This window comes from Canis aureus, chromosome 7 (genome assembly GCF_053574225.1).
Source record: "Canis aureus isolate CA01 chromosome 7, VMU_Caureus_v.1.0, whole genome shotgun sequence".
Classification (NCBI taxonomy): domain Eukaryota; kingdom Metazoa; phylum Chordata; class Mammalia; order Carnivora; family Canidae; genus Canis; species Canis aureus.
This window is the reverse complement of record NC_135617.1, coordinates 14,133,851-14,205,939: the sequence shown is the minus strand read 5'-3', so window position 1 is coordinate 14,205,939 and position 72,089 is coordinate 14,133,851. Positions and strand designations below refer to the sequence as shown.

The 72,089-nt window shown below is 38.5% G+C and overlaps 1 long non-coding RNA gene across 1 annotated transcript; it reads right to left on the bottom strand.

Moving 5' to 3' along the window:
* Positions 1 to 16,773: 16,773 nt before the first annotated feature.
* LOC144316766 (uncharacterized) lies at positions 16,774 to 47,948 on the bottom strand. Its single transcript, XR_013382618.1, has 3 exons — positions 47,618 to 47,948; positions 30,440 to 30,499; positions 16,774 to 17,858 (listed from the first exon to the last, which is right to left on the bottom strand). It is a non-coding gene; the product is annotated as an uncharacterized LOC144316766 (long non-coding RNA).
* Positions 47,949 to 72,089: the final 24,141 nt, after the last annotated feature.

Genomic DNA, 72,089 nt, shown 5'->3' with positions numbered 1-72,089 from the left:
TTTTTATACTCAATTTACTTTGTTTTTGCCATAATACCGTAACCCAAAATGCTTAAAACAAGACCAGTGGATGACAACTTTCTGGTGTTTATCAAACAAACATATATATGCCTCCTACTTGAAAGCTTTGGGATAGGTACTTGAGGGACACAGAAATGAAGATAACCCAATTCTCTTCAAAGGCACTTGCTCTCTAGTGGGGCAAACATACACGTACAAAGAAGTGGTATTTCATGTGCAGGGCTATATGAAAAGTAGCCAGCTCAGGTTCCAAACTATAATTGCATGAAGATGTGATCTTCTTTAAATCTCCTATCAATGTCAGAAGCCTAAATGGAAAGCTCCGCACAGCTGACTATGAACTACAGATGTGGTTTGTCATGCACGGTGTTTTTTTAAACTTTTGATTTAGTTTCCAACATTCTAAATTTCAGAGATTTTACACTAAAATAATCAGACTTCAGCCTTGTCCAGATAAAAATGGGAGGATATGGCAACATCGGGCTATTATTACAACTTGGTTATAGATGGTGCTGGGTATTGGCTTTCCCTTATCAACTGGCCGTGAACCCTCTGGTTGACCACAGTCGGCACCACTCTCTATTGTCTTACCCGCTCGGCACACTTCTGTTACCTACTAGCTCCTTACAGTCATTTATGTGTGTAACCTTGAAATACAGGGTCAGGGTTTGTGCTGGTGGATAGGACCTGGGGACAAAGAAAGAAATCATCTGTGGACTGGAAAGGATTCAAATATACAAATTAACTCTATTTGAAACAGAACATGAAATGAAATGATATCCAACGGTGTGTTCTGTGATTGCTTAGCAGAACTTAGAAGATAATTGTCTAGGCAAAAAGGGGCATATAAAACAGCATATACCTTGAGTGGTGCCCCCTTCTATCAGATATATACCTTTGCCAAATAGACCTTTTTATGATAACCGGTAACAATGAAGGATTAGGCCTGAAATTCCTACAATAAAGCTATAATCTCAGTTCCTACGCAGAGGAAAGAGTTGAACTGTGATGAAGTCCTACCAAAGGCTTCAGTCTATTTCATCAGAGCTCTGGCGCTGGGATGGCCTCCCAGGATTTCACCATCTTGAGACAAAAGGGCTTGGATTTTAGAACAATCTGTTCACCAGTCACTGAATGTGGGCTATCCTATCCCCAGGTATGACCTTGGTCACAGAATCATCTTTCTGACGACTATTCCATGAGAGTGGCTCAGCTCAGAGCTGCCAACCACCAGCTCTCCCTGAAGCTGGGGGAGCATGTGCCTCAGGCATGCGGGAGGATCTGGGGGACATAGCACAATATCCTCTATTGTCAGTAGTTTTCAGGGAGGCCTCCTTTAGTCCCTCTAATTAAATTTTAGCAATCTCCTCTCCCTGATACATTATATATTTCTTTGCTCTTTTATCCCTTTAGCTTTTAATACTAACCCGGTAGATACCTGTCTTTTTTTTTTTTTTTTTTAAGATTTTATTTATTTATTCATGACAGACACACAGAGAGAGGCAGAAGGAGAAGCAGACTCCCTGCAGGGAGCCTGATGTGGGACTTGATCCCAGGACCCCGGGATCATGACCTGAGCCAAAGGCAGACGCTCAACCACTGAGCCACACAGATACCCCTGTACTTTTCTTATTTATTTTATTTAGGGGGCATCCTCCACAAGGAAATCAGCTCCTTGTGGGAATGAATTCCTGCCTGTTTTTTTTTTTTTTCTGATATATGCCCAGTGGGTGGAACATGGACTGCCTTGCACAGAGTAGAATGAAAGAATGGTTTCTCCGACCTTGGCAGCAGAGCATGCAGAGCTCTGGAGTGTGTCTGGCTTTAGAGAGCTCTTCTAAACTGTGTGGGATGCCTGCTTGAGAAGGGATCCTCAGCTGGGTGGTAACTGGAAACTTCCAGCAACTGAGACCTCTTCCTCCACTGTGAAGTCAGTGTCTCAAGTCAGGGAATTCCCTTGCATTGAAGGAAACCAAGTTCATAAATGATATATCACTGGTCTTCTCACTGAAAGGCAGATTGTATTCTGATTAGCTAATAACCAGAAATGAAAAGGTCAGTGAACTACATGGACAATTAGAAGTGGTTGTAAATGGCTTTATGCTTCAATATCTGAATGAGTGTGCTTGGCAATGTATTCCTCTAACAAAAGAAGTATCGGAATGAATGCACATGAGACCCAAATAATACATTTGCAGTCACCATATCCTAAATTTACGGGGAGAAATACCTTCATGGAAATCAGATCGGATCTTTCAATAATTCAGAGGCAAGAAATCTGAGGAATTGGAGGGCACTGGCAGGTGTCTTCACAGCTGTACAGCTAAAATCTGTGTTACGTGTCGTCTGCAAGTGTTAGATAACATTACATCTTGGGCCAAATTCTTAATGGGGCCTCAACCTTACTTTCCAGATTTGTGACAGTCTGGGTGGAAGCAAACATATTCTCATGTTTTTATCCTTGGTGCACCACCCAAATTTTTAAATATTTTCTTTTCTTGCCTTGTCTTTTCTCCTTCTTCCCCCTCCTCTCCCAAGACCTGTGCTGTTCAAATGTGAACAGCCTGATTGGCATGAAAGAATGGAAACCACTTGAGGAATTTTCTTTCTCCTATCTCAGATAAATAAACGACTTTTCTCAGTTGCTACATGTCATAACTTTTTTAAATTGTCAAAACATCTTAGAATTCACATATGTGTCCAAAGTGGAAAGCTATCAGCACTCATAATAAAGCCCCCCCTTTAACCCTTTAACTGAAACATTTTCTTCGTTAAATAAAACTGATTTATATTAACAATTTCAGTGCTAATATTTTAATCTGCTTAGTCACTCCTAATATTCCTAGACGTTACACTTTTAGTGAGAAATTTGAAAATACAACAAATGTTAAATAGTTTTCAAGCCCTCTTAACACTTCACTTCATAAATAGAAAAAAAAAAGCATTGAGTTTGGTGGATCATATTCTAATACTATTGTTATATTTTGAAGCTATAACCAAAGAAATTATTTCATTTAATTTTATGGTCACTCTTTCTCTTTCTCTCTCTCTCTCACACATACACACACACATACACACACATAGCTATGACCATGCCATCCTGGCTCTATAGCAATCTACTTTTTATTTTTTTGAGAAAGATATAAGCTTTATTTATGACTAGGTCTAACATGGAAGTTACAACCAATCTTCTAGCTGACTCTATGAGTCAAGAAGATTACCTACTAAGTCACAGTTTAACCCAACGAGGGTAGCTCTCACCCTCTTCAGGATCAGAGCCCATGCCTGTAGGAAACTCATGCCCAAGGGAAAGAAGGTCATAGCAGTACTAATCAAGCATTGCCTTTTAATCATTTCCAAGTTTTCTTTGGTGCAATTAGTTAAAGGGGGTCTTACAGAGAGTAAGAAGTGTTATGAGAAGAGATTTTTTTATTACATGGAAAGAACTACCAGGAAAAGAAAATAAATAATGGAACAATGATTATCTCCCAGCTGTTTTTTCTTAACCCATTGGGTTTAAAAATAAGACCAATCCACCAACGATGAGGTTATTCCTTTTGTTACAGGTGATTAACAGTCTATCAGGATAAATCTTATAGCAACCTACTTTTTATTTTTTCTTTTTCTTTTTTCTTTTTTTTTTTTTTAGAGAGAGGGAGAGAGGGGATGAGGAGGGGCAGAGGGAGAGGGAGAGAGAGAATCCCAAGCAGACCTTGCAGAATGCAGAATCTGTCACGAGGCTCAATCTCTACAACATTGAGATCATAACCTGAGCCAAAACCAAGAGCCCAACGATTAAGCAACTGAGCCACCTAGGTGCCCCTATAGCAATCCACTTTTATCTTAACTTTATTTCGTTTTTCTCTTGAACTAACTCTTAAAACCTTAAAACATGTTCTTATCAAGTATCTTCTCATTTCTGCAGAGACATTATTTTCTCATAACTCCATAACCAGACGAAACAACTCAAGATATGCACTTTTCCTGGTTAGATCATTTTCAAACCAGAAGAATCAACATGTTGATGACAAATCATCAAACTGTAGTGTGGTACAACCAAGGAGCCTTCACTGTCCTTTATTGTTGGTGAGGTGTTTGGCATTGGGTCACAGGGAGTGTGACAATGTGTGGTTGGAATCATTAGAGTCATACTTCTCTTCTGCTTAAATGCCTCCTGAATGGTTCTCACCCTCACATTTCAGATAGCCCCAGGAAGAGGACACCAGGTGTCCTTTTTCTTGATTTCTGGATTTCTCTCAATGCATATAACATCAAGCTCCTCTCCTTCTTTGGGAATGACTCTTCTATTTAAGCCCCAGATTTACAGATGTTCAAAAGTTATTTGAACCATTAAAACAGAAGCAGACACAGGGAAGATTTTCCCCACCTCTCCAAGGTCACTGACATATTGAAATAATTTTTAAAAATTAATTTATATCTTTTTCTTAGAAAAATATAAAACATTCAGCTCATCTGCTTTTTAAATTAAAGGCAGAAAAGTTAAAGATTTATTCAACAAATGAAACAAATATTTTAAAAAGATCTCCCAGGCCCATTTTATGTCCTGTTTGGCAGAAAGAATAAGGGAGGGGGGAGTGATGGTGAAAAAAAAAGGTTAGAGGGGGAAAGAAGTTGCACAAAGAAAAAAGTGAAATGCAGATAGAGTGAGAAAGACAAAGGGAAAAGGAGAGATGATGGAGCAAAATAAACTAGAGGGGTGAGGGAAGGCAGAAGGCTTTAGTAGATTGTAAAGTATGGATTAAAAGCTGCAATTCACTTAGACCATACATTGCAGAATGCTTTTGTCATGCGTTGAGTAACTCACTCATTGAACACCTACTAGGTACTAGTCCTTCTCCTAGGCATAGAATATAGAGTATTGAACAAAATTTAAAAGTATCTCTCTTTTGAAGCTTACAGATAATAAAAAAGAAAATATATGTTAGACATGCTCTATTAAGTTAAAAACAAAACTGGGGCACCTGGGTGGCTCAGTGGTTGAGTATCTGCCCAGGTCACATGACCCCAGGGTCCTGGGATCGAGTCCCACATCAGGCTTCCTGCAGGGAGCCTGTTTCTCCCTCTGCCTATGTCTCTGCCTCTTTCTGTGTCACTCATGAATAAATAAGTAAAATCTGGAAAAAAAAAGATAACAAAACAGAATGTTTAGTGACTAAACCAGCTATTCTAGATTGTGTGATCAGAACATCTCTGAGGAGATGAAATTTAAACTGAGATATGTGATATGTGATAGTATGACAATCATTCCAGGACAAGGGAAGAGTGGTACAAAGTCCTTCAGGCAAGAAGAGGCTTATCAAATTCCAAAAGCACGCTGGGGGTGAGTGTGCCTGGGGCAATTGAGACGGGGAGGAGCCATCCGATGTAAAGTCAGAGGCATAGGCAAAGTCTGCAATGTGAAATAGTGCAGAAGAGCCAATTTGCTTGCTAAGGGATTGGAGGTGAATAACAAGAGAAAGAGAGGAACCAGAGATGTTTACTGGGATTCAGGATTGAGGACTAAGAGGCTGAAGATGCCATTTACTCAACTGAGGAAGAGTAGGGAGAGGAGAAGTTTTCAGGTTCTGATAAATGTTAAACATTTATTAAATGTGGTATTGGGGGTGGGGAAAGAATCAGAAGGTCTCTTTTGGACATGCTGAATCTATCATGCCTGTCGGACATCCAAGTGGTGTGTTGAGTAGATAATTGCATATAAAACTTTAGGGTTCTTATTAAAATTCTTAATTACTGAAATTAACTTCTCTACAGATTTTCTACCACTCAGATGCTTTAACCTGTGAAAAATAACCAGGGAAAATGGTGGAAACGATTCACTGCCCCATCATATTGTATATGGCACTACCAGCCGGAAGATCCAGATGAAATTAAATTGTTTTGACCACAATAGAGTCAAACCAGTCACTGAGTTCTGAGTTCCCTTGTCCCAGCAGAAAGGAAACATATCTTACATGTGGGAAGTTGAGACACTGGGACCTTGGTCTTTACCTCGTCTGTGAATACAAAGTAAGCCAAGTAAAGGAAAGAGGTAAATTTAATTTGAGTAAATTAACTTGGAGAATTCTCTTTTCAGTGATAAATATTTTCTATATTGTCTCAGGACTTGGAACATTAATTATAAGTTACAGAATGTGTAGGTGTCAAGCACACTTGTCATTTTGCTTATGTTGATGAATAACTTATGTTATTCTATGTTTCTAGGTGAACAATTTTATTAATATAAAATATTAAAACTGTGGGAAAAAATTCAAAGCCACAACATTTTATTGTGAAAGAGTTACCTATACCTCATTCATACCCTATTTCATATCAATAGCATCCGATCTCTACAAAGTCAATTACAGGTGTGGTTTACAACTGTGGTTTACAGGTGTGGTTTGATATAGTGTGTGTCCAATGAGCAATGTCCAACTTAAGATAGAATCTTTTACTAGTCATATTTTCTTCATGGTGAAAATAAAATACAATGAATAAGTATTAACATGGTAACAGCAGGTAAAATGGATCTATTTTATTTCTTTAAAATAAAAGATTATATTTGTTTATTCATGAGAGACACAGAGAGAGAGAGAGGCAGAGACACAGGCAGAGGGAGAAGCAGGCTCCATGCAGGGAGCCTGATGCGGGACTTGATCCCAGGTCTCCAGAATCATGCCCTGGGCTGAAGGTCGCGCTAAACCACTGAGCCACCTGGGGCTGCCCTATTTTATTTCTATGCTGAAAAACTGCTCCATGCAATTGTGTTAAAACTTTTCAATACTTCAGAATACATTTTCAAAAGTTCTCCCTCTGATATTCTGCTTCACTGGGAGAAATGGAATATCCTCCATATACTGTGATATAATCTGATTTCTTTTTAATGAAAATATATTTATAAATTACTTACAGAAATGAATAGTGGACCAATGTTTTTTCAAGATCTTTAATTGTAGCATTGGTTTGTAAAAGTCAAAATTAGAAATCAACCCAATATACATACATATGTATATATGCACACATACATAAATGCCACCCTTATCCAAAACCTGCATTTAAAACTAAAGGAAAAAGCAAAATTATGCCTTTGCCTTCACTAACCCCCATTCTCTTTTTTTCAAATAGCTACCACTATTACTAGGGTATCTGTCATTACAGACTTTTTTATATGCTTCATGCTTCTGATTGAGAGAGAGAGAGCAATATTAGATAGAGATGATAGAACCTAGAAACATAGAGGATTGTTTTATGACTATAGATGTGAATGAGTTCGTTCCATATAGATTATTTTAGAACTGTCTTATTAAAAATGTGTCTTGAAGTTCTTTCCAGGATGCTATTATCTCATCCTTTTTAACTGCTGACTAGTATTTCATAATATGGTTATGCCACATTTGTTTAGCCACTTCCTCATTAATGAAAATTTAGGTTGTGACCAAGTAATTCAACAAACCTTTAAATATCCTTTATGTTTATATAAAATGTGAGATGAGGATCTAAATAGAACTTTTTTCCAAATGGCTTATCACTGTCCTTGTTGTTCCAACTGAGTCATGGTGCCTCTTTATCTTAAAATGCCTTTATGGAAACATATCTAAGTAGCTTTATAATCTAAAAATCTGGAAATAAAATTGTTAGCACATTGATGGATTATGAAAATGATTTCCAAAAATGACAGTCCCAGTTTACACATCAAACAAAGTTCATGGAAGCATTGAATAACATCTTCTAAAATTTTTGCCAAATTGATGAAGGTAAAATATATTTCCATTTTCAAATTGCAATTCCTTAATTGCTCATGTCTGAGCATATTTCATTTACTCATTAGTCATTTTTTAAAAAATTTATTTATTTATTTATTTATTTATTTATTTATTTATTTATTTATTTATGAGAGAGCATGGAGAGAAGGCACAGAGGGAGAGAATCTCAAGCCAACTTCCCACTAAGCACAAAGCCCTACATGGGGCTTAATCTCACGACCGGAGATCATGACCTGAACCAAAATCAAGAATCCTATGCTTAACTGACTACACCACCCTGGCACCCCATTCATTAGTCATTTTTATTTGTTCTTCTATGAATTGCCTATTCTTAATTTTGGCCTGTTTTTCCTGTTCGATTGTCTATCTCATTGATTCATAAAAGTACTTAATGTATTTTGGGTATTAAATCTGTATTATACATTACTGTACGTTCTTTTGGTCTTATTTTGCTTTATAACTTTAAGATCTTTCCGTATACCAAAGTGTTGTTAATTTTGATGTTAAAATTTGTTTAATTTAAAAAGATTTTGCAGGCCTTTACTGATATTTCAAGACATGCTAAACAGGCAAATTAGCAGTCAGTAAAACACCAAAATAAATTTGTTCATGTTTTAGGAGGATGAAATCACATATTTTCTAAAAGTTATGGAAACATTTACATTATTTTAATTTCAGTTATAATAATAGTTAAATTTGTATATCTCACTTTAAAATATTTCAAGTTAAAGAGGTACAATGACTCAGTTGGAAAGACAAGGACAGGGATCCCTGGGTGGTGCAGCGGTTTAGCGCTTGCCTTTGGCCCAGGGCGCGATCCTGGAGACCCGGATCGAATCCCGCGTCGGGCTCCCTGCATGGAGCCTGCTTCTCCCTCTGCCTGTGTCTCTGCCTCTCTCTCTCTGTGACGATCATGAATAAATAAATAAAATCTTTAAAAAAAAAAAAAAAAAGGAAAGACAAGGACAGTGATATGCCATCTGAAAAAAATGTTCTATTTGGGTCCTCGCCTCACATTATATATAAACATAAATTCAGACAAATTAACTAATTAATAGCTTTTTAAAAAGAGCCAAACCATAGAAAAGTTATAAGACAGATGAGTATCTGATCTTGGAATAGGGTGGGATTGTCTAGGATTAAATACTATGGAGCAAACTACAGAAAAATAGATGGATCAATTTGATTTATAAATGAGTCTTAAAATGTTAAAGTAAACTAAAAATTTAAATAAAAAAGAAAAAAGACTAACATTTTGGCTTACAAAACTCCCTGTAAACTGATAAGGAAAAATAAAGACACCCAAGGGACAAGTGGGTAAAGAACTTAGATAATGCACAAGGGAAGAAACACAGATGATGAAAGAAGTCAACTTACAGTAAACAAATAGATTAAAACTGCATGATCCTGATTTTTGTGGCATTTGGTTTAAAAATGAGCCTGGGTGGTTCAGCGGTTGAGCATCTGCCTTTGGCTCAAGTTGTGATTCCGGGGTCCTGGGATGGAGTCCCACATCGAGCTCCCAGTGAGGAGCCTGCTTCTCCCTCGGCCTATGTCTCTGCCTCTCTCTGTGTGTCTCTCATGAATAAAAAAATAATTTTTTTTAAAAAATGAGCCAACCCTGGTTGCAGTGAGAATTGTAATTGAGGTTAAGGTTAGACAAGCACACTCCTTCGTGGCTGATATAAACAGTACAACCTTTAATGAAAGCTAATTGGTATGCATTAAGAATATTGGGATGTTCTGGCACTTTGTTCTGTAAGTTTTCATTCTAATAATCAATTTCAAGGAGATAATTCAAAATGCAGATAAAAATTTAAGCACAATTTTTTCATAATATTATTAATAAAAGGCAAAAAAAAAGGTCAAGAGAAATAACTTAAAGGTTTGATATTATTAATTCATTCAAGAGATACTTACCAATTACCTACAATGTCCCAGGCCCATTAGAGGGACTAGAGATTTAGTGTTGAATAAGACAGACAAGGAGCTCTTATTCCAGGAGGACCAGGACCAACAGGGAATGAATGATTCCATCATCATTCCTCCAGAGCTTTCCATGGGGCCTGTCTCTGTAAATTTGGTAGAAGAGTCCTGCAAGAAGAGGAGATGGCAGTGCAAAGGCCCTGAGTTCCAAGAAGAACTTGATTTTTCAGTATTTGAAAAAAATTAAAAGAAAGAAAGGGAGGGAAGGAGGGAAAGAAAAAGGAAGATAGAAAAGAAAGGAAGGAGGGAGGAGAAAAGAAAGAAAAACAAAAATAAAATCCCATTCATGACTCCCATTCATGACTAAGCATAATATTAAGGCTCTTCCACTGGAGGAGAATGACTTAATGCATGCATGCTATAAAACACTGATCAGCATTAGAAATTATGTACATTTTGCAAAGTGTGTTTAGTAACATGAGAAATGCTTACGATATAATGTTAAGTGAAAAAAAGACACAGAATTTATGTATTCTGTTGCGACAATTATGGCAAATATGCCTAGAAGACCCACTTGGGGAGGGACGGAAAACTGTAGTGTTAAGAATAACTGTCCCAGGGGATCTCTGGGTGGCTCAGCGGTTTGGCACCTGCCTTTGGTCCGGGGTGTGATCCTGGAGTCCCGGGATCGAGTCCCGCATCGGGCTCCCGGCATGGAGCCTGCTTCTCCCTCTGCCTGTGAAAAAAAAAAAAAAAGAAAGAAAGAAAGAAAGAAAGAAAGAAAGAAAGAAAGAAAGAAAGAAAGAAAGGCTGTTGTCACATTAAAAAAAAAAAAAAAAAGAATAACTGTCTGACTGTCCCTGAGAGAGGATGGTAGCTTTCTTTTTTCTCTTTTGGGGGGAGTTGATTCTTTTCAAGTTCTCTGTAAGGAGTCCATATTAATTTAATAAGCCAGGAAAGCTTCAAAATGGAGAATAAAGAAAATATATCCAGTAAGTATTTCACTCATCTCACTGAAAAAAATCAACTTAAAGCTACTTATTTTAGCATTCCTTCACATAGACTACAGAGAATTTTCATTACCTTGTGCTAACAGAGCACCATTTTACTATTTCTGTTGTGCTATCCTACTGATACATTTTACTAAGGCCAGATTTACTGAGGTTCTGGAACAAGACACATAAGTAGACTTCACACTGCCGTGTCCCATCTCACTCCGGTCCATCCCCCTCCCACCCCACTGAATTTAATCTGCTGAAATATGAGAGATTTTGAGTGCCAGCTCAGCTCAGATGATGGAAGATCTTGACAGCAACTCCATCCCCTTGTACAAACTCTCAGCCAGCATGAAACCTACTTAGTATAATAAACACCACAGCATGAACTATTTTTGCAGGTGAGTTGTCCTGTGGGCAGCCCACCCATAAATTAAGAGGGAAAGACTAGAACAAGAAAAGTGGCTCCAACAAGAAGACAGGGAAGTGCAGTTTAGCCTCAAACCCCCCACCGCCTGAAGGTCACAGGCCTGTTGAGACTGACAATTCATTATAATTTATTAGTGAGAGCATTTTTCCTTAAACCAGCAGGAGTATTAGAACCTGACACATTACTTTTAAAAACCCAGTAGAAACGAAAAGGATTTCAGAGGGTAGAAAATATATGGAAGACCAGAAAGGGAAGGAAGGTTTATGGCTTGTCACCAAACTTAGATTTTCTTGTTAGCAAAAGGACTTTCAAAATGTTATTAGTGGATGCTACAGTAATAAAATCGTAAGCCATCAGGAACTTTAGCTGAGATTCAGAGTTTCTAGCATTATTTATAAAACATTCAGGAAGGATTAAGAGCTATGTCATTATTAATGTAAGTGAGTCCTAATCCTATTTTGAACTCCCAACTTGAAAATAACTTCACTGTATTTTGATGTTAACCTTGCAACTATCCAACAAGTCTTCAGAAGAGCATTTTAGAAAGTGTATGCCATGTAATACGAATATCTGGATGGCATTCAGTAGGGAAAAAAAAAAAAGAATTCTGTGGTCAAACAAGTTTGGAAAGCTGCTGGAGCTATTTCTTCTCCCTACCGTTACCTCTCAGATTCTCAATGCACACTAGCCCATAAAAGACTTTGAGAAATCTAGATGGAAAGAAAACACTTGGTTTAAACCAGGACCAACTTTTGAATGTTTCTGTACAAGGTGTTTTTCAACAAAAATGCCCCAGAGACATTTCCTTAGAACAATTTTGTCTACCTATCAGAAACACAGTGAAGAAAAAAACTTTTCTAAGCCATGAATGGCCCAAACATCAGGTGCTGATGAGAAAACTGGGAGTGTCTGCACCAGTATTTGGTGCCATTTATTTCCCTTCCAGAAATTCTAAAGTCTTAGTTCTAAACATGAGTGGGAACTCTATATAAGCTGGAGGAGGATTGAGTGACTCATCCAGCACTCCTCCTCTCTTCCCTGTACCTCTCTTTCTCTTTCTCTTTCTCTTTCTCTTTCTCTTTCTCTTTCTCTTTCTCTTTCTCTTTCTCTTTCTCTTTCTCTCTCTCTCTCTTTCTCTTTCTCCTTTCCTTTTGTAGTAGGTCACATGATGGAAAACTGCATTTCAACCTAATATAGTAAATGCCATGATATTCAGCATGTTTCCCTGCCTAAGGTACGCTCAGTATATAATCAGTGAGACCAAGAATCAAATTTTATTTTTTAATTCTAGAGTTTGTACAAAATGCAAAGTCTGATTTAAAAAATAGTAAAACAATGAATATTTTAGTTCCCCTGGTTGATTTCAAACTGATTTGGCCCACATGACATTTAAACCTTTCGCAGGGTTGACTAACATTCTTTGTTCTTTCTGAATTGAAATTGAAATGTAGTTACAGTGATATAGAGCAGAAACAGAAATTTAATCCAAGAATGAGCATCATCCATAATATGGGAATAGTCAGCTTGTGAGTCAAGTCAGATATGCTTTTCTCAGTTACACTGTCAACATATTCTGATGAAAGCTTCTAAATATGTGGATATAGTGCACTGCCTATGAGTTTATAATAAATGGAATGGGGAAAGAACACACAAAAATATTCAAGCACATGATTATTATTCCAAATACTAAAGCTGCTTAGAATAATTGTTCATTTTCTAGAGTTTGCTATCTGTTGTCATTTCTAGGTTTAACACATCATCACAATTTCCAAAACGTTTTCCTCCTTAAAACCATGAACAGACCCAAGGACTTCCTCTTAAAGTGGGCATGCTAAACCATGTGTAATAGGTTAGAGGAAAGTAATATCTAGAACTAGTTCTAAAATGTAATATAGTTCCCCTGATGACAAAGGAAAAAGAAAACTCATTTCTGAATCAGCAAAACATTTGACAAAGTCTCACTCAGTGAGGGAGGCAGAGAATAGAGCCCAAAGACAGCTGACTAATGGCTTGATTTTATACACAGTAGGAGGCGTGTGCTTGGCTCTTTCCTGCTCAACACTGTTCATCCACAACCTGCTGGAGAAGGGCCTCAAGTCAGACAACTAATAATGACCATGGGTGACAGAGAAAGGACAGGAAAAAGTGATAAAGACCTTGCTAATTACTTGAAGACCGCTGATCACCTGGGTAACCACTGACAGGAGATATTGATACCTGAGAGAGGATAAAAAAAAAAAAAGAAGAAGAAAAAGAAGATGAAAGAAATGGTAACACCGTGGGCTCTGGCATAAACCTGAGTTCAAATCCTGACTTAGCCTCTTAACCAGGTGTGTGGTCATGGGCAAGTCACCTAATTAATCTAAGGTTCAACTAGTGAGGGCATTAATAGGAATTATCTAATAAGAGTACAGTGATCGGATGTGGCTGTTCATGTGAGCATAGAATGGAGCCTGGCATGTGGTTGGTCTTCAATCCTTTCTTACTAAGGGATTAATAAGATGGCCTTACTTCATATATTCCATGGAAAGGGGTGTAGATTCTGCGATGTACCTACAAACGAGGACCAGCAAAGGGGATTACAAAGAGACAGAGGTAAATTCAAAAGAAGAAAGAAATCAGTAAAGCTGGAAAAGTAAATATGTGCATGAAGAGTAGAATGTGTCTTTTCTGTATCTAACTTTACTTCATGTTGTCCATCTATGGAATGTAATGTCACCCAAGCAGTGTGTTGACAGTATCCGAGCAGAAGATGGCATGTACATTAATGGATGTAAAGGAAATGTATCTATTAGTAGATCAATTATGTGCTCTATTCTAAATTTTTATGACCAATCAATGTCTCTGCATTTTTTTTTTACCAAACACTCCTAAAAATGAATACATACAGATTCCTTGTAAGGGAAAGGAAGTATAAAAATGAATTAACATGTAGGTCTGATGTGATTCTCTAATAAATGCAACACACACATGCACCCACAGCAGGACTCAAATGACATAGAAATTTCTCTTGCACATATCAGTCCAAGTGTAAGCATCCAGAGCCGCTCGGCTTCCTCCTTCTCTCTCCTGTTTCTCTGTCAACCACAAAACATCTTCCAACCCATGGTCCCAGTCTGTCACCAGAGCTACTGCACAATTTTGCAGCAAAAGCTGTAACAAGACCTTTTAAGATTTCAAACTCTTTTAATAGTGCTAAAATACTAGCAGTTTGCAGAGAATCACCCTAAAAGACCATCTTGTGTTTTTCCCCCTGTCCCAACATTCCTATCCATTTTTTGAGGTAGGGGCAGGATGACCAAGATTGGTATGGAAAGGAAATACAAAGTTCAGAAGAAGATGAATAATTAGTCCACAAAGCACAATATCTGGGGTCAAGATTGGAACCCGTCGCTTTAGAATCCCTCTGCAGTCAGGGAAGTCCTCTTAAAGCCCCAAAGCTGCTTGGGTTCTCTCATCATTGTCAATGTGGAGACACCTACCACCCATGGTCTAAATTTCGAGAAGCACAAGCCCTCACCAAGAGACTATAATGGATAAAACCGTCTCCAGGCAGCTGTAAGCAGCTGCCTACTTGACATAAAATAAGACATGTGGCAGCTGGGAAGACTGACTAGCCAAAATAATGCATTTGACTTTCGTTGCAAGAGGTACCTCTCCATCAAGAGGGATTATGCAATAGGGGCCCACATCGTGCCCAGAGCCAAGGCAAAGCCTAATATGGAAGTCCTGTTGGTCTATAAACTACTACATAGGTTTCCCAGGTTCTTCTCAGAACACCCAGGGTGTCATGTAAATGAGATTCTGTAGTAATCTGTATTGACTGTCCTTGAAATCCCAGCTCGAAGTGTTACGCACATTCTGGCAGAGGATGCAAAGAGAAGCAGGTGTGTTCTCAGTTCAAAAGCAGGCCACTGGCCTGGATGGTTATTACCCAGGATTAAACTTAACTACATTACCTCCTTTTATTCTGACACACTTAAATATTTACTATCCTGTATTGATTCAACCAGGCTATATTCCTATCTCGAACCCATATTTCTAAATGCCCAAGAAAATAACAAAGGCACTCTCTCAAATTGCTTTCACATCCAGTGTAGCTTAAATCCACTTCTGGAAATCGAGTCATTAATTCCAGATGACATCGTGCTAGATCTTCATAGGAGCAGGTTTCTGATGTAATGAAACTGTATCACTTAATTTTACACAGATACAAAATGGGAGTCCAAAACCAATGCATGATTACAATAATTTGACTTCCATTTAATCCAAAAGACACTAATATCTGTCAGTGTGATTTGTATGTTCTTTTATTCCCCAAGGAAGTGACAAGGAAACAAATCATGTATTTAACTGTTCTTACAGAAAAATTATATTGGAAAAAAAGGTAAAGCTATTTTCCATAGCTTTCCATTGAGACTAGACATGCCTCCCACATTTCTCTAAAGTCCTTGAGGGGGAAAGGATTAAGAATTTCTTAAGCGGAAAAATAAAAAGAATTTCTTAGGAACTAGGCATTTCAGGGAGAAGAAATACATAAAATTCCAGATAACTTCTATGAACACATTCTTCTTACTTAATATAAGGAGAGATTTGTAATACATAAAATAAGACACCCTCCCCCGAAATTGGAGTTGTTAAAATATTCAAAGTCACTAATAACAGCCTAAAAGTAAAATCTTTTAAACAGTTGGAACAGAAGCTTGCTGCTCACCAACAACATTGGTGACTATTACTGATATCCAACATTTCCAAATGATGTTTCTTGCAATGTTGCCTCTAGCCAGCACCTTTATCTCATGTCATGATAAAGCTTTTTTTTTCCAGTTAAGAGAAGAAGATAAGGTTAGTGACTTAGGGACTGCAAAGACAGAACCTTTGAGAGCATAGTTTGAAATCCAAAATTTGCATTCAACTTTAAAAATACCTGAAATATTAGCAGAGTTAGTGCTTTCCAAAAAGTCACACTGTTGCATTTGGGGACTGGTTTTGCAAGTCTATCGCAGGATGAAAGTTAGTAATTCTGATGTGTACAATTGCCATATCTGAGCAGACACGTTACAACGTTCCCTAACTGATGGCATTTGGGAACTCTAGGGTATTTGCTGCAAAAGCGTAAAGGTACAGTTGATGAACAAAACTTATGCTTTTAGAATTATTAAAAGTTAAATGTAGAAGGCAACTTTTAAAAACTTTTAGGTGGGGAAAAAGGAGAATATACAAAGAAAGGATTTCTCAAGACTCAAAATGTTCAAACCATAAAGGAAAAAGATTGATGAGTTTGGCCAAGAAAAAATTAACAGCTTTTTTTTCATCAAGACACCACAAATAGAGCGGGTGGGTGGGTGGGGGAATCAAGTAACAAACTGGGCAAAGGTTGGCAATGCATACAACCAGGCAGGAGAGAGAAAGATATATTCTGAAAATATATTTTTAAAAAATAACTCATACAAATCAGTAATAAACAGATAACTCATAAAAAATGAGCCCAAGTCGTGATCAAGCATTTGACAGGTGAGAAAATTTAGATATCTAATAAAGACACAGAATATATTAAAATATATATTAAAATGTAGTAAAAATATATTACTTCACTAGAATTCAAGCCAAAATAGCATACTATTTTTCACCCACAGATTTAGTAAAAATTTAAGTGATTAATATAGGTGGAGCAAAGAGGATGAGATTTCCTTTCCGGTGGAAGATAAGCAGGTGCAGTCACCTTGGAGAACAATTTGGCATTATCTCATAAAGCTGAATTTTACATAACTGCCCAAAGTTGCAGAGTTAATATTCACCCTGAGTGGTATGATGTAGTGTCTGGGACAATCTTTTGAGATACCTCTTGACTGAGAAGATATCTTCTATGTGCTTCAATTTATTAAGCACAACAACATCTGCTTGTATTTGCAGCTTATCAGTACATATTTATGAATGCATCTGGTCATCAGGTGATCCTGAGTGTGCATGTGGGCTGCAGCCTCTTTCCATGGCTCTGCAGCTCCTCTCGGGTCTTCTGCCCACAGCTAAGGGACTCTGATTGCCCCAACCTTTGTGAAAGCTGACATCAAGTGATGTCATTGTTCCCCTACTCTCTTTGAAAGGAAGGGAAGGAAGAAGAAGGAGAGATCATTCACCCACTAGAATAATTTAATTTAATTGATAAATTAACACTCTACATGCAATTAAGTCAAAAGAGAGCAGATGTCAGAAAAAAATATTTCCTTTCACATTCCCTCTCTAGTTGATCTTGAAAATATGCGCCTGATTTTCCATGGTCTCCATTTCTACTGGAGCTGCAAAAAATGTTCTTGGTCAGGGCGACCACATCTACTTAGTGTTTATTTGTCCTACTATGTGTCAGTGCGTGTTACATCATGAACATATATTGGCGTAAAATTAAAGTTCTTTCTCTAAAGCTTCAGTGGAAAGTTAGATAACAAGTATATAAGTGCATGTATATCTAATACAAAGTGTGACAAGTTTTGTAAAAGAAGCTGTGGGTGCAATTATGAAGGTCCAGCTCAAGAACAGCCATGTCCCCATGGGTGAGGCAGTCTCTGAGGATGAGCCCTTGAAAATGAGATCTAAAGAATGGTGAGGAGCTTGCTGGTTCGTGGAGGTGTCCAGAAACACTGCAGTTCTGCTTGATTTCTTGGCAGCTCTTAAGTAAACACATCATGATGTCACAGTGCTTGCTGTGCGATTCTGGTTTGGTGCTTCTCTCTGTAAGTGAAACATTGGGAATACAATGTTATCCTATCTCTTTTTTAATCATAATAAAATATAGACATTTTCCTCATAAAAACAGTAAAAACCAATTATTTTATTCACTGAGACGAAAATCCCCTTTCCCCACAGGTATACTTCCTAACCACCTTCAACTCCTTCAGAATGCTTCCTCAATCTCCACAGGCACCAAACCCCATGGATCTCTCTTCCCACATGTCTTATATCCACCCTCTCCATCATTCCTGCCACTACGTCAACTCTTTCCCCAACTCCTGTTGTTGTCTCCTAACTGGCCCCCTGTCCTCAGTCCCTTCCCTACTGCATTAATCCATGTGGTTTCCACATCTATCTGTCCAAGTCATATCTCTCATCCCGCCACTCCTCCAATGACCTTTACCTATGATAAGTCGAATAAAACTCAAACTCTGTACTGTGGCATTCAATGCCTTTGGTGACCTGGCCCCAGCATCTCACAGAGGCTGAGGTCACCTTGGCACGTTCTTCTTTCCTCAGACAGGCCCACACTCACATCCTCCATGGATGCTGGTTGGTTCCCTGCATACAACTTCCTCACACACACCATCTCTGCCTACTTGCTTTTCAAGACTAGGCTCTTCCTCTGTTCAGACACTGAAACCAGAAGGAAGTTCTCCTTTGTTAGAACCTCCAGGGCACTCAGTTCGTGCTTTTATTGTAGCATTTATGCCATTTTGCCGCACAATTTGCTTATCTGTACAAAGATCCTACCAGCTCCAGTGGATTGTGATGTCCAAGGGAGGAGAGATGGTGCCTCTGCCGCTTACCACCACAGAGCCAATTTCTGTGACTTTCTTATTGCAGGCATATAAACACTGGTTGGCTGAATCAAGGTTATAGGTTAAAAAAAATGACTGTAAAAATAAAAAAAAATGACTGTGTTCTCAGTTTTGAGATTCCAATGGACTTTAAAAGGGACCACCTTGGGCAGCCCTGGTGGCTCAGCAGTTTGGTGCCTCCTTCAGCCCGGGGTGTGATCCTGGAGACCCAGGATCGAGTCCCACATTAGGCTCCCTGCATGGAGCCTGCTTCTCCCTCTGCCTGTGTCTCTGCCTCTCTCTCTCTCTCTCTCTCATGAATAAATAAAATAAAATCTTTAAAAAATAAAAAATAAATAAAATAAATAAATAAAAGGGACCACCTTGAAATATAAAATATCTTTCTATCTCAACATTTTTATAGTCATAGGTATCATTTGAACATTAAAAAATAGGTCACTTTTTCTCTGAGAATTTTCCTCTACAACTCTGAAGCTAAAACCTCTCAGTAATTATCCTTACCTATGAGAAATGTGCATATCACCTTTTGCATGGCAAATATTCAATAAATGTTACTAACTTCCAGTTTCTGTGTATTAAATGTTGATGTGTTCTTTTTCAATGGCATAAAAATGCAAGGTGCACAACGGATCAAACATACAAAAATATAGGGCAGAGAATGACTTATGGGTGGGGTGATGGATCTCACTTTCACTTCTTTTTTTTTTTTAAGATTTTATTTATTTATTTATTCATGAGAGACACAGAAAGAGAGATAGAGGCAGAGACACAGGCAGAGGGAGAAGCAGGCTCCATGCAGGGAGCCCGATGTGGGACTCGACCCTGGATCTCCAGGATCACACCCTGGGTTGAAGGCGGTGCTAAACTGCTGAGCCACCAGGGCTGCCCTCACTTTTACTTCTTATATATATTCTTTTAAAAACATGGTCAGTACAGTGTCTTGATGTATCTCCAGTGTTCCCTATACTTATTACACACCAAAGCACCCTGGGTACAGCAGGTTATTATTCAGTAACCTACTAATTTCATTTTGTTAACAGACTACCCCAAGGTATATGAATGAGATATTTGAAGGAGGAATTAGAAACAAAAGTGAGCAAAAAATATCTAGTGATAAAAATACAGGTATTCATGAGGAAGTGAGAATGAAAATGGAAAGATTTTAAAGGAGAATAAAGTATGAAGAGAAATAAAGGGTATGTCAGCCTCTCTCCCCCTCAATAATTCCTGTTCACATCTTAGACTCAGGAGATAAGCTATAGATACTATTTTCATTCCCCTTCTTCCTTTCCATCACCACTGTGCCCAGAGCTCAGGGTCATTGTCAGGTTTCCTTACTCTTTTCAAAACTGATTTCACATAACATTGGCAGTGAGCAACGTAGCCTAACCTAAGAAGTTCCTTTCCATGGGGTGTTTGGGCTCCTCTTGATGCCAAAGGGGTTGCTGTTCACTCTATTCCATCCTTCAATCCTTCTCCACTGCAGTGTGCACGGAGCTACCAAGCTAGCTCCCCCTTTTCTGCCACCCAATGCCTCCTCCTTGAAGTGGAGCATGTTTTCACTATTGATATTTCTGAAATGCTCAGAATGTATCTGCCATATTCCTCTATATATTAGAAGAAGCTCTTTTCAAGCATCTACTAATCATAGAGTCATGCACTGTATGTGTATCTTTCAAAAATAGGTCTCTGTTTAAAAAAAAACAAACATTTTATTTATTCATTCTTGAGACACACACACACACACAGAAAGGGAGAGAGAGAGAGAGAGGCCGGCTTCCAGCAAGGAGCCTGATATGGGACTCGATCCCAGATCCCGGGATCATGCCATGAGCCGAAGGCAGACGCTCAACCGCTGAGCCACCCAGGCGTCCCAAAAAACAGGTCTCTCTGGAGTAAGGGTAGGTCTTTCTGGGCTGAGAGATGTTACAGTATCAGTGATGTAGACAAGGTTATCCTCAAAATACACTAACCCATGCTGGTCGATGGCTAGAATTTCTAAGATTATTTGATTCATGTTCTTATTCATCACTAGATGGTAAACAAAACAAGAAGAGAGATAAAAAGTCTGTTTTGCTCACTATCATGTGTTTCCAGCATCTAATATATTGATTGTCATGTAAAAATTATTCAATAAAAATTGTCAGATGGATGAATAAATGAATGAATGACAGAAAACTTGAAGTGCAAATGGTTCTGAGACATAGAAAGCATTGACTTTCGGACCTGGATGGTTGCTACAGAAAACCTTATCACAGCTGACTTTGGTAAGAAGGGCAGAGAGAATGCAAAGAGGCTTTGAAGGTTGGTTAAAAGCAAGAATACAGAAAGCTGACTTCAAGGGAACTGAAGTCAAACTCAATAGGTTTTAACATGTAATTGGCAGGCAACTATGCACTATGAATACCCATGGAATAAATATTATTCTGTGAATAGACTATAAAGAAGGTGGTTTATGAAAGAAAAATAAGTCCTCATCACCGAGAACCGCTATAGCCTTGGTGTTAGAATATTTAACTGGGCTTATAATTTCCCCACACAGAGTATATATTGATTTTCCAAAAAGGTTATTAAAACTTTCTGCCTTTCCAAGTCTTAGTTTAATTTTTCAGGTAACTGACTTCCTGCATTTCTCTCAAACTTTATTACTTAAAGTCAATATAACTTAGTTATTCACAGCTTCTTAAGGAATTTCTCTCATTAGATGTTTTTTCCACTTTCAAGAAAATACTACTAACAGTATTACTTCTATTTGTGGCAAGCTAATTCACTGAGACATTAATTTCCATTTTGCCACCTCTCTGCTTTTTCACATTTCCATGAAGGTGGTAAGATCTTTGGAGACCATTAAGGGAGAGATGGTAAAACAGCCTATCCTGGGAGGAGCTGGAGCAAGTCAACCACTAAATTGGATCTCTATGCTGCATAACAAATTGCCATCAACATAGTGGCTTAAAACAACACACACTTAACCAACTCACAGTTGCTATCAGCAGGATTCCCGAGCTTAATTGGGTCCTCTATGCAGCAACTCACAAGGTTACAATCAGGGTGTCTGTTGGGCTATGAGGTTCTCATCTGGAGGTCAACTTGGGAAGAATCGACCTTGAAGGTCATTCAGATCGTTGGAAATTCATTTCCTTGCACTGTGATTGAAGGCCTCAGCTTCTTACCAGTTTTTGATGAGAGAGTTCCTTCAGATCCTAGAGACCACTTACAGTTCCTGTCACGTGACCCTCTCACATGTCCTCACACAACTTGGCACCTTACTGCTGCTGGGCCAGCAGGAGAATGTCTCTCACTCCAGTCTGCTGTGAGTGACATCCATGAATGACTTTTACCACCAGTAAGAAGTAAATAACAAGTTCCCTCTGCATTTCAGGGTGGTGGTGGGGGATTATACAAAGGCATCACTCACTGGAGGTCACCTATGGTATGTCTGCTACAACCACCAAATTTACCTGACGTCCAGTTTTCTTTTTTCTTTTCTTTTTTAAGATGCCATCTATTTATTCATGAGACACACAGAGACACAGAGAGAGAGAGGCAGAGATAAGGCAGGGGGAGACGCAGGCTCCCCATAGGGAACTAGATCCCAAGACCCCGGGATTAGACCTGAGCCAAAGGCAAACGCTCAACCACTGAGCCACCTAGGTGCCCCTGATGTCCAATTTTCAGGCGGGACCTTAGAACTCTGGTGGAGAAATATTGCTGCAGCTATTGATGATCATTATAGTGACTTTCTTCCTTTTCTTTCTTCTTTCTTTCTTTTTCTTTCTTTCTTTCTTTCTTTCTTTCTTTCTTTCTTTCTTTCTTTCTTTCTTTTCTTTCTTTCTCTCTCTCTCTCTTTCTTTCTTTCTTTCTTTCTTTTTCTTTTATATGTATATTTTTATTGGAATTTGATTTACCAACATATAGTATAACACCCAATGCTTATCCCATCAAGTGCCCCCCTCAGTGCCCATCACCCAGTCACCCCATCACCCCACTCACCTCCCCTTCTACTACCCCATGTTCATTACCCAGAGTTAGTGACTTTAAACTCCAATCCTAAAATTCCCGAGTTGTTATTAGAATTTTTGCCTAATTCCAGTATTTCTTTACATCTTCTGAAATAAGAATACATCCAGGGAAAGGGCAACATTATACAGACAATTTAGTAAATGGACTAGGAGCAGCAATTGTGGCAGATGGGGATAAACAATGCAATCTTTTATAAAGTAGCAAGGATTATAGTCTGCTGCATTCTGTAAGTAGCTTATCCTTAATAAGAGTCTTTCATTTTCAGATGATTCCTAACCTCTGGTTTAAATTTTTTTGGTATGGCTCCCATCTATAAGGCTTCTTCCATAACTATTTTCTCTAAAGTCGAACAACAGAGAAAGCCAATTACCATCTTCTCTTACCAGGAATTTAACCAAACAAAAGATGTCCTTTGGCTTCCATGAACCAAGAAGTAAATTAATGGACTCATACCCAAGAAAAAGGCAAGCACTTCAAATCCCACCCCATTATTTGACCACTACCAACAGTTTCTCTAATTTGTTTTTTTTTTCTCTTTCTAATGCCAAAATTTTTTTACAAATGTCTCACTAGTTTTATCCCATTGGTTGAATATCATTTTGACATGGTCTTGCCCCATCATATTGCCCATTCTTTCCTTTAAAATTTGGGCACTAGATGGGGAGGACAAGAGAAAGCATACTGGGTAAAATCAAAAGTGGGAAAGGGATACTAGTTCATCAAACATCTTGGACTTGCTTCCAGCTCTTTCAAACTTGTTGAAATCTAGAATGTATTTCTTCAAATATCCTTCTCTTAATTGGAATAAAGATCTGTGTTCTTAAAAATGAATTCCATATGTTTCTATTCACTTATAGTTTCTTAAAGACACTGTAAAGATCATTTAAGGTCAAGTCTTGTTGGAGTCTTTTTAAATTTATTAAACTTTCAGGCCATGGGCCTGAGGACTAGAAAAACAAAAAAACAAAAAACAACAACAACAAAAAAAGAGGACTAGAAAAGAAAACCTCCTTTTTTCCTCAAACACTACTACCCAGCTATTCTGCGCAGAACTATTTGATTCTTCACAAAACTAAACGCATCGGTTTGCTGAATAATCAAGGCAGAAGGGATTTCAATAAAACTTATTGTCTTGAGTGGGGGTGACTGGGTGACAGGCACTGAGGGGGGCACTTGATGGGATGAACACTGGGTGTTATGCTATATGTTGGCAAATTGGCAATAAAAAAAGTATTGTCTTAATTTAATATTATAATTTCAAAATAGTACAAAAATAAAATTAGTAAACTTTTTGTATAGCCTTCTCCATAAATCCAGAGCAAGAAGCACATTGTTTCAATATGATGCTTCCATGAAGAGCACCATCCTTAGACTCTTTGAGGAACATACTTTCCCTGCTCTTACTCCTCTTCTACATCAAGGTTCAGAGAAACCTGATGATTACCAGAAGCATACTTGATAATTTTGATAATATATGCTTGGGACTTCAACTCCCCATGAAGTGCGCTGGTATCAGATTACCCTGTAGTGGGAGGAATTTCAGTCTATAGATGTCTGGGACACTCCTTGCACGCCACTTTTCCAGAGTGGCCAACAGGGGGCACCCTAGAGAAGAGAGGAGACAGCAAGCCAGCTACTGCTGTTAAAGTTTTCTTGGAGAACCCCCTTCTTAGATCCCTGAAAGCTTCACCATCACCCAAAACTTCCGTGTGAGGCAGATCAGTGCAAATCTCAACGAGATAAATCTCCTAGTAGAAAATATCCTGAAAGCAAAGAGGAAGTGATTTCTATAGAGAATAATCCACCACAAATGAATTCAGTTCTGTTTGTGGTAATTAGAGCCTATATAAGCTTTACAGTTTCTCCAACAGAAATATGCTCCATTGTGGGAAGAGATCATAGAAAACATTTTAACTCCCAGCTCTTTTCAGGTATTTGCCATGGGTTTAACAAAGACAACTGTGGGAAACAAAATACCTGTTCTTGTTTTAAGTTTGATTTCAGAAAGTCCCACTTGCGCTTGAAGGGGATTTGAGATAAGTTTAGGAAAGTACAGGATAAAATATTTAAATAAATTCAGTAAATTTGACGCTTCATCTTCCTAGAAATCCAGTAAATAAGAAGAGCATGATCAGTTATAAGATGTATAGTATCTTTAAGTAAAAGCAAACTACTGTAACTCTCAACACAAGTGCAGATCTTCAAGACCTTGGTACACTCAGTTGTTAGATGTGGCTTTTAACAACAACAACAAAATGTAAAGGAGAAAGTTTGGCAAATTTTATTCCAAATTTTAGCCAAATGCTCCAGATTTTTAAGTCTTAATTTGACTTATTTATTTATTCATTCAGCAAGTATTTTTATACCCACTTTGCCAGGCACTGTGCTATCCACTGCCAAATCAACAGCAGATGGCATAGTTGCCATTCTCTGTCTTCATGGAGTGATTTGGAAGATGAAAAATTAAGTAAATGTTAATGGAAAATTAACAAGTCTTATGGTAAGCCCACGAAAACAAAGTATGGAGGCCTATTTAAGAGAGTCGCTGACCTGTTGGTTAGGTCAAGGAAAGCTTTCTTGAAAAAGTGATGTTCATGCTGAGACAAAAAGGATGAGTAGACAGTAACTAGTTCATCAAGGGAGATGAGGATAGAAGGGACAATGCAGGCACCAGGAAGAGCACACATGAAGTCTTCAGGGGTTTTTAAACTATTTTAAGGACATACACACACAATAAATCGTCATTATATTGTATTCGCATGTGATATTATATGGGAGCGCTCTAGAAAGAAAACGTACTATTGCTGTCAACAGTTATGTTTTGCCAGAACTTCAGACCACATAGTCTGGTTGGGGCAGATTACACCACTGTCTCTGCATCCAGGCACAGCCCATTGTTGTGTTTCTTCCCTCTGGCAGCATTCAGACACAGGCTTGTGATTCAAAAAGGTGAATCCAAGTGACCCTAGGAATCTGCACCAGATTTGCTGAGACTCACTGGATTAGCCTGGAGTTTCTGGGGTCCATCTTAGCACCTTCTGAACAGAGCCTGCCTAAGGGGGAAAAAAATACAATACAAAGACAAGCAGAGTCCAGGATAGAGAGGCACCAAGTCATCTGAGCCCCTAAATCTAGATATACCAAAGTTTAGTTAAGTGAATAGATTATTTTTCCTTCTTTTCTTTTTTCTCTTTTCTTTTCTTTTCTTTTCTTTTCTTTTCTTTTCTTTTCTTTTCTTTTCTTTTCTTTTCTTTTCTTCTTTTCCTTTTCTTTTCTTTTCCTTCTTTCCTTTCCTTTCCTTTCTTTTCTTTTCTTTTCTTTTTTCTTTTCTTTTCTTTGCTTAAGCCACTCTGAGTTATCACTTGCAACTAAAATAATTTTTATATCAAAAATGTACAAGCAAAACATTTATTTTTCTCATAATGGATTCTACATGTAACTATAAAAGAATCATTGGTTTATCCACCACAGCTCTTTTTTTTCTCTTAGTTTGGTATTATTTTTTTCTAAGATGTCTATATTTAGTATACTTTTCCTTATCTCCATTAGGTCCCAGAATAATAAAAATATGTTTGGTTCTGCCAACTTACAATTAATCCTTGCTTTGAATTGGCACCCATGGCTCACCTTCTCCAGAAAATTCTCTCCCTGATTCTATACTTAGCCATTTCTATTCTTCACTCTGTAAAGGATTCTTCTCCCCCACACCACTGCCATGGTTCCCTGTTCTCTTCCTACCAGACTAGCAGGAACTTGGTGCTGATACTTCATCTTACCTTTTACTCTTCAGCAAGTATCACATACCCTGTGCCTGAAGGCTACATATATGTATATGCATTAATTAACTCAAAATCATGGGGCACCTGGGTGGCTCAGTCAGTTAAGTGTCTGTCTTCAGGCTCAAGTCATAATTCCAGGGTCCTGGGACTGAGCCCCATGACTGGCTCCCTACTCAGCAAGCAGTCTGCTTCTCCCACTCCCTGCCCCCCCTCCACTTCTGTGCTTGTTTTCTCTCTCTCTCAAATAAGTAAATAAATACAATCTTTTAAAAAAAATTGACTTAGGGCTCCTGGGTGGCATAGTCAGTTCAGCAACCAATTCTTAATTTCAGCTCAGGTCATGATCTCAGGGTCCTGGGATCAAGCCCCTAATCTGGTTCCACACTCAGCATGGAGTCTGCTTAGGATTCTCTCTCTCCCTCTGCCCCTCCCACTCCTGCTGTCTCTTTCTCTCAAATAAATAAATAAAATCTTTTTAAAAAATTAACTCAAAATCTTTAGAAGGCTTATTTTTGCTTATTGTTTATTAATTTGCTTTGCTTCTTAGATCCCACTTATGAGTGAAATCATATGGTATTTGTCTTTCTCTGACTTATTCTACTTAGCCTAATACCCTCTGGGTTCTTCTATGTTGTTATAAATGGCAAGATCTCATTCTTTTTTAATGGTTGAGTAATATTCCATTGTGTGTATGGACCACATCTTCAAATTGTTGCATTATAGGACAAAGCAAATAAAAAGGATTTAAAAGTCCCAATGTTTTTTGTCTGCTTATTAAAGAGTTTGTGGGAGGATATAACTTTTCAAGTAACTTTTCAGAACTTACCATTTGAATCAATAACAAAATCATTCAACTTTTCTTGCTTATTATTTCAAATTTTATCCACTATTTTTAAGCAACCTCATAGGTATCACATAAATTATCTCCAGTATCCACCTCCACTGAGGCCCACCTTAGGTTCTGTAGCTTGTGCTTACAACTCTGAGTACAATCCTGAAAACAGCATTTCCCACTTCCAGCAAGTTTATTCCTTTAGCAAAGCATTTAAAATTAATTCGACAAACCTCAGGGCAGTTAGTCAGCCTCTGGAGGCAGACACATGGGGTCTGACCTCCAGCCCTGCACTTTACTACTGTAGGTGAGCTATTTAGCTCCTCTGGGCCACAGCTTCTCTCCCATCATGGTGGGCAAAGATAAGGATGGCACTTCTTTCAAAGGGGTTTATTTATGCACCCCAGTCCATCCTCCTCTGCCTGGCCCATGGGTGTCAGTCTTGAGCAATCAGACTGGGGTCAAACCCTTCTTACCATGAAATACTTTATCTACCATTTGCTTCATTTGGCCACCTTCCAAATATGAGGGAATTTGGAAGTTACCTGGTTATTACTCAGTGCAAACCCTTTCTGCACACCTCTTATTTGCAGCTACATGACTTGGTCATTTAAGTAATCACTAATCCCTCATGAAATTTCATGTTTGTGCATACTACCACACACTCATAGCATTTCCTAGTTTTAAGTGCAGTTAAAGACTTGTCAAAAAATAAATAAGTGAAAGAGGAAGATACATTTGGAGAGAATGGTGGAAGAAATTCTAACTTGCTAGGTATCCCCCACAGCACTTTAACTTGGTAATGACTACATCCCTGATAGATATGTTGTGGAAATGTTTTTGTGAGTATGGAATGTTGTAGGTGGAGTTTATAAAGAAAAGATTATTTGCCAAATTAGATATATTCATATACATTATAGTTTCACCTCAATATACTACCTATGAAGATGATAAAGGCATTAACCTAAAATGTTAATTACAATTTAAGTATTAAGATAGTGCCCAGAGAGAAAATTATCAATAGAGCTAAGTTAAAAACTATCTGTGAACACAAGAGGCCTGGTCTTCTTAGGATGACTGTGGGGGTTCCCACAATTGGATGGGTTAACAGGGCAATGTGGGGATAGGAAACAAATGACCTTTTAAAGATTTTGGCTTTTTTGTCCCTAAGTGAGCTAGGGGAAAACTGTATATGTTAAGAAGGAAAATACTAAGAATTTTAACTCTGATTTTAGAAATTCCATCCCAATGCATTATATAAGGGTGTTTCTTGCAAGTATAAGGCACAGCTGCCAAAAAGTGTGACAAATTGTCCTGGTTGCATAAGAAGAAACAACCACATCTGTAATCTAGAATGATAGTGAGAACACATATATGCACAGTCCTTTGTCTATCATGGTAGCTAACCTTCAGGTTTCTTTCCTTAAAAAGAGGAATATCCAGAGACAAATATTAATTCAGAGAGTTTAAATGAAAGAGCTTTCCACTAAATTGTAAGTTTAAATTCCAGCCTAGCAACCAAATGAGAAAATGGATCTGTTCACTTGGAAAATGAATTAATAAAACATATCCAGAGTTCTCTAGCTGGGGGCATACAATAACTTTTATTTTGTTTTATTTTTCAGGGAAGAAGTCATGGATTAATCAGTCTATCATCAAACAAAGTGCTACTATAGAGACATAAGGGATGCAACTTGTAACACATCTGGCCTGGACAGAGAGAGAAGGAAGGTTCAAGGCCAATATAAACCTGGCTGCAGTGCAGAGTGGTAACTCTGTGTGATTCCACAGTGTCCCCCTGGAATAAACAACCCTCTTCAGGATAGCAAGCCTCTTCCCTCTTATGTTGCTTTATAATCATAATGACATACTTGGGCTTTGAGTTTGCCAAACTGCCTGGTAAATTCCATTTTCAAATACCATGACACTACATGACATGGTGCCTTCACCACTACTCCAGCCTGGGAAGTTATTTCCCATTCTGTATAGATTACAAAATGAATCTAAAGCATATTTGTGAATGCCATCTTCATAAATCTATTCATTTATTCTCTCAAGCTTCTCACTCCACTAGTAGCATCCACAGTTTGGGGGTGGGATACTTTCACAAGCATAGAAATTTGTCATAGAGATCCCAACTGAGCAACTGATCCCAACTGATCCCCAAACATCAAATCGTGGAGTAAAATGTGACATGAATTGTTATTTGCAGTCCTTTTCTCCTTGCCATCTGCTCCAGCTCAGCCCTGACCACTTACCAGACTGAGCATATGCAATAACCATTGCATCTTTAACACCTCTGTCTTAATTCCAAGCACTGCTTATTCAAAAGCCTTCTCTCTGCCAAAAAAAGGGTGGGGGGGGGGGAGAGAAAAGGAGGGTGGGGGAAAAAGACTCTCCTAACTTCTCTCAGCAAAGATCACACACTGCTATACTGAGCTTTCAGGGTCTATATCCCATCTGCTACCTGGCAGAAAAAAGATCCTTCAAAATGTGTGACATCATCTGGGGTGAAATCCCACTATTATCCTGGACAAATTCAATGGGATTTGTAGATGATAGGTTGAACACTCAGTCTTCCCAGTTCTGTTGATGTTCTGGTGCATTTGCCTTCACCTCCACTGTATTTCTGCTATATAAACTTGTCTTGTACCTTCTAATTAACATAACTGATGCAGAGCCAAAACTTTAAATAGCAGCATTCCACCGGCTAACCACAGCACCCTAGCCAACTTCCTGTTCTCTCACAGGCTTGCTTTTTGGCCTGATGGAAATCTCCAATTCTTTGATCCTCCATTTCCTCTCAATCTACCTTTCTCTTCCAGTCTTTATTTCCTTTGATATTTCAACTTTATTGACCCTTGTCCGTCTGCCACACTGTCGATGAAATTTCAACCATAGATCACCCCAAACATCTACTTTCTGCCTTCCAAACCCTGAGCTGATGAGTCAAAAATCTCTGTCTCTGTCTCTGTCTCTATCTCTCTCTCACACACACACACACACACACACACACATACACAGTATTGTTCCATTATAAATTCGTAATTTCTTAGCAAGCACTTTAGCAATATAGAGTAATGCTGAAGATACACAAACCTTAAACCCTAGAAATGTTACCAATACCTTTGAGAAACTCTTGAACGTGCAGACAAGGAGACATGCGCAGGAGAGTTCAATAGAGCCCTGTTTGCAACGACAGAAAGGCAGAAACAACCCAATTGTCATTCGGGGGCATGGATCAGTACTTTCTGGTGTATTCAAAAACTGTAATGCTATATAGTAGCTAAAATGAATAGTCTAGATGCATCAGCATGATATACCTAAAAAACAAAAATCATGCTTAAAAGTTGCAAAATGATACATGGAACATAACATTTATGAGAAATTCAAAAACAATAACCACAGCATATTCAGGCATACCTCATCTTATTGCACCTAATTGCTTTATTGTACTTCCTAGATATTATGTTTACTTACAAAATACAGGCTTGTGGCAACCCTGCACTGAGCAAGTCTGTTGATGCCATTTTTCCAACAGCATCTGCTCACTCTGTGTCTCTGTGACACATTTTGGTAATTCCTACAACCTTTCAAACTTTTTCATTATTATATATACTATGGTTGTCTGTGATTGGTGATTGTGACTCCCTGAAAGCACAGATGATGGCTAGTATGTTTTAGCAATAAAGTACTTTTATTTATTTTTTTTAAGATTTTATTTATTTATTCATGAGAAACACACAAAGAGAGAGGCAGAGACATAGGCAGAGGGAGAAGCAGGCTCCCTGAAGGAAGCCCGATGCGGGATTGGATCTCAGGACCCTGGGATTACGACCTGAGCCAAAGGAAGACACTCAACCACTGAGCCACCCAGGTGACCCAGCAATAAAGTACTTTTAAATTATTTACACTGTTCTTTTAGACATAATGCTATTGCAGACTTAATAGACTACAGTACAGTATAAACATAACTTTTATATGTACTAGGAGACAAAAAAAATTCATTTGACACACTTTATTGTGTTGTTTGCCTTATTGTGATGATTTGAAACCAAACCCAGAATATCCCCGAGGTACACTGGTAGCATTTATGAGTAGATACATTATAATGAAGATTTAAAATGTATATGGCAATGATATACACTATCTTTAGGAGCACGAAGAGGGAAGGAAAGGAAGAAGATCAAGGCAGGGGAATGTTAAATGGTTAATAGGTCAGTAAAATTTTATCTCCTACATCTTATACAAACATAGGAAAAAATATTAGCAATTTATGCTTAGATGGTACATATTTGGGCTTCTAGAGGGTGCGTGTTACATTAATTTATGTTATTTCTGTATGTCTGAAATATATATGGTTACAAACAAAAACCAGATTAAATAAATTCATGGTCTCAACCTTAAATATACTGTAAGCTGTCAGGCATAGTCAGCTCCTATAGATTCCAGCATCCTCAATCACTCTCACTTCCTTCTTCCCAGAGAAAGTAAAATAAGAATTCCTCCAACCTCCTGACCTATTCACAAACCTACAAACTACCTGAGCCTTCTCCCTTCTTCATTTGCCTCTTTCTTGGCTCAGCAAAAGAAGGGTCCTCTCCATTTCTCTGCATTTTCCCCCCTCAAGCTCCTTTATGATCTCCTTCCACCCATAACCTGCCTTTCAACTTTATCCTCATCAGCTTCATCTCTGAAAGGGTTACAGCATAGAAATAAAGGCAAACTAGAAATAGTTCTGCCTCAAAGAGATTAAAGTGATCCTCTTTTACTGTTCGTATCATCCTGCCAGAAGAAACCTAAATCTTCTATGAAGAAAAACAACATCATCCAAGTCCTCTTCAATTTGTCATAAGTAATGCACATCATTTTTTTAATTTAAATTCCAGTTAGTTAACATGCAGTGTAGTAATAGTTTCAGTTGTACAATTTAGTGATTCAACGCTTAGATATAACACCCGGTGCTCATCACAAGTGTACTCCTTAATCCCCGTCACCTATTACACCCATTCCCCCACCCACCCACCTCCCCTCTGGTATCCATCAGTGTGTTCTCAATAGTGGTATGATATCCAGTGGAATCTAAAATGAATGAAATCTTGCCATTTGTAATGACATGGATGGAGCTAGAGAGCATTATGCTGAGCAAAATAAGTCAGTCAGAGAAAGACAAACACAATATGATTTCCCTCATATGTGGAATTTAAGAAACAAAACAAATGATCATAAAGGAAAAAAAGATACAGGAAAACCAAGTGCACATCATTTAATGAAATACTCCAAGTATGAAATAAGACAGAGCCCAATGACTGAAAACTTGAGAAAGCAGGTAATAAAAGTATATTGAGAGGCAATCCAAATATGGAGTTGTATAAAACAGACATTAAGATAGTTACGAATAGCATTTTTATTAAAAACTATGCGATGGACTATTTAATAGCATACTGAAATCTATAAGAATCAAAAGGAACTTATAGAACTGAAAAACAATTTAAAAATAAGAATTCAGTAGGTAGTTTCTACAGACAAATAGGGACAACAAAAGAAGAGGAATAACACATTGATTAATACAAATTAAAAATCAGGATTGATACTCTGAGAGAAAAAAAAAGAATAAAAATAGAAAAGAAAAGGTATATATGAAATCAATAGCACACACTCAATTGAAGTCCCAAAGGAGAAGAAGGAGCAAAAGTACCATTTGTAGAGATAACTGAATAATAACTTACCTACACATTCAGGAAACTCCATGAAACTATGAAGGATTAACACAAATAGAAAATAGAAAAAAAATTAAAAATAGAAAAATCTTAGAAGTATCCAAAGAGAAAAGACACACTTTCAGAGAAGCCACTATAAGACTGAATTTTTAACTGAACCAATGGAAGCCAACACTGAAAGAAAAACTACTGCCAAACTATAATTCTATGTTCGGTGAAAATAATCTTGTAAAATGAAGACAAAGCTGATTTCAGACAAACAAAACCTGAGATAATTCTTAGTCAGCAAGTCTGAACTAAAAGAAATAAGAAAATCAGTTCTTCAGGAAGAATAAAAATGATCTCAGAAGGAAGTATGGTAATGCAAGAAGGGATGAAAAGCCTGGAAAGGGGTAATCATGTGGCTAATTCTAAATGGATTTTAATTGTTTAAAGCAGTAATACAGATGTATTGTGAGGTTTATAGCAATGCAGAAGTAAAATATATGACAACAGTATCACAAAGGACAGAAATGTGGTAAATGAAATTAAGACAGCGACGGTTTTTGCATTGTATGGAAAATCAGAGCAAATGAGACCCTAACTGAGGGTAGGCTCAAAGAAGATTGGGATGCATACTATAGGCTAGAGTAATCATTAAGCAATATATTACTAGTAATCTAAAACATGGAGGAAGTGGAGTAATAAAATTAGTTAATAATTAAACAAATGCCAAAGAAGGTAAAAAAGAACAGACAAGACAAAATGTATATAAAAATGATTTAAACCAAAACATGCTAGTAATTACATTAAATATAAATATAATAATAATCCAATTAAAAGGCAATGATTGGGTATACTGTGTATGTGTGCACGTGTGTGTGTGTATACAGTTGGCCCTTGAACAATGTGGGGTTTAAGGGCACTGACTCCGTACACTGTCAAAAATCTGTGTATAACTTTTGATACCCAAAGGCAAATACTAATAGCCTACTGTTGACCAGAAGCCTTACTGATGACATAAACAGTTGACTAAGACATATTTTATGTTATATATATTATATACTGCATACTTACAATAAACTAAGCTAGAGAAGAAAGTGTTATTAAGAAAATAATAAGAAAGGGAAGATACACTTACAGTCTTGTACTGTATTTATAAAAAAATTCCATGTATAAGTGGATCTACACAGTTCAAACCCATGTTGTTCAAGGGTCAACTGGATTTTTTTTTATTTTTATTTTCAAGGGTCAACTGTATTATACTTAGAAGAGTTATACTTTTTATACAATGACACAAAAAATTTAAAAGTATATGGATTTAAAAAAGGTATACCAGGATCCCTGGGTGGCGCAGCGGTTTGGCGCCTGCCTTTGGCCCAGGGCGTGATCCTGGAGATCCGGGATCGAATCCCACATCGGGCTCCCGGTGCATGGAGCCTGCTTCTCCCTCTGCCTCTCTCTCTCTCTCTCTCTGTGACTATCATAAAAAGAAAAATAAAAAAAAAAAAGGTATACCATGCAAGTATCAATCAAAATAAAGCTTCTATATCTATAATAATATCAGACAAAGTAAACTTTAAGGCAACAAGTATTATTAGAGATAAAAAAAAAGATATTTTGTTGTAACAGAAGTGTCAATTTAACAAGAAGATATAATAATCCAAAATGTATATATGGCTAATAACAAATCATCCAAACATGTAAAGCAAAAACGAACATTAAAAGGAAAAAAATAAATAATCTCATGATTATTATGAGATATTTTACATGGCTCTCAGTGATTTATAGAAGGGAGAAAAAAACACTAAATCTGTAGAAAATTTGAATATGATTTAACCAAGTGGACCTCTTTGGCTTCTATGGTGCATAAGAAATACTTACCAGAATAAGCCATACACTAGGCCATAAAGTAAGTCCAACAAATGTCAAAGTATTGAAATACACAGAGTATGCTATCAGGCCGGAGTAAGCCACACTAAACTTCTGAGTGTTTAGAATTTAAGCAATATTCTAAATAACAATGAAAATTGGAAAATACTTTAACTTAAGTATAATAAAAATGCAGCATATTATAAGAAACACGAAAGAAGCAGTAAAAGCTATGTCTATATCAGGAATTCTTATTCAAGAACTAAAATTCAAGAGATCTTGGAAGAAAAAATGTACAACTTCATTTCTACTAATGTCACATATACAGCTATTTCCATTATGAAGAGGCAACCCCAAAAAACATGCCCAAGAATATTCATGCACTATTAATTAACACAAAAATAAAGACAACTCAAGGGTCAATCAATAATAAATAGGCTAAATTGTGATAAAATTGTGGTAAATTGTGATTAAAGTTGTGATATAAATATATATAAGAGAATTGTGATAAAAATATATATAAGTTTAAATTGTGATATAAATATATATAAGAGATTATGATATTGTAATATAAATATAAATTTGTAAATTTATTTGTAAATTTAAATTGGTAAATCGTGATATAATATATATATAAGAGAATACAATTGTAGCGATGAATAAACAACAATTCATTGCTACATACAATAACACAAATCTTGAGTAAAAACCAAACTAAAAAAAAAAGAGTAGCGTATGATTTTGATTAATATTAAAAAACAACTAAGACTAACCTATAGTACAAAAATCAGAATGATTTTTACCTTTGGGCTAGATCTAACTGATTATTTAGTCACCTCCTAAGTAACTTTTAAATCTATCCTCTCTTCTCCATTCCCATTTCCATTGCTTTAATTCAAGTTCTAATTATAGCTTGCCAAGGTTATTATAATCATGTACAACCACCTTTTAACTCATATTGCCCCATTGCATCAAAACCTTCATTACATGCCTGAAGCAATCTTTCTAAAATACGAATCTAATTATGCTTTCTCCCTCACTTAAAATCTTTAAGTGGTTCTCTTTGACCTTCAAGATAAAATCCGAGGCCCTTAGAGTAGTATACAAGGCAGTTCATTTTACAGGCTCTGGCTATTTCTCTAGCTTCACTTCCTATGCTCCACACCCCATGCTGTAGCCATGAAGTTTCCAAATCACACCCTGTTATACGTCCCTGTGCCTTTGAATGTGGTTTTCTTCTGCCCGCAAGACCCTCCATTCCAGCCCTTCTCTGCCTGGAAAACTTTTACACATCTTTCAAAATGCATGCAGCTCAAGGATCACCTCTTCCAGGAGGCCTTTCCACCTGCCCTAAAACTAAGGAAGGTAGGTGGATCCTTTTTGTGAACTCACATTTGCTTCTGATCTAGTCATGTTCCTACCACATTTAATTATCTATTTACTCAGCTGATTTCTAACCTAGACTACAAGGAATTGAGAGCAAGCAGTGTACTGCTTTCCATCTAAATACCAATGGATCGCACAAGGCCAGAAACTAATACGTGAAAAAAGTATTCATCTCTATTTGTTCAATTTGCCCCAGTTAGTTACCTGCAGCTCCTTTCTTGAATCTAAAGGGGACACACAATTTATTTTTTCCATGAATGTAAAGCCTATTTATAGATAAGAAAAATATTATGCAACTAAAATCAGTTTTCAGAATTTTGCAATTTTTTGCTCATAAAAGTGGTTATTATATAAAACAAACAAAAAAATGGAAATTCAAGTTCCCAAAAAGATTTGAATCCCATATCTAATGGAAGGTGAGGCATGGGCTCTGGAGTCAGACTGCCTGGGTTCCAAATTCCAGCGCTATCATTAGCTATCTATAAGCTATTAGCTTTGAAACAACTGCCAGTTATTTAACCTCCGTGTGCCTTTGCCTCTCCATTTGTAAAATGCGGTGTTTCTGTCTCATAAGTTTTCATAGGATTAAATGGCATAATACATATAATGCATTAAGCATAGTGACTGGAAAAATTAAGTGTTTGATATTATCTACTAGCAGTAATAAAAGCAACAGTAGTAGCGGTAATTTAAATAAATATGTTTACAAAATGGAAGCATCCTAAAAATTTTTATGACAGAAACTTGTAGCTATGAGGCAAGAAAACATTCTGCATAATCCTTGAAAAATCTCCAACCAAACTGTCATTGCTTTTAAAGTATAACTTAGAGAGATCTTTGTATAAAAAGTGTTGAGTCACTGTTACAGTAATTATGCAAAGCAAAACAGAAGACGTCTCCAAAAATTCTAATATTTAAAAAATGACGAAGGTAAATTGACCCTGTAAGTTTTTGACTTTTCTATTTTCAAACATTTGAGTCAATTAGGTGCTTTCTCAGTAGTATAAAGTCTTGGAAAGTATAAAACCTCTTATTGATTTAAAATTAAGATCATGCTAAAAACGCTGCTCCAAGAGTCTGACTCCTTTTTTAGAACAAGAACCATCCTTTTACTTTAAAAATTAATTCACAGGGCACTTGATTTAAATGATCTGCAAATAAAATAACTTCCTACACCTAGAATCATAAATAATATGATATGCACTTAATATTAATCTTTGTGTCCTTACATTGAATAAAACTTTCACAGACCGTAGTCTTATAACCTTTTCCACCAACTGAAGAACTAGACCTCATTTAGGATTAGGAATACATAAAAAAAATTTTTTTGTGATATAGTACCTTCTTAATGATAAATGACCCTCAATTTTCACTTTTGGTGATGAGACGTTTGAATCTCTGTTTATAATATTATGTTAGATGTATAAAACACACAGTGACTTATGGTTCTAAAGAGACAAGAAAATATAATTTTTAACAAAAGTGCGTAGCAAAATGAACTTGAAATTAAATGTGACCTGTGGCAGGCTTTTATGACAATACAAAAAGTTGAAAGCAAAATAGATATTTAACATAAATCTTGGAAATCTGCATATCTATAAACTTAAAAACAAATCTTCTGCCTTAAAATCCAAATAATAGTTTTACCACACTCTCATTACCTACAGGATATGAAATTCTTCTACCAATTATTTTCTGCATTCTGATTGAGACAGAAAACTTCATAATAAAGTCAATAATAATTATATTGTTTTTATATATTTTGTAGTATGGATTTAATATAGAAATGGGCCTTATTATTTACTGGTTTTATTATTGCTTCAGTGAGATACCAGAAAACTCCTTAAAAATTACAAGATTCAACTGGCCAGTTGTTTTGGCTAACAATTTTCTGACAGTTGTTTCAAACGATTTTGTTACCAAACTTATTGCTTTGGCATCTTTTAGACACAAGCTAGCATGACATAATTCTGTCCTTTTTTGCCAGCAGCAGATATATCTGGGAAATAAATGATTACCTCACATGTATGTTGTTCTAGTTATAGAGGTTGATGAATATTATCTTTGAACGTTGGCATTGTTTTTAATTTTAAAAATCCTATTTTAGCATGTGGCAAAATTAAACAATATTCCTTCCAGATACTAAATGTATAACGATGAAATGAAGAAAGCAAGAAATATAGTAGACCTTATTTAATGACATCCAAATGGATGTGTAGAACCAAAAGACATTTCATAGTATCCACTGCAGACCTATAATATTACATCCAAAGTCAGACCAGAATGATATGCCAAGCAAACATAGCATTCCAAATGAAAGAAGGTTGATAGAGAAAATCCTCTCTCTTTAAAGGACACCAAATACAGGCAATTCCTATAGACTTATACATGACATTCCACTTCTGCTTGCCAGTGAGTTCTCAAACTCCTGAGTGGCATCTAGACAATGCCACTGAAAGATCTCAGTATTATTTTTTTTTCTAAAGAAAGTCAACAGAAAAACAACAAACTCTAAGTCAAGCAAAGCTCTGATCATCATAAATATCCTGATATGAAACTGTACAGCAAGAAGTAGCACAAAAGCAAGTGAAAAAAATCAATTTAAAAGATATTTTTGACCATGTATAACTAACTGCTCTTTGGCCTGTTCAAAGGCAAGTAACAAGGTTGCCAAATTTCAAGCTTTTTAAAAATATACTTAAATCTCCTGTATTTGGGGAAAATTACTAGCCAAAAAAATTTTGACATAGGAAAATATAAAGAAAATAACACGTAATTCCATCTAGTATATTTATTTTAATCATTGACTTTCAAAAATAAGAGTAGAACACATATAGTTTAAAAATTCCAATTATTCAGAAGGGAAACAAAATAAAAAGGAAAGCTCTCCCCCCTCTCTCACCCCCAGCTACCCCAGACTTTATCTAAAATTGTTTAAAACTTTCTAATATATCCATCTAGAAATGCATGTTTATATTTGTATTCACACTTCTGAATACTCACCTACCTTTGTACAAGCATATGGATAATGTTCTTCTATTTCAAAGCACAAATGCAACAACTATTCCACTCTAAGCATTAGAGGATACTGGTGTAGGAAAACGTGAACATTATCTTTATGATTACTTCACTACATTTTGTAAGAAGCATGATCCTGAAATAAATTCATCAATTGTATGTGGTTTGTTTCATGCTGCCTCAAGTCCCTGTCAACTAATCCTAATGACTCATAGCATGCAGCCTGTCCAAATATCCACTAAACGGGATAGGGAGAATTATCCACATAATTCTACATAGGTTCAAAGGAAATTGGAAGAACAACAATGCAAAAACTTCAAATACTAATATATTTTAAAAAATAAAAGCCTTAAAAGAGAAGCCATAAGGAAAACCTATGCTAATTGTATGATTTTAAATTTCTTTTATAAACTACTATTGAAAGCAATCTGAAAAACCTAACTTTTACCACCGCTGCTTAGATTGAACATAGGAAGTTAACAGAAATTGAGTAAGAAATGCAAATGTTTTAAAAATTGATGTTCTAAAATTCACATTTCTTTTATATCAGATGTAAAAATAAGTAAATCTCTCTTGCCAAAAACTTCCATGTAGATTTTTTATTTTTTATTTTTTTTCCATGTAGATTTTTTAAAAAGTGATTGAAATCTTAAAAAGTCTCAGTATTTCAATTTATTTTGAAATCTCATCAGGTTGAAACTTTAACAGCTGCCTACTACATTTAGACATATTTTTAACTAAAATAATTCATGATCTTGTTCCTTATTTTTAAGTTCTTTATAAAAATCCCAATTATATCCATTTACATGGATAAGAATTCCTTCATTTCAACATATTCTGACCTGAAATCAAATTTTTATCTATCAAGAATTTCATTTTTAATTAGGGATAGAAATCACATAATTCTCATTTAATTCTTTGACAACACAATTTAGCTCATCTGAGAAAAAATACTCTTCAAGTAAATCTGTGATTTTTTTTTTTTATAATTTCAGAAATATTGATCAAGATGTGTCTTAACATTAGCAAATCTTGCCAATCTCAGTAACAGGACTCCTGATAGAGTGAAAATCAAACTTCTAAATTGGCCGTCGAATTAAGAAACGCCTAGGGAGGAAGCTATAATTCAAACTGATCATCTAATCAGGCAATTTGTGTTAGGGGCAGATACAACTCTTCCTTGGGAAGACAACCTCTGAAATTTATAATAAACAGACAATTAAAAATAAAAACACTGCATTGCAGAGTGTTTGGGAAGCAGATTATGTGCATTTGGTCGGCATAGTTCAAAAAGAGATTTGGAAATCTCTTTCATAATTAGTAACGGCTTGCCCTCGCTGTTGGAATACAAGTGCATTTTAAAGTCAAAACACTAGCGTTTAGAAGTGCTCTTTCTCCCCCTCCAGCACCTCCCTTTCATGCCCCCCATCCCTCCAACTGCTGCCATCAAGGGCCACAATGAAAAAGGAAACTACCATAGGACAAACTATTTTACCAACTTGACTCCTCTAGACACATTCATCATGATGAGTCCTGACAGCCTCTTATGATTAATATTGTCATTTGTAGTCAATGAGATCGATTCTTTCATCACCTTCAAAGCTGTACAAAAAGAAGACCAGGGGATGTCTGGGCTGTGGGAGGCGATTTGTCTTTTATAATTTACGGAAGTGATAAATCCAGCAGAAGAAAGGAAATATTTAACAGTAAGTTAGGGGGCTCTGTAATAGGACAAATGCAATCACCGGGTGTTTACAAGTCTTACAAACCCTGCCTAGTTATGTGACAAAATACTGCCAATTTTGATCCAATTTCCTACAGGTTCCCTGCTGCACCTGTGCCGGTGACATTCCAGAGCAACTTAGAGACTGTTCCCTCAGTATTTACAATGAACCATATGTTGTGGGTAATTTGTCATCATAGTTTCAAAACATCAATCTCCTTGGCTTCTTTCAAGTGGAATTGTGAATCGAGAGAAAAAAATCTCTAACACCATAAACCAATATTATTTCCTGATAATCCGATGTCTTTATTAATTAAAATAATAATGATAAAGCACATTGACCAAAAATGAACAACTTTCCCACTTGCACAATTTACTTCCCTTCTCACCTGTGTTTCCTCTTCGGGAATATAAAAATCTTCTTTCAGGTTTAGAGTTGTCAAAATTCAGCCCTTGGCTTCATTCCTTTGCCTTTTCTCCTTTTTTTGTCCTGAGTAAAAAATTTCTCTGCAAAAACGACATTTTCTGCCTGAATTGATAGCCCAACCTTTTAATTCTAGCATTTCAATACAGGGACTAAAGGAGATTATATATGTGTCTTGTGTTTCATGGACTTAGGGTTGTGATAATTTAGGTCTAGATTGCTGATAATATTGGGGCATTATACAATATATAGTCTGACAGTGGCCATAAAATGGACATTTGTTACTGCACTATGCTTCGTGCTGCTTAATGGTGTCCACAAATATTTGCAAAACATAAAAAATACTGATATTTTAATGATGCAGTAGGATTACATCAAATAAAAAGCACTTTAGCTATAGCTGTGTGACAACAGAATTTACTGCACAACAATGGCAACAGAATTTAAATGAAAAGTCCTATGGAAAAAAATAGCCTCCTTTTTCGAGGTTTATACGTGTGTGTGTTTTTATTGGTGTGCTAAATTGATTCTATACAGTAAATGGCATCATTGCCTTTACATAGCATTTTGATAATTTCCAGATGGTCTGTGTTTTCATTTCACATTGGAAATTATGAACATAGAATCATTTTCTAAAGTTTTAAAATATGACATGGTTGCAAATCTCAAACCTAGGTAAACCCCATGACTGTGAAAATACTTCTTCCGTATGAATGTAACATCTATAAACATATTCTCTATCAACTGTACAAAATCACTGTGTGCCTAAAGCTAACAAAACTGTTGGCAATGACCATACTGACAACAGCCACTGATGGGCAGATTATTTGATGTCCCACCAATTCACTAATATCTCTTCAGCCAAAGCTAAAACTTCAAAAAAACAAAACAAAACAAAACAACAACCCCAATTTCTTTCCTTTTCTTTATTCTCTTCCCTTCCCCACAACAAGACTCTTGGCCTGAAAGGAATTTTTCCATTGCATCTGATTTCCCAGAAGTCCACCTCCAGAGCCTCTCATTTGATATTAAATCTCAGTGTTGCTTCTGCCCACCCTGCTTGTGGTGATCCCATTTCAGCTCAGTGCACAGCCTCCGTTGCCATCCATTCTCCACACATGTCCTCCCCCAAAGATCTTGTGTTGCAGACAGCTTTGCCACAGGGTAGGCAGCCTGGCTGAGTTCCAGGAGCACGTTGTGGGTGATCCTGCTTTGCGTTTCATGTTAAGTACGGCTGGTGGATGATGCTGAAGGAAAGGCTCAAGAAGCCAGAGGGCAACATGTAGGGAAGGTTGGGCTCGAACCATCATACATACCAGAGAATTTCCATTTGCTGTGAGCTGGGCGCCATGTTGGTTTCTGGCAGTCTTCTGTTTCACAAAGCACTTGCAGCTAGTGTTCTTGGTGTGATTATCTTTGCTGAGGAAACTGAATTAATTCAAGTAGCAAAATCCATACTGTGTCTCGGATATGTTAAATGATACCATTCATTTCATATTTGCATTTTAAGTCATTAAAAGAATATGCTTCCAACAAATCAAAAACATTTACTCAACTAATATTTATTGAATCCCTGTTAAATGTTGAGATCTGTGCTAGTCATGAGGGATAGGATAGATAGCAAGTCACCTACAGAATCTTCCACTCATCATTGGATTGTGTCTGTATTTCTTTCCCTCTCTAATGAATTGTTTTGCGGCTAAAGAGCCGATTCCAGAACAGTCTTCCATTTTGCTGTTAATGAAAATGTTTAAAATTTGGGTATATACCAGTATTATATTATAACCTTGAGTTCACAGAAGATGTATTTAATTAAACCTTTTCTTTTCTGTTTGGGGATAGTTATCATATCCCTAAATACTGTCTTGCAAAATATTCAAACAGAAAGAGTCATATGGTACAAAACATGTTTCTGTTTCACTGCCTCTCGTGCCACCTGCCAAACACACATACACATCCATACACACGTGCACATGCTCATAATACTAGCCTACTCCCCTCCCAAAAGTAACTTCTATCGATAGTTTGGTATGCATGCCATGCATTTACATATGTGTGTGTTCATATTGCAATTATACTTCATGTCTTTTTTGTTTAAATGGGATTATACAATATTATTGTTCCATGCACTTTTTTTTACTTAAAAATATGTCTTAGAGCTCTTGCCAAGCCAATATGTATAAGTCTACCTCTTTCTTTTCAACAGCTGAAGAGTATTCTTTACTAAGGATGGACTACGTTGGATTTAACCCAGGTCCCTATTGATGCTTCATGGCACCATTTCTCAGCTTGAAGGAATAGCACTTTATTGCCAATTTTTTTTTCTATTTTAAGGAATTTCTGCAGAAAAGCTACACCATACATATGATCTCCATTTTCAATATGCTATTCTTTTTCATTTGTAGTGTTTGAAATGTATCAAAGCTCCAGAGGAGAATTCTGGGTCTAATTCTCTCAGGAGTCTTCTCTGAAGTACTCATTGCTTAGAGGCATAAGTTTCAAGTTATAGATTTGGTGGCAAGAGTAACCTCCCAATGACTTCACACTTATATATTTTTTAATAATATTAGTTTGTGGTATTACAGCCCAGCATTGAAATTCAAAAACCAAAACTTGGGGCAAAAAATAAATAAATAAATAAATAAATAAATAAATAAATAAATAAATAAATGATCTTGTCTTTATTTAGATGATTTGGAAATGGACATATATCAGAAAACTGAGGATAATAGTACAAGGCATTATTCATTTGATTGAATTTTGAAAATCTGGTCCCAATAGGAACAGAGGATGGATCAAGGTTAAATCTGTGTGCTTTGACTATGACTCTCACATAGACCAAGACATTTAATTTGCCCGTTCAAATTCCTTTTTGGTAGAGATATAAATAAATGTTAATGAAAAAATACATTAGAGGGTAGTAATGATGATGTGGTTTCAAATAATTCTAAACAGCAATTTCATCCACACTGGCTGTTACTGGTTGACCTTTGTCCCTCATCACAGATATAAAGCTGCTCAAAAATCACTATTCTTTGGCAATCTCTCTTAGGTTGTGAGCTTTCTGATATCCCATTAGAACAAAATATGTCAGCACACACATATGCATCAGTGATGTTTCAGAGAATGGAATATGACTGGTTTTGTGAGAATTTCTAAATTGAAGGTTGTCATTTTTATTATCATGTGCTTCTCTTTTAAAGATCACCTAATTGAAATTATGTCTCTCTTACATCTCTACACATTTTACCAAATTCTGCATAAAGCAATAAGTTTAATTTTCATGGTATAGGGGATTGCTGCACAAAGATTTTCAACTCAGAAATAAGGCATTGGCCATGCATGCTGAAGACTGAGGCTTTGGGGCATGATTATCATTGATTCAAGAGTATTGTCTTTTCCTGGACCCCTGCTCAGGTTAGCCAATAGACCGGCATTGTCCTTTCTACTCTCACAGACCTAATCCAAATGTTATCCCAGCACACCGAAGCCTGAGCAGGAATTGAAGGGGAGATCATTGCCTGACAACGGTGAATATTCAATTCCATCCCCTTTGTCCCTGGGTTTAGTTGGCAAAAGGGAAAGTTAACCTGGGAAGCGCCATTCTGTATTTAATAATGCAGCTTCTATCAGCACAATGAGAAAAGCAATCATTCAGCCTCTAGTGAACTGCCTCAGGAATGTTTGCCTGCTTCTACAGGCTATATGCAGGCACCTTGCCCATCTCAAGCTTTCCCGAGCTGCTCACAATGCTAAGGCTGCCTCCACGGCCCCATCTGATGATGCTTGGCAGTCTGCTCATTTCAAAAAAAAAAAAAAATCAAAATATCCGTACTTTGTGAAATCAACTTACATGATAAAGTCTAGGTAATGTATTTTCATTTCCTGTGCAAAATGGGAATTCTTTTCAGCTTCTTTAACTTCCTCTTATAGTCATTACAAAAATAGAAATTAAATTTCTAGTATTTCTTTATCCCTTTTACCCTTATTGTTGATATAGTATCAGAAATTAAATTTTATAGCCTGGTATTCACCCAAAAACTATTTATAACAATAATATCAAAATTAAATGACTGACCACAATGATGCCAGTTCACCCTTAGTAGAATAGTTAAAATTAAAAAGACTGATTATACCAAGTGTTGGCAAAGACATGGAGCAATTGGAACTCCCATCCATGGCTAGTGAGAATGTAATGATATGGCCACTTTGGAAAATAGTTTGGCAATTTTCTATAAAGTTAAGTATATGCCTTTCATGTGACCCAACGATTCTACTCTTAGGTATTTACCCAAGAGAAATGAAAGTGTATGTCCATATGGAGACTGTATGCAAATGTTTAGATCAGCTTTATTCGTAATATCAAAAAAACTGAAATCAACCTACATGTTCAACAACAGATAAGTCAATTAGCAAACAAATTGTGGTATATTCATACAATGGAATCCTATCTAGTAATTAAAAAAAACCCAAACTACCAATATACACAGCAACATGAATAAATCTCAAATACATTATGCTGAACAAAATAAGGCAGACAAAACAAATTCAGCTTGTATGATTCCATTTATATGAAATTCTAGTAAAACTAGCAAAACTAATTTACTGAAAGCAGAGCAGTGGTTGCATGGATGCAGGATGGGAGGTAATCTGACTGCTAATTGGAATGAGAGAATTTTGAGGAGCAATGGAAATGTTTCAGCATTGCTGAATAACATCTAAATAAAGACAAGATCACTTTATTTATTTTTGGTTTTTGAATTTCAATGCTGTTGATTTTGGTGGTGGTTACATGGATGTATGCAGTTGGCAAGATCTATTGCATTGTACATGGGTGCATTTTATTAGATGTACCTCAGTGAAGCTTATTCTTAGAAAAATAAATGGCTAATATTTAAAAAGAGAATGTCTAAAGCTGGCAAGAAAAAAAATCTGGCAAGAGGACCCTGAAATGAATAAATTAATAAAGGAACAGCAACTCGGGCAGCCCCAGTGGCTCAGAGGTTTAGCACCGCCTTCCACCTGGGGTGTGATCCTAGAGACCTGGAATCGAGTCCCACGTCGGGTTCCCTGCATGGAGCTTGCTTCTCCCTCTGCCTGTGTCTCTGCCTCTGTGTGTGTGTGTGTGTGTGTATATGTGTGATGAATAAATAAATAAAATCTTAAAAAAAAAAAAAAGGAACAGCAATGCAACACTGCTGGTTGGGGTGGACATTGGCAAAATTGAGGGGAAACAATCAGATCCAAAGAAATGTATGTACCTTCAAGCAAAAAAACATTATGTAATCATTAGAAAAATCCATATATATGAAAATGTTAGCTTTGGTAGGAAAAATCCATGTTCTTTACAGTAGCAGAAGTAAAAATTTTAAAAAGGAATCATCTAACTTTCCAACTATGGGAAAATGATTATAGAAATTTTAGCACATCAATTCAGTAAGATATTCAACCATTAAAAATAACTGAAGATCATGAAAGAACATGAAAAGTGGGTATGAAGTAACGTTAAGGAATACAAAATCGTATCTGCGCATTACGTATCTAAAATATTTTGTTTATATGTAGACAAGAAGTGAAGAGAAGAGAAATGTGGGGAACTAAACAGTTACATTTGTAGAAGTAATGTTTTCAGGGAAGCTGTTTACTTATTTCTGTTTATGTTACTCTATTCATAGAAAAAGTAACAAGCAAATGCTAGAGGACCCAGGAGTACCTTCTAGGTGTTTTAAATCATCAAAAGCTATTCTGTGGACCCCCTGCTCTTTATACAGCTGGAAAAGGAACAAATCAATGTGTCCAACGGTGTTTAGGGTACAGTTTGTGTATGTTAACCCATGAATGAGAATGTAAGCCAGCCTTTTCTCTTCATGGTCTGATGTCCATACTAGTTTATTTGTCACAAGGCTTTTCTCTCTTTCATTCTCCTCTCTATCATTTACGATTTAGTGGTAATTATATTAGATTTCTTTTGCTGCATTACAAATTATCACAAATGTACCAATTTAAAACAAAACACTTATTATGATCATCTGACCATCTGTCACGGTTCAGCATAACTCCCATGTTCCTCATTAAGTCTTTTTGATTAACTAAGTTTGATGTTGACCACAAGTAACACTCATGTCTCCCATATGTTGTCCAAGCCATCTTTCAATTAAATATTTATGGGACACACTAAGTACCTGTGTTCTTTTCTGGAGCTTGGGCTCCTCTTCCAAGCTCATGTGACTATTGGCAGAATTTGTTTCCTTGAAATTGTAGGATGGAGGTCCCTACTTCCTTGCTGACTTCATTTGGGGCCACTTGTGGCTCCTAGAGACTGCTTCAGTTCCATGCCATGTGGCCCTCTCACAACACAGTGGCTTGCCTACTTCTTCAAGGCCAACAGGAGACTATCTCTCTTTAGGAAGGGTCCAGTATGTTTTTAAAATAAATCAGGCCTGCGGAGACAATCTCCCTTTGGATTAATTCAATCAACTGATTTTGGTGTTTAATTACATCTGCAGAATGTCTTCACCCTTGCAAAAAAAATGTGACATAATCACCGAGTGATATCCCACCATATTCACAGCCCTTGCCCATGCTCACATACACAGGTGCGCCAGTGTTAGAATCTTGAGGGCCATCTTAGAATTCTGCTTACTTCTTTGATAAAGAGATGATTTCTTTATTTTTTATTATTTTTAAAAGATTTTATTTATTTATTCATGAGAGACACAGAGAGAGAGAGAGAGAGGCAGAGACACAAGCAGAGGGAGAAGCGGGCTCCATGCAGGGATCCCGATGCGGGACTCGATCCCGGGTCTCCAGTATCATGCCCTGGGCCAAAGGGAGGCACTAAACCACTGAGCCACCCTTGGGCTGCCCAAGATATGATTTCTACAGAGATTCAACTTAACACTATATGTTGTGTTCACTACATTTTCTGAAAGTATTGTCTGAAAAACAACAACACACACAGATAGAGACACAAGAAAGAAAACCAACAAATAACAAGAAATGTTGCCTTGCAGAGTTGACTTATCCATAAGGAAAGAAGCCACTCACCTTCACATATAAACATAACCACCCTCCAGGGAACTTAGAAGTCCCTTCATTCAAGAGATATGTTCTTGGGTTAAGACGAGGGTGCTGAACACCAGCAGTAATTTTGGCAGCTCCCTTGTCGAATCTGTGCCAGACACTGCTGGGAGCCACAGCATCCTCTCACACTGTGTCCAGCCATGTCTTTGGCATCCTTCTCAGCACAGATCTTCAGAAATCCAAAACAATCAGGGTGCCTGGGTGGCTCAGTAAGTTAAGTGTCTGCCTTCAGCTCAGGTCATATGTGATTTCAGGGTCTTGGGATCGACCAGGTTCCCTGCTCAGTGGGGAGCCTGCTTCTCCCATTCCCTCTGCCCCCCACCCCTGGTCACTCATGTACTGTCTCTGTCTCTCTCAAAAAAATAAAATCTTAAAAAAAAAACAATATCCACAACCATCAGTAGGAGATGATACATGAAATCAAACCTATTTTCCATCCCTGGCATAAAGTAATGTTTTCAGAAAATGCTTATTAAAATCACATTTGAGTACAGGATGTGAGTAAGGCACTTTTAAGAGCTTGCACTCTAGTTGGGGAAAAAAATTAAAAAATTTCCTAATCCATGTGGCTTTTGTCTTTATTCATATTAATATTTTTTGAGTCTCTTAAAGAAAAATAGCAATTTCCTGCCACGTAGATCACAAACTTAATTTGATGGAAGAAAAGAGATGGGAAAAGTGACATTATTTTTTAGCCACTAAGTGGTATCTGCAGATATAAGTCAGCTTCTCTGAGTGAAAACCACATTTACTGTCCACCAAGAAAGGTGTGAGACAGGGACTCAGACACAAGAAAGTGCTTTAATTGAATTATTCTCGCTGTAAGTAAGTAATGCCAACTCAAATTGGCTTTAAATAATAATGTACCTCACATAGGGTGTTATATCAGCTATTTTGTCTATTATATTCTCAAGAACTCAGCTTCTTTCTGTCCATCTGCTCTTCCTTTTTTTTTTTTTTTAATATATTTTTTATTGGAGTTTGACTTGCCAACATATAGTATATCACCCGGGGCTCATTCTTTCCACTGCCCCCCTCAGTGCCCATCACCCAGTCACCCTGTCCCCCGGCCCACCTCCCCTTCCACTACCCCTTGTTCATTTCCCAGAGTTAGGAGTCTCTCACGTTTTGTCACCCTCTCTGATTTTTCCCACTCATTTTCTCTCCTTTCCCCTATAATACCTACCTTCCAAGCATTATTTTGAATATAATGAACATGTAAAAGATGAAGAGCAAAACCAATGGTGGTAGGCAACTAGAAGTCTCTGCTGCATTACATAAAGCAGACTGAGTTTTATTTTATTTTTTTTACTTTTAAAGATTTATTTATTTGTTTTTTTTTATTGGTGTTCAATTTATTAACATACAGAATAACCCCCAGTGCCCGTCACCCATTCACTCCCACCCCCCGCCCTCCTCCCCTTCCAACACCCCTAGTTCGTTTCCCAGAGTTAGCAGTCTTTACGTTCTGTCTCCCTTTCTGATATTTCCCACACATTTCTTCCCCCTTCCCTTATATTCCCTTTCACTATTATTTATATTCCCCAAATGAATGAGAACATATAATGTTTGTCCTTCTCCGACTGGCTTACTTCACTCAGCATAATACCCTCCAGTTCCATCCACGTTGAAGCAAATGGTGGGTATTTGTCATTTCTAATAGCTGAGTAATATTCCATTGTATACATAGACCACATCTTCTTTATCCATTCATCTTTCGTTGGACACCGAGGCTCCTTCCACAGTTTGGCTATCGTGGCCATTGCTGCTAGAAACATCGGGGTGCAGGTGTCCCGGCGTTTCACTGCATCTGTATCTTTGGGGTAAATCCCCAGCAGTGCAATTGCTGGGTCGTAGGGCAGGTATATTTTTAACTGTTTGAGGAACCTCCACACAGTTTTCCAGAGTGGCTGCACCAGTTCACATTCCCACCAACAGTGTATGAGGGTTCCCTTTTCTCCACATCCTCTCCAACATTTGTTGTTTCCTGCCTTGTTAATTTTCCCCATTCTCACTGGTGTGAGGTGGTATCTCATTGTGGTTTTGATTTGTATTTCCCTGATGGCAAGTGATGCAGAGCATTTTCTCATATGCATGTTGGCCATGTCTATGTCTTCCTCTGTGAGATTTCTCTTCATGTCTTTTGCCCATTTCATGATTGGATTGTTTGTTTCTTTGCTGTTGAGTTTAATAAGTTCTTTATAGATCTTGGAAACTAGCCCTTTATCTGATATGTCATTTGCAAATATCTTCTCCCATTCTGTAGGTTGTCTTTGAGTTTTGTTGACTGTATCCTTTGCTGTGCAAAAGCTTCTTATCTTGATGAAGTCCCAATAGTTCATTTTTGCTTTTGTTTCTTTTGCCTTCGTGGATGTATCTTGCAAGAAGTTACTATGGCCGAGTTCAAAGGGTGTTCCCTGTGTTCTTCTCTAGGATTTTGATGGAATCTTGTCTCACATTTAGATCTTTCATCCATTTTGAGTTTATCTTTGTGTATGGTGAAAGAGAGTGGTCTAGTTTCATTCTTCTGCATGTGGATGTCCAATTTTCCCAGCACCATTTATTGAAGAGACTATCTTTCTTCCAATGGATAGTCTTTCCTCCTTTATCGAATATTAGTTGCCCATAAAGTTCAGGGTCCACTTCTGGATTCTCTATTCGGTTCCACTGATCTATGTGTCTGTTTTTGTGCCAGTACCACACTGTCTTGATGACCACAGCTTTGTAGTACAACCTGAAATCTGGCATTGTGATGCCCCCAGCTATGGTTTTCTTTTTTAAAATTCCCCTGGCTATTCGGGGTCTTTTCTGATTCCACACAAATCTTAAAATAATTTGTTCTAACTCTCTGAAGAAAGTCCATGGTATTTTGATAGGGATTGCATTAAACGTGTATATTGCCCTGGGTAACATTGACATTTTCACAATATTAATTCTGCCAATCCATGAGCATGGAATATTTTTCCATCTCTTTGTGTCTTCCTCAATTTCTTTCAGAAGTGTTCTATAGTTTTGAGGGTATAGATCCTTTACCTCTTTGGTGAGGTTTATTCCTAGGTATCTTATGCTTTTGGGTGCAATTGTAAATGGGATTGACTCCTTAATTTCTCTTTCTTCAGTCTCATTGTTAGTGTATAGAAATGCCACTGACTTCTGGGCATTGATTTTGTATCCTGCCACGCTACCGAATTGCTGTATGAGTTCTAGCAATCTTGGGGTGGAGACTTTTGGGTTTTCTATGTAGAGTATCATGTCATCGGCGAAGAGGGAGAGTTTGACTTCTTCTTTGCCAATTTGAATGCCTTTAATGTCTTTTTGTTGTCTGATTGCTGAGGCTAGGACTTCCAGTACTATGTTGAACAGCAGTGGTGAGAGTGGACATCCCTGTCTTGTTCCTGATCTTAGGGGAAAGGCTCCCAGTGCTTCCCCATTGAGAATGATATTTGCTGTGGGCTTTTCATAGATGGCTTTTAAGATGTCGAGGAATGTTCCCTCTATCCCTACACTCTGAAGAGTTTTGATCAGGAATGGATGCTGTATTTTGTCAAATGCTTTCTCTGCATCTAATGAGAGGATCATATGGTTCTTGGTTTTTCTCTTGCTGATATGATGAATCACATTGATTGTTTTACGGGTGTTGAACCAGCCTTGTGTCCCAGGGATAAATCCTACTTGGTCATGGTGAATAATTTTCTTAATGTGCTGTTGGATCCTATTGGCTAGTATCTTGTTGAGAATTTTTGCATCCATGTTCATCAGGGATATTGGTCTGTAATTCTCCTTTTTGGTGGGGTCTTTGTCTGGTTTTGGAATTAAGGTGATGCTGGCCTCATAGAACGAATTTGGAAGTACTCCATCTCTTTCTATCTTTCCAAACAGCTTTAGGAGAATAGGTATGATTTCTTCTTTAAATGTTTGATAGAATTCCCCTGGGAAGCCATCTGGCCCTGGACTCTTGTGTCTTGGGAGGTTTTTGATGACTGTTTCAATTTCCTCCCTGGTTATTGGCCTGTTCAGGTTTTCTATTTCTTCCTGTTCCAGTTTTGGTAGTTTGTGGCTTTCCAGGAATGCGTCCATTTCTTCTAGATTGCCTAATTTATTGGCGTATAGCTGTTCATAATATGTTTTTAAAATCGTTTGTATTTCCTTGGTGTTGGTAGTGATCTCTCCTTTCTCATTCATGATTTTATTAATTTGAGTCTTCTCTCTCTTCTTTTTAATAAGGCTGGCTAATGGTTTATCTATCTTGTTAATTCTTTCAAAGAACCAACTCCTGGTTTTGTTGATCTGTTCCACAGTTCTTCTGGTCTCGATTTCGTTGAGTTCTGCTCGAATCTTTATTAACTCCCTTCTTCTCTTGGGTGTAGGATCTATTTGCTGTTTTTTCTCTAGCTCCTTTCTGTGTAAGGTTAGCTTTTGTATTTGAGTTCTTTCCAGTTTTTGAATGGATGCTTGTATTGCGATGTATTTCCCCCTTAGGACTGCTTTTGCTGCATCCCAAAGATTTTGAACGGTTGTATCTTCATTCTCATTAGTTTCCATGAATCTTTTTAATTCTTCCTTAATTTCCTGGTTGACCCTTTTATCTTTTAGCAGGATGGTCCTTAACCTCCACGTGTTTGAGGTCCTTCCAAACTTCTTGTTGTGATTTAGTTCTAATTTCAAGGCATTATGGTCCGAGAATATGCAGGGGACAATCCCAATCTTTTGGTATCGGTTCAGACCCGATTTGTGACCCAATATGTGGTCTATTCTGGAGAAAGTTCCATGTGCGCTTGAGAAGAATGTGTATTCAGTTGAGTTTGGATGTAAAGTTCTATAGATATCTGTGAAATCCATCTGGTCCAGTGTATCATTTAAAGCTCTCGTTTCTTTGGAGATGTTGTGCTTAGAAGACCTATCGAGTATAGAAAGAGCTAGATTGAAGTCACCAAGTATAAGTGTATTATTATCTAAGTATTTCTTCACTTTGGTTAATAATTGATTTATATATTTGGCAGCTCCCACATTCGGGGCATATATATTGAGGATTGTTAAGTCCTCTTGTTGAATAGATCCTTTAAGTATGATATAGTGTCCCTCTTCATCTCTCACTACAGTCTTTGGGGTAAATTTTAGTTTATCTGATATAAGGATGGCTACCCCTGCTTTCTTTTGAGGACCATTTGAATGGTAAATGGTTCTCCAACCTTTTATTTTCAGGCTGTAGGTGTCCTTCTGTCTAAAATGAGTCTCTTGTAGACAGCAAATAGATGGGTCCTGCTTTTTTATCCAGTCTGAAACCCTGCGCCTTTTGATGGGGTCATTAAGCCCGTTCACATTCAGAGTTACTATTGAGAGATATGAGTTTAGTGTCATCATGTTATCTATTCAGTCCTTGTTTTTGTGGACTGTTCCACTGAACTTCTTCTTAAAGGGGAATTTTAAGAGTCCCCCTTAAAATTTCTTGCAGAGCTGGTTTGGAGGTCACATATTCTTTTAGTTGCTGCCTGTCTTGGAAGCTTTTTATCTCTCCTTCCATTTTGAATGAGAGCCTTGCTGGATAAAGTATTCTTGGTTGCATGTTCTTTTCATTTAGGACCCTGAATATATCCTGCCAGCCCTTTCTGGCCTGCCAGGTCTCTGTGGAGAGGTCTGCTGTTACCTTAATACTCCTCCCCATAAAAGTCAGGGATTTCTTGTCTCTTGCTGCTTTAAGGATCATCTCTTTATCTTTGGAATTTGCAAGCTTCACTATTAAATGTCGAGGTGTTGAACGGTTTTTATTGATTTTAGGGGGGGATCTCTCTATTTCCTGGATCTGAATGCCTGTTTCCCTTCCCAGATTAGGAAAGTTTTCAGCTAGAATTTGTTCAAATACATATTCTGGCCCTCTGTCCCTTTCGGCGCCCTCGGGAACCCCAATTAAACGTAGGTTTTTCTTTCTCAGGCTGTCGTTTATTTCCCTTAATCTATCCTCATGGTCTTTTAATTGTTTGTCTCTTTTTTCCTCAGTTTCCCTCTTTGCTATCAACTTGTCTTCTATGTCACTCACTCGTTCTTCCACCTCGTTAACCCTCGTCGTTAGGACTTCTAGTTTGGATTGTATCTCATTCAATTGATTTTTAATTTCTGCCTGATTAGCTCTAAATTCTGCAGTCATGAAGTCTCTTGAGTCCTTTATACTTTTTTCTAGAGCCACCAGTAGCTGTATAATAGTGCTTCTGAATTGGCTTTCTGACACTGAATTGTAATCCAGATTTTGTAACTCTGTGGGAGAGAGGACTGTTTCTGATTCTTTCTTTTGAGGTGAGGTTTTCCTTCTAGTCATTTTGCTCAGTGCAGAGTGGCCAAAAGCAAGTTGTATTGGGAAAAAGAGAAAAAGAGAGGAGAGAAAGAAGGAAAGAAAAGAGAAAGAGGAAAAAAGGAAGAAAAAAAAGAAAAAAAAAGAAAAAAAAAGAAGAAAAAGAGAAAGAAAAAGAAAGGAGAAAAAAAGGGTGGGGGAAGGAAACAAATCAAAAAGCAAAAAATAAATTAAAAAAAAAAAAAAAAAAAAAAAAAAGAACCACCGGGGAGTATCTTCTGATTCTGTGTACTTTAAGTCCCTTGGCTTCTCCTGGAAGTTGTCCGTCTAGCTGGTGTTCTGGGGGAGGGGCCTGTTGTGCTGATTTTCAGGTGTTAGCAGTTGGGGGAGCTGCTGTGCCCCCGCCTGGTGCAGGGCTCAGTGGGGGTTGTTTACCCCGTGAGGCCGCAGGAGGAACAGCCCCAGTGGCGGGGCAGCTCTGGAAACCTGGATTCAGCTCCGGCAGGAACTCCGTCTGCAGGGCCTGGAGGCTCCGGGGCGGGGCCGCTGATCTGCTCAGCTGGGGCAGGAGCGTCCTCGCTGTCCTGGGCCCTCCCGGCCTCTGCCTGTCCCGGGGGAGGCCGGATCCTGGGCTGTGTCCCGGCGCCCTGTGCTCCGGAGCCTGCGCTGGTGGATTCGCGCTCCCGCCCCGCAGCCCCTCCGAGGAGCCGCCGCCCGAGCCCCCCCGAGCTGCTCCTGGAACCGCGCAGGCCCCTCCGCACGGAGCCTCTTCCTCTGCCCGAGCCCCCCCGAGCTGCTCCCGCCCCGCAGCTCCCTCCGCGGAGCCGCCGCCCGTGCCCCCCTCCCCGAGCTGCTCCTGGAACCGCGCAGCCCCCTCCGCACGGAGCCTCTTCCTCTGCCCGAGCCCCCCCGAGCTGCTCCCGCCCCGCAGCCCCCTCCGCGGAGCCGCCGCCCGAGCCCCTCCGAGCTGCTCCGGGTCCCGCCGTGCGCGCTGCAGCCCTTAGGGAGCTCGGCGCACTCCCCTGGGGCGCAGGTGTCTGTTAGTGTCCCCGGGAGCCCGAGGGCATCCCCGCCCTCCTGGGTCCTGCTCCACCTCCCCGCGAGCCCCTTTCCGCCCAGGCAGGTTGGTGCAGCTCCTGCTTCTCCGGGACGGGGCTCTCCTGTCCTGGGGACACTCGCCCCGGCCTCAGCCCGGCTCCTCGCGGGCCCCTTCCCCTTGGAGGCCTTTTGTTTCTTTATTTCTTTTTCCCCGTCTTCCTACCTTGATAGAAGCGCGAACTCTTCTCACTGTTGCATTCCAGCTGGTCTCTCTTTAATTCTCAGGCCGAATTCATAGATTTTCAGGATGATTGGAAGGTTTTCTAGGTAATTAGGTGGGGACAGGTGATTTGGAGACCCTACTCTTCCGCCGTCTTGCCCCTCCCCCCCATCTGCTCTTCCTAAAATTGGTTTCCCTTTGTGCTCAAAAGATGGCTGTGACAACGACAGAGCTATGCCTTCAGATGCACATGAGTGAAGCTTTTCTCCGAATGTAGAAAGGACTTTTGCTTCATTCCTACTGGGCTTCCAGGGTCATGTGTCCGTTTCTGGACCAATAATAGCATCAGGAGATGCCATGTGCTGAAATGGCTTAGTAATCGATTCTCACTGGAACTTGCTGATGGAGCCAGCTTCCCCAGGAGAGCATCATTGGGTTGGTGAGAGGCAATTAGAACAAAATTGAGTTTCTGCTTGGCTGGCAGAAAGGGAAAGCAGAAGACAGGTTGGCAACCAAAGCTGTCTGCTTCAGATGTAGCTTCTGATTGCTCCCAAGCCTAACTTTGCCCCAAGCTTATAGGACCTCTTTCCTTGGGCCTGCCTGGCTGGCTCTTGGATCCACCAAGCACTAACACGGTGAAATAGCAGCACCAGACGGATTTGCTGTTCCAGTCCAAATATACCGGCTGCTCAGCCTAACCTCTCAGCAGGGACTCCTCCTGGAGCCTGAGACACCATCCTCCTGCATGGGCCACATATATTTGTTTCCTATTGTTGCCATGGCAAATTACCACAAAGTTGGTGGCTTAAAACAACAGAAGTTTATTAACTGATAATTCTGGAGATCATAAGATAATTCTGAAGATCACTAAAATGTCTTGGCAGGGTTGTGTTCCTTCTAGAAGCTTCAGGGGGGAATCCACTCTTAACCTTTACCACAGGCTCCCTGTATTCCTTGGCTTGTGCCCTGCCCCCATCTTCAAGTGATCACTGCAACATCTGATTCAGTCTTTACATTGCCTTGTCTTTCATCCTCCTGCCTCTCTCTTATGAGGACCCTTGTAACTATATTGGGCCTGTCCAGCTAATCCAGGACAATCTTCTCATTTCAAGATCCTTACTTTAATAACATCAAAAAAAAATGTCCCTTTTGCTTTGCGGGGGGGGGGGGGGGGCGGGGGGTGTCATTATTAAGCCTGCAAACTAGTGTTGCTAACTGGATTGCAGAATGAGTCTCCTAGGAATGAGTGTAGCTTCTCTATTAAATTAACCCACACCTCTCCATTCCCTCAATGGACTACAAAGGACTACATACGCGGAGTGGGGATTGAGGAGCCAGAGGGCAGTCTGAGTGCTGGGATGGAAAACAAGAGGTATAACTAGGTAAATTTACCACCAGCACCGCTGAGGACTTTGCCTTATGGAAGTATGTACAATCAGTGGGAAATAATCCATCAGATGCCTTACACTCCATGGTTCAAGATGCTTTTTCCAAAACTCAGAAAACCACACACCACACATTTTTTATAGTACTATGAAACTCACTTTTTAAAACTTAAACACACTTATTTTAAAGAAAACTATGCATTTTCAAAGAAAATACGTATTTCAAGAAAACTCTACGGAGCATTATAAAAATGAAAAATCAGTACCATAAACAGAAAGTATCCATAAAAATAAATACAACTAAAAAATGTGTAATGTCAGTAAATTCTAGCTAGATGCTGTAATCTGTCAAGGCTCTGAGCTGAAGGCCCGATCTCTGTTTTATTCAAAAGGATCATTAACAAGGTTAGAGTCACTCCAAAGGCATGCTAGCACCCAGCTAAAATTTCCCCGTTAATTTAACTTAACTGAAACAAAAAAAAAACAAAAAGGGGAAATTTTTCTGTTAATATGATTCCATTTTATATAATGCCATGTCAGAGCACACACATCATCTCTTGTGCCACAGCAATAAGACACCCTACTTTGGGAAAGGCTGGTTGCAGATAAAAGCTGTCAAACCAATCTCTCCAGAGGAGCACAGTGAGGGGAGGGGGTCCTACTATGCTTGGATCTTATGGACCAGATCACTGTTCATTCCACATAAACAACAGAGTAGCACTAATAAAAGAACTTGCCTTGGGTTACACAGCTACAAAGCAGCCTAAAGAGGGCTTAACCCCAGGAAGTCTGACTCCAAAGCCCTGGCTTGTTTCATGTCTGGATCCCTGGAGAAGACCCAAATAAGGGAAACAACTGCTTTAGGCTTTGGGCTAGAATGGATGCATTCAGCTAGTTCCCTTTTTATCTGCATATCCATGTACACACAGGCAAGTACAATGGAGGAGGCTCTAGAACCTAAGGAACATGTAAGCTCCATTCTATGCTTTTTTACAAGGAGTGTCAACTCTAGTGGCCCATTGGAAACACCTGGGAAGTTTTAAGAACTACTGAGGTGTGGCCTGGACACTCCGAGGTGCTTCCAGTGGAAAAGTCGAGGTTGAGAGGCATTAGCCCGTAAAGGCTGTGGGGATGAGGGCAAGGAAGCAGGCTCTGTGGTCATACAAACCTAGCTCAAATCCTGGCTGCTGTGCTTAACAGAGAAATGACCTTAAACCACTGATTCTTAAAACATGGTGGTCTAGTAGCCCTGGCAAACTGTTAGAAATGCAAATTCTCAGACTCCAACATAGAACTACTCAATCAGAAACTTCTGGAATTGGGACACAGCCATCTGAGTTTTAACAAGTTCTCCAGATGATTCCGATGGGGTGAGGCTTGAGAACACATGGTGTAGGCAGTTTTTCTTTCTGGGCCTAAGTCTTCTTATAAAGCAGAAATAATGCCTCCTCTGCTGTGTTGCTGTTTGAGTTCTACAAGATAATATGAAAATATCAAACAAAGTTCCTGGAATACAGTAGATGATCAATAAATGTTTCTTATACAGGGAAGAATCATTTTGAAGGGATAATCCAAATAATATGGATGGCCCTGGAGCCCATCCTCTGGTGTGCTGTGTTTTTTAAAGTATAATTTTCATTTGGGATCACCAGAAGATATATGGGACAGATGGGGACATGGAAGAGACAATGGTGTGCAATGAAACATCTTAAAAATCCCCTCTCCCCATCTCTGCCATTCTCCATGGACTCCATACAGGAAGCCACCTGCTCCCCCACAAACTCTGATTCCATCCCAACCCCATCCTGGCACCTGCCCTGAAACACTCTGCTTTCCTTTTCACTCCTGTTCGCTGGCCCCACCTTTTATCCTTACAGACTTCTCTCTCTTTCTAGTGGACACCAGATTTAATCCATTTCTATTCCAGCTTGAATGAAGAATTTCCACTTAAAGGAAACCAATACATTATTTATTCTGAGCTATTGAGATAAGCAACATGCTGATAGTGAATACCCACAGACGCTGGAGCTATTCGTGCTATCCAGGTACCTGAGGAATGCACATCTTCCAAAACTTACACACAAATCCCCAAAAGTATGAACAAAAACTTTCCAAAGTCTGATTTCTCCTCTTTTACAATTTTGCTAAATCTGGCTTTGAACACCTATCTACGAATAATTCTTTACGTGTCTATAGCACTAACTCATACTTTCTAAACCATTTTTCACAAGAATAACTGATTTGAGCCTTATACAAATTCTACAGGGCTAGAATGGTATTATTCTGTGTGGTATTACCTCAATTCCATATGAGGCATTCTTTGCTCTTCCAGAACCATCAGCAGGATAAGCAGAAGGCCAGATTTCTCTGCAAATTAGAGCAACACACACTGAAAGTTTATATGGGCCAGGCATAATTAGGAGACCACATTCAAGAACATATGCATTCATAGTAGATGCACATTATATAATCCATAACAAGTAGGTGTGTAGTACCTAATACATCTGAAGAGATCTGTATTTGAAGACACACATTCATGTCTCCTCCTACATGGTGGAGGTTGTGTTCCTTGCTTTGTCCTGTCACCCTGCCACGCTGGCTGGCCCCGCTCAGATCCAGAGCCCAGCAAATACCTGGCAGAAAGAAGAAAGTTGGGAGCCAGGCACTATGCTGGATGGCACCACATCGACTGACCATGACCCCGGGAGAGACACTATAGAAAGTGTCTAGACACTAGAGACACTAGACACTAGAGAAAGGAGTTCTTGGTGAAGCAGGAAGAGAGAACAGATAGAACAGTAAAGGGGAAAGGCCAAATCCTGGAAGTCCACCTGATGGAGTTGCCATCTTGTTCCAGAAAATGTCCCAGTCCTCACTAAGGTCTGGCTTTTTAAGTCTGAGGCAGCTTCCCAGCCTTTTCTGCTTTTCCGCAGGGACTCTCCAGGTCAACTTGCCACGGAAGGCCCCAGAACATGTTCGTGTTCCTTGCAACTTGAAAAAGCCAACACACTGACTTTACAAAGTGAAGTGGCATTAAACTTTCTCTGGATTAATCAGAAAAATCTGATCTCTTATGATTGAGAAAGATGTAGTAACAATACTAAATATCAAATGTGTCCATGTTGGGAGGAAATGGTTCTATTTTCTTCAACAAAATTCTATTTTCAACTGTTGAAGGAGAGAAAAACCTTCAAACCCAGAAAGAGGAAGTGCTTTCAGCTTCCCCTCTCTTCCCACCTTAATTCAAATATCCATGAAACAAAGCAAGCAGCACGGTGTTTGCCAGAAACAGACCAAGTACACGAGGTCTGTGCTCTATAACAGATTGGTCAGCTCTATTTAGGCCACTTTCAATTTTCACTTAAAACATATCACATTTTCTTTATTTTTATAATTATACCACAATGCTGCTAAATTTACTGGGTCTAGACAGAGCTTACAGCATGCAAGGATCTGGAGCCAGGTACTAGGTTCCAATAGACCTGGCGAGTGTGGCTTGATATCCAGTGGCTCACAGGGTCAGTGTTACTCTTCCAAAGCAACCCACTGTCTGAAATTGTGTTCGGATGAGCGAGCCAGCTCCTAGTTTGTGAAACCATGTTTTGTGTTAAAGTCACCCTCAATGCTTTGTGCCCCTCCAGGGAAATCTACAAATCAATACAAATAAACAAAAAGGTAGGGAATGGACTGTTGTTAACATGTATATGACCCATGTTATGTTCTTCTTCTGTTCCAGCTGGTTGAGTGTGTATTTGGAGTGTGTGAATGATGAATCAGGAAGCGGTAGTTCTTGTTTGATTTATTTATTTATTTATTTATTTATTTATTTATTTATTTATTTATCTATTTATTTATTTATATTTTTATTTTATTTTTTTAGTTTTTTTTTAGTTCTTGTTTTAAAGGAAGAACATCACTCCTTATCAGTGCCAGTTTCCAACAGGTTATTCATCTATAAATGTTGTTGCCGCTTAGTGACCCCACGACAGCAGGTGGAGCGTCTCCTTCTCCCCCGACCCATACTCACACCTGCGTGTAGTAAGCTCCTAAGTGTCATTAGTAGCAAACACAGTCTCTGTTTAAAAGATGATAACTCAGTTATTCCAAGATAGGAAGCACTCCCTTACCCTCAACACCTGCATTAAAGTGCCAGGGGCATTTAAAACAAGTGGCCTGGTATTTATTTCCAAATACCAACAGTATTACTGCTGCAGCTAGATAAATATCACATGACGTGAAGGATAACAAACATTCTACCAAACTTCGATAGATCTGAGTTTACAGAGATTAGGGCAGACAACACGGAGAAACTCAGGCAAGCAAAGAACTTAAGATGAGACTTCCTCTCGACAGTGTGAAAAGCAGTGGGAAATTTGAGGGGGAAAAAAAGCAAATGTCAAAAGCTTTGGAGAAACAACTTGGAGAAAATAGTAGTATAGCTATTAGGGTTTAAACACCTCTGGAAGTGGATTTTGACTCTATGAGAAGCCAGTTTTGAAACTGGGCCACTGAAACTGGTTTTAAAAGGACATGAAATTGGCAATAGCAGGCTCGGGGCTGCTAAGATTTCAGGGCATTGTTAGCCAAAAGGACCTCTCTTATTTGCTGCTAAGCAAAATTCCTCCATCACAGCTTTATTTCTGAGACTTAAAGTTTGTCTCTCACTAACAGGCTTACATCTCTGAAGAAAGCATTATTTATGCTTTGGTGAAAATTATATTGTTGGGGATCCCTGGGTGACTCAGCGGTTTAGTGCCTGCCTTTGACCCAGGGTATGATCCTGGAGTCCTGGGATCGAGTCCCATGTCGGGCTCCTTGTATGGAGCCTGCTTCTCCCTCTGCCTGTGTTTCTGCCTCTCTCTCTCTCTCTCTCTCTCTCTCTCTCCCCCTCTCTCTCTCATGAATAAATAAATAAAATCTTAAAAAAAAAAAAGAAAATTATATTGTTATTTCCCCAGGATGACTTTCAATTGGAATTTTTTCAATTGGAAAAAAAAAAGGCCAGGAGCCCTTGACAGCTATTATTTAAGCAGAAGCATGTCTATTATAATGTGGGAATCCCCAAAATAACCATCATAGTGTAACTATGGAAACCCATTTTTACTAAAATTTCCATTCTTACTGATGTACATCCACAATTTCTGTTACCACCAGGAGTGTATTGTACTAAATGGAATGCAAATGCATAATGAAATGAAAAAAGTAAGAATACATTTTCTGGACGCTAAGATTGTCAGAGATGGCACTATAAGTTAAGAGAGGAAATCCAAGGTTGGGAGCCAGAGCTGTGGTTCCAGTTCCAGTTTTGCCTCAAAATGACCATATGCAAGGTTTTTGATGTGATGTCTCTGGAGCAGAGCACTCTCTTCTGTTTAAAGAATAAGTAAATATATAAGACTCATATGTCATATCTACATGTCTCACAGGGTGTTGGAAGAATAAAAATTAACATACAGTCACAAACTTTGAGAAGTCAAAAATACTATCCACATGAAAAATGACTTTGTTTTAAAGATTTCATTTATTTATTTGAGAGAGAGAAAGAGAGCACATGCATGAGTGGGGTTGGGGGGAAGCAGGAGAGAGAGAGACTCTCAAGTAGACTCCCTGCTGAATGTGGAGCCCAACACGGGACTCAATCATGAGACCCGGAGATCATGACCTGAGCCGAAACCAAGAATTGAACGCTTAACCAACTGAGCCACCAAGGCGTCCCAATCTGCAAAATGACTTTTATTAGAGTCCAAAAACCATAACTCAGAGCACAGGGTATTCTAGAGGGCAGTCTTCAGCTTTCATGTTCTCTGTTGCCAAAGAACAAAGACGACATACGTGTATCTCTGTGAATTTTCATCTATTCTTGCAAGAGAGCAGAGACAGATCAACATTGTCAGACATTTGGAATCTCTTTTTTAATCTGTTCAATCAGGAAATTTAAAGTATTAATTTGACTCAAAATCTTACAATGTTTTAATTTACATCAAAAATCTACACAAAGCATGGCTTTCCTTCTTTCTGGAAATGTTTTCCGGAATGCCTCCCATATGCCAGGCTTGATGCCGAATACTGGAAAATCAAAGATAGCATAGTAGGCATTCAATAAGTATTTGTTGCCAGTTATTTGAACCAAAATAAGAACAAAATGGGGTTACGAGATATTATGAATTAGTAAAGATCTTCATTGCAGACTACCTTTTTTAAAAAAGAATTTATCATTTTCAAATATGATAACTCAGATTAAGCCAACAAAATCAACCAACAAAATTAAACAAAATTTAATTAATTAAATATCTGTTTAATGAAATTAAACAGATATTACAATTAGAGACTCCATTTTTACATGTATATAAATGGTTTTTAAATATTCAAAAACCATTTTTTCTCAATTACTTTTCTCATGGACCATTTTATTCACACTATTAATTTATATAATCTTATAATAGACTGAGTGAAAACAATTTTCAACTGTTTTTACCTAAGTAATCACAATTTCTATACAGGTAAAGACCAAACCAACTCCATCTGTTTTGTTGGGCTTCTGTGGCTCTTCCATACTTTGGTCTTCAATCGCGCTCTCGTCACATTCAGAACTTTCTATTTAGTTATGTTTATGATTAACCGTGAAGCTCCCTGGACATAAGAAGCATACAGACATTCAGTGCTCCCATTGGAAGATTTCCTCACGGTCCCAATTATAAACACCGACATTCTCACTTAGAAAATAGAAGACGATGAGTGAGAAATGTAACTGAAAATAACTTAGAGCCTTTGGGGCTTTTTAAACATTTAATCCTTCTAATCATTGTGTTCACAGAGCTCTACAAATCGTATCTATTAACACCAAAGAATATCCTGTCCTATAACATCATCGTCTTCTTATTTAATAAAAGTTCATTTGTTGGAACTGTTTCATGTAAAAGTAATTGAGACACAGCAGGCCACTTGTGATTTGAACAGAAATTATTTTGCTGGTGGAAGCTTCTGTCAGAATGTTCCCTACACCTAAACCACAAGGGCATTTTTGGTGACCAGAGGAAGTGGAGCAGATAGAGCTGGGATTTGCCTTCTCGTAGAGCCCAAGGGAGGAGGAAAGAGTTCTCCTGCCTTAGAAGTCTGAAAGCAAGTGAAAACAAGCTTTTCACTCCCCAGAGCATTCCTCTTGTTTAGAACATGAAGCAATTCAAATTCACTTCCCAGAATATAAAATCAGATCATGGAAGAGGAGGGGGAAAACAACTCGAGCAAAAAAGGCTGAAGGAAGCCATGTGTCATTAATTCAGTTATAAATTATTAGCCAAAAGCAGCCTCTCAGCATTTGTATTTGATGAACAAAAATTGATTGCTTCAAGGGCGTTTCAGTCCTTTTGATGTTTCCATCTTTTAGCCCACCACAAATCTGAATCCTTAACAGAATGATTATAGCATTATAGTAATCCTGAGAGCCAATACGAAAGGATTTGCAAGAGCAAGGGAGATCAATAGTTTGAAAAAAGAATGTCTTTTTGAATTGACAGCGCTGTCTCGCCTGATCGTGAACCTGAACAAAATCAGTGGGGCCTGAGTACACAAGGCCCGGTGCAGGCCAGCGAGCTGCAGCCAGGAGCCGGGCCCCGCGCGCTTGAATAGGCCTGAGCACTGAATATTTCTAAAGGATTAAACCCCAACTAATGGCAACCCAAAGATATTTTGCAAACAATCGGCCTCTCCCCAAAATAGTGAAGATAATGCATTACGGGGCTGGGTTTGGCATTCAAAAGACTGGGTTCAGCTACAGGTTCAACATTTGCTTTGGCCCTGAGTTTGAGATTATGGGAAATTGGATTAGAGGTGACGTCGTCCTGATGGCTATCTCCTCTGGGCCACTTTGAAATGAGGAATCTGCCGCTGCATGTCAGGGTGGACCGGAGACAGCCTTGTCCCCAACACCTCACATATCAGAAAACCCTATGGGCCAGAATTGCTTAAAGTCGCAGTCGCCTGCGTCTATGGGATTTCCAAGTTGTAACATCATCCGATACCTCAAAAGACAGAGAGAGGCAGCTGACCGTTAAAGGCCCCTGGAACAATTCGAGGATTAGCATAAAATTATCCATAAAGGAGGGCAAGTACGGCAGTGGCACTTGCTCACCACAGTGGGGACATTGTTAAGGGGCGCAAATGGACTCGGTCAAAGTGCGAAGGCATCGGAACATTGTCTGAGGACCTGCATGTTATTTAACGTTGATGGGTATATTTCCCAGTTCTTTGTTTCCTCAACAAGAGGCCGGCTCAGTCCACTGGAGAGAGGCGTCAGGGGACTTCAGATGGCACACATCTGGAGAACATCCCATGGAAAACTGTGAATGGCTAAGTAATCTCTTTCAGTACCAAGACAAGGAGTGGTAATTTATGGCTTAACAGACTACGAAACCTGACATCCATTCTGAATAACAAACTCTAGACCGACTGATGTGGCGGAGTGGGCCTGGACGACGGCGATCAGCAGGAGGAGAGCAAGTCTTCCAAATGACATGAGTTTCACGTTGTCTCCAAGACGGAAAACAACTCGCCTGTGACCGAGCTGATGGTTTCAGGGCCCTCCGCAGGATGGCCTTGCTGGCGTGGGGCACTGCGGCGGCGACACTGGTCCCCACTCTGCTGCCATCTAGTAAGAGTGGCTCAAATTAAAAGCATGTTACAGTCCCAGTCCCTGAGAGGTGTGCTGGAGCAGATTACGCGTTTTATTTGGAAGCCATGCATCATAACATGTGATCCTGAAAGTTAACCTTTTTTTGAAGCTGTTTAAAATGTTTTGTAGCTGTTCTTGTCCAAACGAATCAAAAGAAGGATAAGCAGGAACTGGCATAAATAATAGCCGCCTTAAAAGGGGGCAGCAAAATTGATAGCTCTACAAATGGCAGCCACCTGTACCAGGAAAACTCAAAGAATGAGAATAAGTATTTGAAGAGAAAGAATAATTGAAGATGTGACAGCAAAGAATAGAAATCACTCCCCAGAAGGTGTTTAAAAAGCTCTTCTCTCTCCTACTTAATCATTGCTCCCTTAAGCCCATAAATTAAAATGCAGTGCATATGTTATATGCATTATAAGTATGAATACTTATGTTATCTAAAGCATCTTAACTCTGCCCAGCTTGTTTTCATACTGCCAGACTCAATTCCACTAATGATATAAGAACAACAAAATCTTACAGGGAACTGTTCTGCATCATGTTCTCTTACAATTTTATTAAATTATCATATTGATGGTCGGTTACTCAAGGCCCTCTTAGCAGCACCAAAACAAAATCTTGATGTCTCTGACTAATAAAGTTTCTGATTCTTTCCTTTGCTAAAGGCATAACGGATATTTCACCAAATTTGAAAGAAATTTGTAAAAAAGAGTAAAGCAGTTAATCTCCAAGAATTAAAATGGTGCCACTCAAGGTAGCCAGTTGAGTTATACCTTTGTTACATTAAAATAAATGTCTTAAAGGGGTTTATCATTGGAAAAAGAAATGTGGGGTGACGGGCTCTGAGGGGGGGCACTTGGCGGGATGAGCAGTGGGTGTTATGCTATATGTTGGCAAATTGAACTCCAATAAAAAAAAATTAAAATTAAAAAAAAAGGAAAAAGAAATGTGGTTTCCTAATTTGTGAAAGAATGAACAATATTTAATTCTAGAGCTTCAGCAAATTAATAATTCAATTCAACCGATATAATAGGCATCAATAGGCCCTGTCATAGAGACCCAAGAAGAATGAGACATTGCAAGGATTTTGTAATATAGTAGGGGTAATCTATGTATGTATACCCAGATGTGCTTTTAGTAGTATTGTTTCATTATTGTCAGTGTCATTAAAAGCTGGTACCGATTAAAAAAAAATGCCTATTCTTCTAAAGGAATTTTGGCAGGAAAGAGCCATGTGTAAGCAATAAGAGTGCAGGACAAGCCAAGAGACACCAGGCAATGCCAACCTTGTCCAAGTACTTCCCTTACAACAATACACCCAGAATATGTCCCATGGGACACTTGTCCTGAAAAACGTTGTCTACAGAAAAAGGATTCCATGGTCAATTTGTTCAGGAATGACTAAGACTCTAGAGCAAATGGAGAATTACAATGTGTATCATTGTATAATGTCTTTAAAATGCTTCAATAAAGAAAAGAGTTGAACTGTGTTTAAATTCAGTATTTCACAGAATATTTGCACATGGACCTTTTTTATTCATTACATTCATTAACATCTGAAAACAAGATTTCTAAGGAATACACTTCGGGAAATTGGGCTGTAGCCACCATCTGGTCTGGGTTTCTGGGTTGCCCAAAGTGAGGATTCCTCTGCTCTGAGATTCGACTTTACTTGACACCAGAAATGTTACACAGCTTCTTTCTTAAACATGAATTAGCACTATTACAAGTATTCTTTATAGAATTTGAGGTACCTCTCAAACACTGGGTTAGAAACAACTAAGTGTAATCAATCATCATTTCGAAAACTCTCAGCTCAATTATAAAATTAGACTCCAAATTTGTATAACTAAACCAGATGAAATGTTCCAAGTGTTCCAGGTGTTAAAAAAAAACAAATAAACAAAACAACTGTTTGAAATAGATGTGAAGATCAAGTTCCACTGCAACAAAAATAAATGAATAACTGAGTAGATTAGATAGATAGATAGATAGATAGATAGATAGATAGATAGATAGATAGCAATAGGATGGCAGAAGTCACAGGTGAGTAGTGGAGGCCTGTGGGTTGGTGGCAGTGGACCTGTGAACTTGATTTGCAATCATCACTGATCAGAACCAAGAGTCTTTAAAGTTTTTGGTTGCTTAAGCCAACTTGACTGCCTTAAGTAAAAACAGGGAATTAATTATATAGACAGAGAAGACTTCATTAAACTGAGAGGCAGGAATATAGTCGGAACTGCCAAGCCACCAGGAATTCTGTAGGGTCAGTTCTGTTTGAATCCCTCTGAATCACATGTTGGCTTCTTTTGTCTGCTCCATTCTTTTCTCTCTCTGCAAACAGGCTTTTTCTACTTCTCTGCACCAATGGCCCAATATGGGGGCCCTATGGCTCCCAGGTTTACACGTTACAGTACTAACCACACCAGCCACATGCAGTGACTAAAAGTCTTAGTCCTGAAGCCAAATTTTGGGAAGAAAGAATGTGACTGTTCTATTTTATGTCAGGTGTCCTGACAGCATTGGCTAAAGAGATAGGTAACAGCATATCAATAGGACTGCCAAAGGCCCACCCTGTGGAGCTGAGAGATAGTTCCCAAAGAGCCATAGGTAGCACAGGGGTTAAGGAGTTAGCATTGTGTCTTGAGTAAACAGGCCATACAGTCCCACAGATGTAGGAAGACTGTCAAATGCCATTACTAATACTAATAATGGAAAGACCTAAGGAGCAAATTAATGGAGTAGAATTGCAGTGCTTTGTAGAATATCATAATCTCACTTCAGAGAAGAGGATGCAATGAGAGACTTCTTCCCCTCTTGTCTGACAACATGAAGTAATTTTTTAATACGAAAAATGCCTTTAAGGGGATCCCTGGGTGACTCAGCGGTTTAGTGTCTGCCTTCAGCCCAGGACATGATCCTGGAGACCTGGGATCGAGTCCCACATCCGGCTCCCTGTATGGAGCCTGCTTCTCCCTCTGCCTGTGTCTCTGCCTCTCTCTCTCTCTCTGTGTCTCTCACAAATAAATAAATAAAATCTTAAAAAAAAAAAAAAAGAAAAATGTCTTTAAGATAATCTTTCAGGTATGGTCCCCCTTAATAATAATTGCTAACGTTTTCTGAGACACTGTTCTAGGTATTTTAGGTGTAATAACTCAATTAATAATCTTGACAACCCTACAATTAAGTACTAGTTTCATCCCCACTTTGCAAACCTCGAAGCTGAGGCTTAAAAAGGTTAAGTAAATTTTCAAAGGTCACACAGCCAGCTAGGTTTTCAACCAAAGGAGTCACAGTGGAGCCCTCAGAGTAATCAGTCTGTCCAATCCAGAGTCCGGGAGAAAACTGATGCTGCCCCGAGCTGTACATACAACCAAAGTGCCTACTCGGCTTAGTCTCGAGATCACCCACCTTTCCCTTGAAATAAAGTAAATATCCTCAAACTTTAAATTGCAGTTTAAATCAGTGGGCTAACAAAGGCTAGGAAACACACAAAATTCACTAATAACACAAGACTTGAAAAATGACTGCCTCCGAAAGCAGTCAGACACACACCCTGTATACCACATGTAGAGAGACAATTCACAGGGCCTGAGAACAAGAGTTTTTCCTTATTCATGAGTTGAGGAAGAATTAAAAGAGTTTGTGTTGGGGGTAAAAAAGCTTCCCTACCAGGTTCGTTCACTGGAGTTAAAGGACAGTTAATTTTAAAATATGTGCACTTAGGAACAGCGTTTGATCTGCCAACAAGTAAACCAAGAATTTTCAATAAAATGGAAAAAAGTTTTAAAGTCTGGAAGTGATATAAAATTGTCATGAAAAATAAAATGTTTCAGTCCTGTGATAGCAGCTTGGTGCCAGGTCTGATAGACACTGTAGGATCCAGAGATTTCCCAAACTAGGGGCATATGGCAGAGAATGTTTGTGTAGACCAGTCAGGTCCGGTGCTGGACTAGCCTCTTAGCATTCAACAGATAGTAGGTGCTTGAGGATCAGTTTCCATCCAGCTTCAGCTGGAAGAGAAAGAATTTCAGGTTGTCCCAATGTGGTACCAGAAAAGCTCTCCTCCAGGTTTTCCATCGTCCTTGCTGCAGTCCATGCGTGGACACACTGCCAGGTGACTTGGGTGCACTCTCTCACGGATGGCCTTGCATGGCTTCCAAACAGCACATATGCTGTCAATTAACACACTGGTTTTCAAAGAGGTGACTCTGCTCTTAACTACACGGTTCTGTTTATGGAACCACAGAGGCAACAAAAGGTTCAGCAGCTGGGATGCAAGAACCAAAGTTGAAGGATTGAGAGAAGCTAGGGCTGGTAACAAATTCAAGGAGTGTTCCTGGGACGACACAGAAGCATCGAGTGAGAGCAGAAGCCTGGGTATGATTAGCACAGGCTCCCTGCGAGAAGAGGCCTACCAGTGCGTGAGGGACAGGAATGCTCAGCGGCAAGCCTGAAAATGCACTTTTCCTCTCTGGTCCTCAGCACAGCAGCCTCCACATCAACCCCAGAGAACACAACTGAGTACCCTGAAAAGCTCCACTTCCAGATGAGAAGAAATACAAGTTAGAGAAACTCAAGAGTTCCTTGAGTAAGAACTGTTCGCAGCCTCATTAGAAATGACTGTCCTGGTTAAGAAAAGACCCTGGTCATCATATGCATAAGCTACCTACGGATTATCAGTTTCCAAAGTCAGGACTGCAAAACATTACACTCACTGCATTAAATGAGATAAACTTCTCTTCCCTTAACAGTGTGGGAGGCCCTTGAGAATCTCATTCTGCTTCAGGCACATCATTTAACACTATTTATCATTCAGCTGAAGATGTGTGAAATTGCTAGTTAACACAATTCCCTCGGAAGGCCTGTCAGATTAAAAAAAAAAAAAAAAAAATCCCAGCTTTCGCTGTTTGCAATATGTGTCCTATATATAAATGAATATAACTGGAGTCAGACCCACAGCTAATATTGATATTGCTGTGTTCATCTCTGTGCTTCGGGGTTGCAGGGACAACATGCACAGTCACTGGCTCCCCTGCTCCCGTCTTCTCTTGACCCTCTCTCCCTTTCTCTTCCCTTTGAACCTTTTGAGCACTTTCCCATGTTACCCCTTTTGAATCTGGCCTGCTTTCCTTATTATGCCTTCCCTAGGTCCCTGTGGATTGTGGCATATATTCTCCAAATATGAATGTAAAAATCAGTCCAGAAAGAATCATTTGATAGAATTTGATAGATCTACTACTGGAAAGATGTGGGTGGGGAGGGGATGAGGGTGGGAGGGAAGGGAATGATTTAATGCTTTGCAGAAAAATCATCCTTCTCTACAAGCAGAAAGTATAACCCATTAGCATTCCAAACAGGCTGTTCAAAGCTTTCAAATGGCAAAGCTGAGCTGGTCTCGTCCTCTCCCAAAGCACACACATCCCAAGGGTGCCTCCGACCTGGAGCCTCCACACACGCGGCTGGCACAGCATCTGGGATTTTATCACCACTGCAGAGAGTGAGTCTGGACAGACCCACTGCTGGTTACTCCAAATTTTTTTCATGACTGAATGGCTTGATATGCATTAACTCGCATGGTATTCTTTGTAGTTGTTTTTTGCAGATATTTGCTCTTTCGACACGTTTGTATTACAAAGAGGAACATATGGCTCCCAAAAAAACTATTTCTATATGTATAGCCTCCAGAGTTTTCAGATCTTTTTGTTTCTAATTTAGCTTTACAAAAAAGGAGAAAGAACCTTTTTTTTTTTTAACACTTTAAAGGTGTTGTTTGTTTTGTTTTGTTTTTCTGAAAGGACCACATACAATCATACTTAAAATTCCTCAAGGTCAATGGAGTTTGAGCGTATACATTTTACTTAGGAGATAAATAATGATCTTCAGGAGGCTTAACAGATAAGTACAAAGATGGGATTCTCATGGAGAAAAATTACACAGAGCTACAGAGAACCATCGTGCCCCTCATCTGGAA